The 60,948-nt window shown below is 43.8% G+C and overlaps 1 protein-coding gene across 1 annotated transcript; it reads left to right on the top strand.

The window, feature by feature from the left end:
- Positions 1-4,243: 4,243 nt before the first annotated feature.
- Positions 4,244-59,889, top strand: LOC310870922 (solute carrier family 22 member 23-like). Its single transcript, XM_083782297.1, has 10 exons — positions 4,244-5,334; positions 17,665-17,768; positions 18,177-18,331; positions 42,322-42,490; positions 44,230-44,357; positions 46,064-46,166; positions 47,769-48,010; positions 51,001-51,033; positions 53,983-54,106; positions 55,941-59,889. The coding sequence occupies exons 1-10, from the start codon at positions 4,873-4,875 to the stop codon at positions 57,757-57,759; spliced, it is 3,339 nt and encodes a 1,112-aa protein (XP_083638423.1). The 5' UTR covers positions 4,244-4,872; the 3' UTR covers positions 57,760-59,889.
- Positions 59,890-60,948: the final 1,059 nt, after the last annotated feature.

Here is a 60,948-nt window from a genome sequence, read left to right as displayed (position 1 = left end):
TCTTGAAAATAGTTGTTTGTTTGAAATTCTCGTTTCCTATAATAGTTGTACTTGTTTTGATAGAAAATTGGGCACAAAAAAGAATCCCTAATATGCTTTCATAAATGAATAATTGTTATTTTGTTTTATAGGTGGATATATACACCTGCTTGTTGTAGATAAATCAATTTAAACCCAGCTAAAGTCCATTATTATCACCCAACCAATAACATTTTTAAGATCTTTCTTTCTTTCTTTCTTTCTTTCTTTCTTTCTTTCTTTCTTTCTTTCTTTCTTTCTTTCTTTCTTTCTTTCTTTCTTTCTTTCTTTCTTTTTTGTTTTTAAAATGCTCTACAATTTTGTAGGAACTAGGAAGTAACACTATTCAAGTCAGCCAGTGGAGGGCAGCATTGTGTAACAAAATCTAAGTTGTGTGTGCCACTAGGGCCTGTCTAGGGCCTGTCTGCTATTTTCTATGGCCAGCAAATGATAGTGTGAGTTATAGCATGTTCCCAAAAGTAATATCCATCATCTAATTAAGTGTCAAATACGTACTATATCAAGAGTTCTCATATGATGACTAGGCTACGCTACAGTACTAGGCCTATTTATATTGCAAATATGTTTGTGTTAGATATTTCTTATTTTTTCTTATTTTTTGTGACAATAAGTCCTAATGTTATTTGTATACTGTCTTTAATGCAACATTCATACGTTTAGCTATGTTTGTTTGGCTAGGGAAATCTGGGCACCATTATCTGGGAAGACTGGAGAAGACTGGGCACCAGGAAAAGTGGGCACTTTCGTCGAGATGATTGGGCATTAGAGGGAAGAGTGGGAACTTTGGGGGGAGAAGAGTGGGCACATTTTAGTAAAACTTTGCCCAACACTATGAATCCTTATAACCTCAGTAAAATATGCCTAAAGCTAACCTAAACCCTAACACTAACCTCAGTAGAAGTATGCTATAGTATGAATATAGCCTAGTTGAATTCCAGCAATACGCATGCCAGACAGGTGCAAAATGCTCTGTGGACATTATTACCCTAACGCCCGTTTTGGTGCCCGGATTTCCCCTAGTGTCTCGTCTTCTGGTGCCCACTCTGTTTTGGTGCCCACATTTCCCTATATATAGGCCTACAGTTTAGTCCACTCTTCCTAGATCTGTGGCCAGTTTTCCCTACTGCCCAGAATGTTGCAGCCCACATTTCGCAGTGCAGTGGCACACTGTAGAGTGTAGAAGACTGTATGTGTCCTGGTCCTGGAGAGTGAAGCATTGTTAAACACTGAAAGTCGGGTGAGGAGGGTATAGTTGCCTGGTTTGACATTTCAGCTATGCTAATCAAACAAGTTTACATATGTGCAAATGTTACTCGAAAAGTTTTTACATTGACATAAAACTATCCCTGTCTGATGAGAGCTGAACCTGGTGAGATGTAGGAGGGGCCCGGACATGAGTCAACCCACAGAGCCTTCCACACACACACACACACCAGATTGATCTATCTCTCAGTCCCGGCAGAGGGAACTGGAATTTTGTCCCTGGACTTTCCCTAATGAGACTGAGATCGAGGCTAGCTACTGGAGTCTGGGACGTAAATCGGGACTTGATCACCCCGGCTGGGTGACCTGAGTGAGGGGTATGATGTTGCGATACCCAAAACCCAGATGACCTTGGGATACATCACTGAGGATACGTCCCAGGTGCATCCATGCAATGTTTTTTCGTTCTAGTTGCGACCGAAGGACGCAGTTTACTATGAAAACCTGCATCTCCCGTCAGTCACGCCTTCATATATGGTCACGCCTCATGACATAACGCCTTGTGACACGTCACGCCACCATATATGGCCATCTCCACATATGAAGATCACGACACTGACCTCATCAAACCCTGGATAGCCATACATGGAGAAGACTGGATCACCTATATCTGCATATATGGAGCAGGCCAGCAACTCGATGTATAGAGTCAAACCTCAAACCCTTATAGATCTCCATATATGGAGCTGACCTGTCCTGACATTCCATATGTTGATCTCGTCCTTCCTCTTCGATGTCTCCCTATTGACTGATACCTGTCCATTCAAACTCTAGACGGGCCCGCCCCAAAGTAATTAGTGCAACCACGCCAGGCGAAAACTATAGTTCTCAACAGGCCCGAAAATGGCCCTACCCTGTACACCAGGGTTCCCCAATTAGCGGCCCGCGGGGCATCTGCGGCCCGCGGAGCGCCCCCTTGTGGCCCCTGGAAGAATTTCCAGGGGGGGGGTCCCCAGATATAAATGGCATTAAATGGGGGTCAGTAGCCTCTGCATGTCAAACTGGGGGTCCTTTTAAAATGGGGTCTTTCCCTGAAATTTTATTTTCAGGGCAAGACCTCTCGACCTTGCGCGTGCCGACTCGGCCCCCAGCCTGGTACCCTAGTCAATATATGGCCCTTGAGGAAAATTAATTGGGGAACCCTGCTGTACACTCAAGACACTGAGCCGGCTGCCACCCTAAGATCTCCATATATGGAGCTGACCTGTTCTGACATTATGTTATCTGACCTCATCAAACCCTGTACACTCAAGACACGCTCCATATATGGCCAGACCTCATTAAACCCTGCACACTCAAGACACTCCCCCGCTGCCACCCTTAGATCTCCATATATGGAGCTGACCTGTTCTGACATTCCATGTTGATCTGACCTCCCAACAAAGCACCAGCGCTCGCCCAGGCGGATGCGTGCACGCTTCTTGCCCTCAGGGCGTCTTACTGGTTATTCTATTTATAGTGACTCATAGGAATAAAATGGAGACCACCGGAGAGACGGGTGACAGCCGGAATGTAGACGGCACCCGGGAGCAGTGTGGGTTTAAATATCCAATCCAATCCACTTTATTTAAAAAGCACATTTAAAACAACAGAGTTGAGCCGAAGTGTTGTAGGCCTACAGTTAGTGCCAAATAAAATGAGAACAATACAAAAACAAAAAACCAGCAACAAGCAACATTCTATATATTACAGGTGATTGTTTGAACCAGACTGTAAAAAATAGGTTTGAACTATTGCTGATGTCATCAGCATACTGATGTCATCAGTATGCCATGTGTGGATGCCCACTTTTGTGCCCATATGGAGCTATAACTGATTGCCTTTGGTATAATCTCTGATTGACAATCCCCCCCCCCCCCCCCTCCTGTCTGTGATCTCACCTGAGCTGCACCTGAGCCACCCACGGGTAGTCAGGTGGGCACATAAACACACTACCGGTACCCAAATTGTAAGGCATGTGTGGGTAAAGAAAGCTGCAAGCACCTGCAGATATTTCATCATATATCTTAAAAATACTTGTCAAGTCTGTTGGGCTGATTTGAAAAGTGGCATTTCTTCCTCAGCCTATAGTGGGAATAGGCATGCACCGCTTGGGAAGGTGGATATGCAAGGTTTGGGAAGGCTTGGAATATCCGTGGGATATCCGTGGATATGCACGGCTTGGGATATGATATCTGGATATGCATTTCTTTCATGCGGATTCCAAGGGATTCGATTTCCCAAAAGTTGCGTAACTGATCTAAGTCAAATTATTACTATACACACCATTAACCAAATGTTTTAAATAGTTGAATGAGGAATTTCATTCACAATGTGGAGGTTCCTTACAGAAGTTGATTCAATCAAACCCTTAACCCAGTTCTCCTCAATCCAACTGTGTTGCAACTTGCAAGGTAGGTGATAGGAGGGTTCTCTACCCAGCCAATCACACTAGACTAGAACTAGTGGGGGAGCAAAATGGGAAACCCTGAGTTAACCCTTTGTTGAGTCAATAATATTGTTTCACAATTCAACAATTAAATCAAAAGCGTTAGGACTGAGTGGATGGTCATGGATGGTCCTCTCTCTCTCTCTCCCCCCTCTCTCTCAATTAAATTAAATTAAATTAAAAAATTGGCTTTTATAGGCAAAATACCCCCTCTCTTTCACACACACACACACACACACACACACACACACACACACACACACACACACACACACACACACACACGCACACACGCACACACGCACACACGCACACACGCACGCACACACACACACACGCACACACACACACACACACACACACACACACACACACACACACACACACACACACACACAAACACACAATAGAGTGAGTCCCTCCTCCTCCTCTCAGACGTAGGTAGAGCGGTAGACAGTAGGCCTATACACCTGGTGGTAGGTAGGTGTCTTTTGTTGTGATTGCTTTTCTAGTTGGCATTTTATATTCATTTACTAAGTCTACAGACCTTTTGATGTGTATATTGGGGACCTAGTGCACTATGGCGACATTACATTTTCTTTAAAGGCACGGGACTACTAGGTCTGTCTCTGTCGGTATTTTTGGACAGGTGTGTTTACCTGTAGCGCCCTCAGGAGAGGGCGGACTCGGCACTTCCTCCACGGCTGTGACACACACAAGTCGGCTACAATGTATGAGACGAGGGGACCTGAAGAAGGGACATACTACTCCACTACTGGTTATACATAGAGCTGCACCACTGCAGTCTCTCCTGTTTTCCAGTGATTTTATTTAACCGAAAAGCTTTTTTAATTTCAGTAGCACGACTAGTCTACTCTGTGGCAGGGAGGGAGCACACAGCCACACACACACGCGGAGTGAATGCTTCCTGATAACAAAGAGGTGCGTCTTATTTCCATTCCCAGTGATTGAGTGCGCACTGCTTTCAGCAGCACCAGTCCAGCAGACAGAGCAGAGCGGAGCGGGGGCATTGACGCATTGTGGTGGACTACTCGACTCGACAGGGGCAGTAGTGTAGTAGCACTGCCAAACCGCCCGCCCGCCTGTTCGGCTGCTGCTGTCTGCGCTCTACAGACGCATCCATGAGCGAGACCGCGATGGCCGTGGTGCAGCTCGACACGGACCAGGACCATCAACCGGAGAACGGCTTCGTGTCTCCCGACCCCACGTCGCCGTCCGTGCTGGCACGCATCGACGACTGTGTTCTGCCGTTTCTCGGGGGATTTGGGAATTACCAGAGACACCTCATCGTGCTGACATGGATCCCGGCGATCTTTATTGGATTCAGCCAATATTCCGACAATTTTCTCCTTGCCCAGCCGAACAACACGTGTGTCCACCAGCCTACTATGGCAAATGTTACCAATGTGACTAGAAGTCATTCCGCTTTATTTCACTCTCCGCACAATAGCAGCACGCGTCCCGCTTATATTTATGCCAATGGAAGTTATGGCACTCACAATGATTCGGCCAACATGCAGTGCATGTGCAAGGAATGGACATTTGAGCTGCAAACGGGACTTGTGCGGAATGTTGTCACCAAGGTAAGTTATTATGGACCTCGTGCATCATGTCTTCTCAGTCTTATCAATATATTATGTATCAATGCCCCATCCCATATTTCGTGATGACGAGTGGAATACATTGTGAGTGATGGACACCATCTGATTTCAAAACCAGGGAAAACCCAATGAACAGCCTAACAGGCCTCTGTTTTTATTTATTTATTATTATTCGAACTACAGCATGGCTGGCAGGTGATGGCTTTGATCTGCTCCTGACACCTATTATATTATTGCATGTGGCAAATCTGTTCTATAGCCTCCTAGCTCCCTTCTGTATGAGGCTGGGACAGAATGCAGGGTTTCTCTTCCACACAGTGGGCGTTTTACACTGTGGTTTACCTACTGCATAATGCATATGCAATAGCATTGGTATACAAATGCTATTGCATTATGCAGTACGTAGCCCACACTTCCATGCACCTTTTGTTGACAAATCGTGGTTCTAAAGTAAGACATGGGGACACTCAACATGGTATATTATAGACCAGAGCATGCTTCAAGGCAGCAGCATGAGTGAGTCATCCCAGCAGCTGACTCGAGGTATATACGACCTGCTATCAGAGACATGCTACTGTCCTTCGGCATTGTTTCTCTTTGTGTCATAATGCTTTCCACTTGAGAAACAAATCATCTGCCCTCAAGTCTTGAGGGCAGATGAGTCCCTGCCCCTCCCCTCCCCCCCTGCCCTCTCTCTCTTTCTGTTTTGCCGTTTGATCTCTATCTCAGTTTGTCAGGATGAGGCCATTATTTCCGTCTGTTGTCATTATGGTTCAACAACATGGATGTGATGTTAGCCCAAGATTTAGACTCGTTATGCTAAATGAGGGATTACTAACATCAGTCCTTCTGCTGTGTGTGTGGATAGATACTCTACATACCCACGTCAAGCATCATCTCATTGTATGAGGTTGAGAGCTATAACAGAAAATCAGAAATCATGAATTCATAAGGTCCTCCTCACGTATTTGACTTGAGCTTTGTGATTGTGTAATTTATTTAATACGCCTCACAACAACCTGAGGTGCATTCAAAAGCCACGAGGTTTCCTTTTTGCAGCTCATTCATTAGACTGATTTTTATAATAATTCCTACCTGAGAGTGCTGGGTTTTGAAGTTGTATAATTTATTAATTTTCTTTAATTTCAAATGGAAGTGTTCCTACAGTAATGTAACATAGCATACCCTATATTGTATTTCTATGTGTCTCTATAGCTGCCATGTCAGCAGCACCTAATGTCAGACATTGGCTGTGCTGAAGAACATCCCCATCGTTCTTTGTGAGTGATGCAATGTAATAACCTTGTGCCCTAGTACACTCCACTTGTCCGACAACTGTAAACAAGTGGTATCCAGTTCATCAGGATTGTTTCTCCCTCAAATATTTGATTTGACAATGATGATCAAATAGAAGTAGAAGAAATAGACTGGTTTGGTTTGATCTGAGATCTTTATAGCGTTCCCTGTGCCACGGGGAAGAGGAGACAGTGTGCCATCCATGCTGAGCTTCTGGCTCGCAGGGATGCCAACGATCCATCTGTTTATCACTGATAATGTCCATGCTTAAACTGCCAGCACATAAAATGGAGCTCTCTTGCATCTTGTCCACCGTGAGCCAGGAGACACTATGATACACCCTGCTCTCGTTTTTTGTATTGTCCAGTGATACCTAATTGGAGAGGCTGCTCTAATAATTCTGGTGCACAGTGCACACGCTATTCAGATAGCTTGCATTAATAGCACCCTTCACCTGGAGGCAAACACATTCAAGCCGGAGCTATATTTGATATTATGATAATCCCTCCATGCCTGAAGACTAGCCTGTACAGGACACCATCTGAGTGGAGAAACTGATGCAGCAGCTTCCCCAATTTAAAATAACTTTAACTTTTTTAACCCCCTCGTGAAGATGCTAAGAATAATGAAACGGTTATTCTTAATCCTCTGTCAGCCATACCACCCATGGCCACATTTTGTATTTTAAAACTAAATGCAACGCTATATACTTCATTGACCCGTGTCCCCCAGGGCTCTATACTTTTCCATTTTCCCCTACGCCAAATCTTGCATGATGATTGATCTACAAGCTCACAATGCATTTGCAACGCAGTGTGTTGTGAACTTGTAGATCTGCTATATTTGCAGAATGTTCTCCTGTTTTTCGTAGAATGATGATGGCCTATCAATAATAATAATCATGCAATTTATTTATAAAGCACTTTACATTCTCACAAATCTCAGAGTGCTACAGGGTTAAAAGCATGGCAAAAAACAAACAAAAATAACAAAAACAGCATAAGCAACAATTGGAAGAGCGTTGGCTCCGAGTGGCAGGTTTAGGTGGCGATGAGGGGGGGGGGGGGGGGGGGAGACATTGTCCTAGATGCACTGATGGGTGAGAAGGGAAATCTTGTATTCAGTCCTGACTCCTGAAGGGGATCTGAGTGCGAGTTAAGTTAACCAGAAAGATATTGTTGCACCTGCACTGGCCATACTCAGCAAGCAAGTGTACTGTGTAACGGTGTGCACGTTGACCAACGGTGTTGCACTACACTACAGGACTGTTGATTTTCCTTCATACTTGGTGGCTTAGTGGGCCTTGAATACATGCATTTGTGTTGCCTTTACACACACACACACACACACACACACACACACACACACACACACACAGTCACACACACGTCCTCTGAATGTCATGTTGACACTACCACCAATGCAGAACAGTCGGTGACAGAGCTGAGCAGTTGGTTAAAGCCTCCCTGGAACGGTGCCCTTCCCTGACCCAGACAGACGTTCCGTGTTGTGACAAAGGTCATGCTTGGGAGAAATTGATTGGGGAGGCAGGCGTTCAGGTGACTCCTGACGACGAGAAGCCAAATCGGAAGAGAATGGACTCTCCAGTCCCGAGCCGCATATCTCTACCTTTCATATGACCTCAGTGGAAGTCGGGGGACGTGACACTGTTGCAGGAAGTGCTGACTCAGCAGCCATGTGTTTGGATTGCCTCGGCATAACTGACACATGACCGTGTGTGTGTGTGTGTGTGTGTGTGTGTGTGTGTGTGTGTGTGTGTGTGTGTGTGTGTGTGTGTGTGAGACATCCTATATACATCGGCAGCGGAACGGAGTGCCAAGCATCGCGTGTGTCTAGTAAAAAGAATATACCATCACGCTTTAACCCCTTCACACCCTATTAACAGTCGACGTCGGTCGCACGCGAAGGCATAATAAAATGTCCATTGGCTTTATTCCCAGTGGTGCCTTTCATAGGTTTAATCTGCAGAAGAGAGAGAATATAACGTGCCTTTTGGTGTAGTTCACTAGGGCATCATCTGAAAGGAGGCTTTGATGCAGTAGTACAATTACAATTACTTAAGTACTGTACTTTTACTTCTACTACACTTACTACATCTCAGAGCAATTATTGTACTTTTACTCCATTATTTGAAAACTTTTGTTACTTGTTACTTTGTAGCTTTTCATTATTATTTTCAAAACATACATGAACCACTTCAGCCCCAATACTTTTGTACTTTTACTACCTTCGAATTCAGGACTTTCTAGTATTTCTAGTTCTACATCTCAGTATTGATACTTTTACTTAAGTAAAGCATGTGAGTAGGCTACTTTTTCCACCGCTGTGTGCAGGGTATAAAGAGGCTGATGTGGACCTGTTCTAATAGAGTCCTGGGTCTCCTCTGGGTCTCATTTAATTGGGCTGAGCCATAGAAGTGAGAATGTATCATTACTAGGAGACTAGTAGGGTCTCTCTGCTCTCTGCCCAATCCACTGACTCCCATTCAGACAGATATAACGGCGCTGGCGGGCGGCACGCACGCTGCTGGAAGAAGCATCTCATCACATGATCACACACACACACACACACACACACACACACACACACACACACACACACACACACACACACACACACACACGTGTCATAGCATCATCATGGAAGATTGATTAGGATCTTTCTGTTTTGAAACAGGATTATCCTATGGAGATTGGAGAAACATTTGACTGCCACAAAGGTACTGTGCACACCTTTTGAAGCTATTGGATTAGATTCCATTTTAGATTAGACTATTATTGTCCCAGAGGGATATTTGTTTTCACAGCCTGTCCGACATAGAAACGTATAACAATAGCGTACAACACAACATAGTGAACATACAGGTAAAGACAATTAATTTAATCTCAAATACATCCATTTCACTAACACATACTAACAACATGTCAGCAAGACAGTTTGGTTAAACGCTGCAATAGCAGAGTGGACAAAACTCCTGGAAAAGCAACCCTTTTCCCATCTCAAAGTTGTCTCTGTCCAGATGCCATTATTGTGAAGTGATGATTGAGGGGGTGCTATGTGAATGCTAGGCGTGTGGTGGCTCTGTCATTCATGTGTGAGTTTTTGTGTGGAACGATATTTCAGAGGCTGCCTGTGATCATGGTATGTTTGTTTATTTTGTTGGTCAACATGTTGAAAAAGCATGGGGAACCGAATGAGATGAATTTGGCTTACTTACTGTAGATTAACTAAAAGAGGTGTGGGGAAAAGGTTTATTGTCCAAAGTGAGTCCAAGTCAAGATATGTGAACTAAGTTGTCTACCTGTTTTATTGTCTCATGGGTGGAGGAGGGTTCAGTGACTACAGTGTGTGTGTTAATGACCAGTTCTTTTGTTTTGTCCATGTTCAGCTGTAGGTAATTGTCAGGAAATTGCTTTTTGAGCAGTCTGAAAATGGCAGAGTCATCAGAGTATTTGAAGTATGTGGTGATGGGTGAGCGGCTGATAGTAATTTGTGTTGAGAGTGTGTAAAGAAGGCACTGTTAGAGGTCACAGTCTCTTGCTAAGGAAGATGTGAGTTGATTAAGGAGTGGAGGGATGTTGAGTTGGTGTGAAGTTTCTATTATATAATCTGATGGTGTTGGAAGGCAGAACAAAGTGAATTGTTGCTAAATTGTCTGGTGATTCTAGATGTTGTAGGAGGCATGCTATGTCCCTCCTTTGGCTCTGTATGCAAACTGGCAGGGGTCCAGTTGTGGTCTGATGGCTAGCAGGATTGTATTTTGCTCTCCAGCTTGGTTTTGCTGATCAGAGAAGAACACTGTAGTATCTGCTATTATAATGTAATTTTAATTTTGAATACTTTCATTAGTACACATATTTTATTTCGTAAAATACAGTATAATCATGCAGACACAACCTCTGCAGCATACATACAGTATGTTCTTTACAAGCTTGTTGGTGGGAACACCCAGTCCCAATATCACTATGAGGTTGCACACCCAAAGATTTGCAAGTTGATACCGTAGTCCAACTCCCCCCGGCCCCTCTTGCTCCATGTGCGTCCATGCTGTTTACCCAGCTGGCCTGTCACTCGCACAGACCCCAGATCAGTATGGGACAGTAGGAGGACAGTCTCAGCTGTTGAGAGGGGATGACCCCGCCGCAGATGCCAAGTCAGCACAACAACGACACCCACTAACGGCGTCAACTGGGAGAAGAGATACTTGTGTGACTGAAAGATAAGACTCTCTGCAGACTGTGGGTGCCGCATGGTTTGTTTCTGATAACTTAAGTGTGCGAGGATAAAACTCTGTGTGCACGGGCGTGTTTACTGCAAGGCTACTTTCTGATAAGTGGTGGTCTTGATCAGTGAAGAGTGAACATAGAGCTGGGTGTTTGACCTTTGGCTGGTCTTCAGGTTTTGTTTGTAGGATTAGGACAATGGAATGTGAGGCGGAGGATGGGTAGTGGGTTTCTTTCTCTCTTTGAGCTGGGCAATTCTATAGGCCTTTATTGATATCGTGTGATACAAGACTAGATATCTTCTGGTATTATGCATATTGGCATATCCGAAGTGTTGTCTTTTTTCCTGGTTTTAAAAGCTGCCTTACAGCAAAGTGATGTGATTTTCGGCACTTACCTGACTGTTCTAGCTGTTCTATTATTTGGCTTTGTTCCATTAGTTATTATATAAGCATTGATGATTATTATTGATTAAAAAAAAAATGGTGTAAAATTTTGACACCAGTAGCCACAATCTCGTCACAATAAATATTGTTTATCAACATATTTGATCAATAGATATCTCCCAACCCTAATCTCAGAAGATAGAGATTATGTTTTTTATGTACCGGTATTGTTTCATATCGAGGGGCCTCTCTATTGTACACCTCCAAGGTTGTTTTCACTTCTGACCATGGGGGCTTTATATCGAACCATACATGTTATCTTATCTCTGTAGCGTCCTTGAATCCATTCCAGACGCGGATGCAACCAATACCTTTCTGTACACAGCCCTGGGTAGTGGGTAGGGTACTAGGCCACCTGGCATTGTAGACACTCAGTGGAGCGCCCCTTTCTAGTTTCTCTCTCTGTTGCAAATTGCCAAGGGATATCTATATAAAAATACATACAAATATTGTATAATAATAAAACTACTTTATTTTATTTTATATTTTGCCATTAACTTCTTACTTCTGATGAGGTACATTTATGTATGGTCAAGTAATGAATAAACAAAAGCTTGCATACAAATGCACATACATACTAACCCATCTACTGTATCTACCAACCAATCTCAATCTGCCTACAATCCTGTCCCCCTGTCTAGTGCTCAAAGCCTGAAAACAATGCACAATGAATGGCAAAAAGATCGCAATCTAGATTCAGAGTCAGACACCTGTTTTTGCTATAAGAGAGAGACTTGTGAGTCGTGACTACCCATTTTGCAACCAGATCTTATTTGAATGATGTTTGCGAGACGAGAAACACTCTCCTGGGATTTTTATGTGGGTAATAATTTGAGTTTTTAGATATTTTAGTATTTCAAACTGTCTGTGATGTCATGGACACTGGTCTCACTGCTGGATTAGTACAATGACTATAATGCTTTGCTGCACTCACACCACCTTGGCTTGTGGACTAGGATCAAGCCCCCATGGAGGCTGTCCAACGTTGAAGCGCTCTGCCTTAGTGGTAAGAGCGGGGACTGCAGGCGGACCCGTGGATTTATACAGAGGAAACCCTGTGCATCTGGGCTTTATCATTGAGCGCTCGTTTGCACTACCGCATTTTGGACACCAAATAGTAGACCGTTCTTCCGGGTGCTTCAAAACGCCACTGAGCAACTTCCATTGAAATGAATAGCAGGGGCGGGGCTGTCGCTCCTGTTCGGCCTCTATCCTTTTATTGGAGAGGGCTGTCTTAGTGAGACAACATGTAGTCCAGGAAGGAAATGAGGCCAGTGTCCATGACATCACTGGCACTTTGAAATACTGAAATATCTAAAAGCACATTAAAACCCCAGGAAAGTGTTTCTTGTCTCCCAAACATCATTCAAATATGATCTGGTTGCAAAAAGGGTGAAGTGGCCCTTTAAGGCAAGCTTTGATGGTGTCTGTTTAAAACCACAGTAGTCGGCTCCAGGTGCCACATTTTGAATGTAGTAGTGTTAGCAACTACAGACTGACGACACAAAATATTTTCAGAAAAAATTTGAATCGTGTGAGAATCGTGATATCAATTCTTGTGGAGGAAAATTGAGTTTCACATTTGAGCAGTTGTGGACATACCTGTAATACTGTACTGTACTAGCATTGTAACCTTCATATTGCTGATCTCTCTAGAGGCGTAAAAAACAACAACATACAGTACATTGATCGAACAGACAATAGTGAAACTGAAACCTACTGACGCTAAGGTAATTTGTCATGTGGCTGGAGCAGCCTTCTTGTAACCCTGGGCATTTTTTCCTCTGTGGGACGAGCACAGAAGCTCCAGTTGTTCATTATTTTCAATTGAGTAGAATGGTGTGTTGTGTCTGTCTGCAGTGCTCTGTGAATGTGCCAGTATTGTTTTTTATTTCAGCAAAGCGCACATGCTGTTACCCATCTTGTTCAACATGTTTCTGTTCATCCTCCAGTCTTTGTGTTTTATTGTCTAGATGCTGTAGTGGCAGTTATTGGCAGACGTTGCTCCACACCCAGTTAATATGAACCGGCTCCTATGTATTGAATTGCACATGCATTGCACTGTCTGCAATGGCATTTAGTTTACGCGGTGAGAATCCTCAGTGTTATTTTAACTCTGGGAGTGAAAAAACAGACCTGCAACTCTCAGGACTTTCCTGTGTATGTACACGTTACTACTACAGGACAGAATGCCGTAATAGAATGCCTGTAATGCACGCTATGCGATGCTTGCATCTCGTCTGCTCGGCTGCTCCACATTCATTCACTTGTTCACACTCCCTCTCTCACGGTATCTCTCTCATTTTCGCGAACATCGCCCACACCATACGTGTTCTCTCAACCTCGGGGATGCAGGAGGAAATCGTGTTAAAACTTACACTGTGGGAATTCAAAAGAGATGGATAAGCAAGGCGAGGGGGGGGGGGGGGGGTGCGGGGGGTCTGTTGCTAGGCAGTAACTCTGCAGCAGTCTCCCCTCTCACATTTCTTCCTCCGCGGTCTCTCCAACACATCTTTCACCTTAAAATATAATTTTCTCTGTCGTTCATATGCCTCGATCCATTTTTATTTTCTTTATTTCCCTCTGAATTGAACCCTTCCCACCTTAGTTTCTCTTTCTTTCTTCTAACTCCCCCCCCCACACCCCCACCCCCGCACTGTAGTTCAACGAGTGCAGTCGGGGACTCGGGGTGCAGCTGTAGTTGGGAGGAGGCGTCCCCATCATGGCTAATGACGCTCACTGGCGCAGAATGACCATTGATGTAGGACAACAGACCGCTTTTTTAGACAGACAGACACCCCCAGGGTTTTCACTGCTTGTCTCCCGGTCCCCCATCTGTGCCTTGGAACAGTGTGGAGGACACGATGCGCAAGTGCAGTCGCACGCACGCACGCACAGACTGTGTGAGAGAGAGAGAGAGAGACACACACACACACGCGCGCGCACACACAGTTCCAGGCAGCAGTAGAGCTTTTGTCCAGTGCTTTGTGCTTGTCAGCTTGCAAATTAAGAGGTGTCTGCCTGTTCTACCTACACAACAAGACTTTTCATTCAATGCTTCGGAATAAGAGTTGGAATGGCGTTTAAGACAATTGCCTGCGACCGACCAGCAGGCAACGTTGTTGTTAATATAACTCAGAGTGCGCAAATGTAGTTATTTAATTGCATACATTCAGACATGTCTCAATGAAAACCATTTATTGGAATGAATTTAAGGTAGGGAACGGAAAGTGATGTTTTTTGGTTAAAATAAAATATCTTTGGTTAAAGGGTTAAATCACTATATTCTGATAGTAATCATTGCTATAGAGTGTTAGTTCAGTAACAGGGGTCTCCCTGTCTCTATCTCCAGCTCTTTACAATTGCAGCCAATCAGGAGAGAGTCGAGTAGGGCCATTTATCACAGTTCCACTTGTTTAATCTGTATCCTGACTGTGTTCTCCATCCTGATTGGATCAAATCTGCATCCCGACCTGAAAATGCATTTTCTGTTTTAATTAAAAGCTTGAGAGACATGGAGACTCCTGTTACTGAACAATCAACTCTTAATAGCAATGAGTTTTTTTTTAACACTTATTTAAAAAAAAGAAAAGTACTTAGTACTTACCCGCCACCTTTAAACAATTAGTAATTACAATGCAATGGCATTGTATGACAGTGTGGCTCTGGTCCCATGATGCTGCAGAACATGTCTGAGATCACCCTCCGCCCCAAGGCAGGGCCTAAAGGCGTTCTCTTTATTTAACCAGGCAAAACAAATTAAGAACACATTAAAATGTTCATTATTGTGGCCAGGGAGAGAGGGACTAAAAGAAATGACTCAAGATACAGTAACACAGTTATTACATGGACATGATAATGGATATATAAATGAGCCGAACCGCTCGTTATGGTACGTAAAGAGGAGGCTGGAGAGTTGAAAGGAGATTGATCGCTGATGAGCTGTCATTTATTGTACTGTAGCAGCGAGAGATGTTGGACATTATAAGAATGAATGTCGGTCTGCTTAAATAGACCACATAGATTGGACAATTTAAAGATTGCTGCAATTTGTGTAATTGGAGGTTGTATGAGAGTGAGACACAAAATTAATAAATGTACTATTATGAATTAGAAGAACACGGATACATTACAGTGTGTATACCATTTTTATATTGCCTTTTTCAACATGGGTGGCCATAGTGGAAATCAACCTCCATGTTATTCGTATACAGTATGCTGTTATTAACTGCTTAACAGCTTTCATTCTACGTTGTAACATTTAAGGTGTGTTCTTTTGGATGACTTGTACATAGTCTTACACCTTGCCCAGCTCTTTGGCACAAATGCCCATTTTTGTTGGTCACTGTCCAACATTATGCAACATAGTAAATTTCCTGCCACAGATGTCCATTCTGCATCAAAGTGTGATCAGCCGTGACGCACCATTAGTCACGTGTTTGTTATTCGGAGTTCAGACACAAAGGTTCAGTCTTCATAAATGATACTAGCACACTCAGTGGATTTTGATTCGGTGATATGCTGGGCGAGCGTCTTTACATTAAAGTGTTCCATGTTTTCCTCTCTTGGACTGCCATTGCACAACAGGTACTTGTTTGCCTCCCTGTCTTTGTCCACGGCTGACATCGATACCGAAGCCATGAATGAGTGGCATGCCTGGGTCATGTGACCCACGCATGGGCCATGTGATGGCTGGGTGGCTCTGGGTAATCCTGGACCGTACCATTCTGAGCAGGTCACTATGCTAAGAGGTTAGAAGAGGATAGAACCCCCCTCTCTCACTGAAACTATTAAACACGGTGACAGCCAAGAAGACTTTGTTTGTATCCCAAAGGGGATGATTTTCTCTAAATCTCTGCAATTGTTATTGACAATGAGAACGTAAACCTGAAACCTTAATGTGGAGTGTTGCTTGGGTTCTCTGACCGGCTGCCTGATGGCTTTATGCACCTGTTGCCACTCTGCCACACCCCAGCATTCCCATCCCTCTATGCCTAATGTCCCCCAACAGACAGCTGGAAGGCCTTTATCCCTCTCCCTCTGTCCCAACGCTATGGGACTACTACTAACTAGCCTTAATTTGACATGGCGGTATGGCAGTAGAAATGACGGTCACATAAATGGTTGACTAGTGGTATGTAGTATATGTTAACAAGGTCATTTTTCTAACTTCACTGGTTTTACCTCTAGGCTCTATGCTCATGTTTTAAATGTTTTAGTTTCCATTCCTTAGATGTTTCTAGTCTAGTCTTTCTTCTTCTTATGCATTTGCCTAGTAGCACTTTGAGATTCTGTAGAATGTAAAGTGCATTATAAATGTCATTTTTATGTTTAAATAGCTGTTTTTGTATAATGAGACTATAGCTGCAAACAACATTCTTCATGGATGTTTGCCTGATATGCCCTGTTACACGAACTGGTTCAATTCAATGGCCCAAACCACACTGAGAGGCACTGGGGCATTATTTTGACATTAGTTTATTACAATTATTCTGTGATCAAAGTCTACTGTTCAGCTCTTGAGCGACCCAGATTTACAGTGCTGCAGAAAAAATAATTAACAAGCTGAACACATACAAATTGCACACACACACACACACACACACACACACACACACACACACACACACACACACACACACACACACACACACACACACACACACACACACACACACACACACACACTCTCTCTCTCTCACTCACACTCACACTCACACTCACACTCACACACACACACACACACTCTGTATAATTTGCATGCTAGGAATCCCATTGCTGCTCGAGGGAAGTAAAGGCTTCCTTCAGTGAATAGTTGACTCATGACTTTGAAATGGAAAATACAGCTTTCGCAATATCTTGGAGTCAGCACAATACAGTGAAAATAACAGTGATTTGATCACTTTTGCCCAGCACTTTGAGTTAAATAAAGAACTGAAGGCACGTATTGCATTATCCACAAAAAAACACACACCCCATTGCTCTCTCAAAATTAAAACAAATGTTTTGGCTCATAGAATAGGTTTTTAGTTAATTTTTAGTTAATTTCGATGTGTGCATGCATATAAAATGCATGCAATGACATCTGCTGCTAAGAGAGATGTCCTTATTCAAGCACCGTATGGATTTGATGGTTAACCTGCTATCTCACAGATTTTTGTTTCTTTCAATATTCTTATGGATATATAACTGCAAATCATCGGAGATTGTACAGCAAGAAAAGCATTTCACCCTCTCTTTTACCCCTGTAAACCTATGTGACAAACTGACAATGAACTTGAAATTGACGTTTCATCACCAAGGTGTTTGTTTACTTCTCTCAACAGTGGAGTCTGGTGTGTGACTCGGCATGGAAGGTCCACATCGCAAAGTTCTCCCTCTTGGTGGGATCCATCTTCGGATACCTGGTGTTTGGCGTTCTTGCCGACTGGTAAGATACTGACTGCATACAGAGGTCTTCATTGCTGCTGTCTGATAGGCAGTTTTCAAATACCTTTACCACTACATCTCAAGAGGCAAATGTTGTACTCTTACTCCACTACAATTCTATGAAAACTAGTTATCAGTTGGTTGAGTATTTTTACAAAACACACTAAACACAAGTTCATCCCTATTCATATTTCGGCCATTTGAAAATTGCATGATCACAATGTGTCGCAAGCTTGTAGATCTGCTATTTTCAAAACACATTTGAAAACTTGTGAAATGGGACCTTCTGCATAATGAGTACAGTACTTTCTGCTACAAGTACATTTTGAATTGACGTTTTTCCACCGCTACGTACTTGAAATGCATTGAACTTGAAACGTCCCCTTTCCAACGTTCTCTTGTCCAATAGGTTTGGCCGCCATCCGGTGCTGATCATCTCTGTGCTCTTCATGTTGGTGTTCGGTCTGACCGTGGCCTTCTCCGTCAACGTTCCCATGTTCAGCACCCTGAGGTTCTTCGAGGGCTTCTGCTTGGCAGGGATCAACCTATCCCTCTTCATTCTCAGTAAGTAATAAGTAAGTGATAACATACATGCAGGATATATTTTTTACGTAATGTATACTATATAATTGTCGTTTACACCGTGGGGTTGTTCATTAAACCCATTAAAACCGGGGAAAGCATCTGTAACTTTAGATGCTATAGCGTTGGCTATTCAAAAATAGCAGATGTACAAGCTCACATCGTGTCACTTCATGGCGCACTGCAAAGCTTGTACACATGTTGTGTATCTGCTATATTGGAATTTTTGGGGGTTTTGAGAGCTACTCATTTAGAAGGCATCCAATGGTCATAATGGGTACTTAAAATACTATTAATATTAATATTAATGTGTCACAGAAGGATGAGTTCCATGCCCTTCGGGTCTAACTTGGACATCTTGTTTTGAGAGTTGTTTGTCTCTGGTGTGGGTCTATGTGTCACCCGCAGGTCAGGCAGCTGCTTCAATGTATGTTCTAACCAGAGAGAGAGAGAGAATGACAAAGGTCATTTCTGCTTCATAGCAATACAGGACCTGCAGGTCTATTACATGGACCACTGACGGAGTCCTTTAATGCCTTTAGGGAAAATTAACCTTTGCTGCTTTGTTTTGGTCTGGGCTCTACTTCTAGGAAATGGCAGCCAGCTTACTGTATCGCCGTTACTCAGCAAATTAAAAGTAGTGAGGTGGAAGGAAAGAAAGTTATCCTTAGTTTACCCTCAATGCCCTCAACCACTTGGTAAGTGTTATTTCAACTCGGATGGTGTAAACATGGCCTCTTGTGAACCGTAACTCATAAATATGCACACGCAGGGTTTTATATTACAATGTATATCTTGATTGTTAGTTCAGTTTAATCTTGATTAAAGAGCTACTTGTTACATTTTCTTGTTAAAATATAATGGATGTTTTGGATTTTAATGCACTTTACATAGCACAGAATCTCAAAGTGCTACTAGGCAAATGCATAAATAGAAGAAACATCACACGACTAAAAACATCTAAGGAATGGAAACAAAACATTTAAAACATGAGGGCAAAGAGCCTAGAGGTAAAACCAGTGTGAAGTTGGAAACATGGCTTGTTAAAAAGGCTTAAACAAACATGTTGTATTAACTATATTCTAATAGTAATCATTGCTGTGTGTTTGTTCAATAACAGAGGATCCCAGTCTCTCTCTCTCTCTCTCTCTCTCTCTGTCTCTGTCTCTGTCTCTGTCTCTGTCTCTGTCTCTGTCTCTGTCTCTGTCTCTGTCTCTGTCTCTGTCTCTGTCTCTGTCTCTGTCTCTCTCTCTCTCTCTCTCTCTCTCTCTCTCTCTCTCTCTCGGGATACCACTTTTATCCAATCGGGAGAGAAATGAGAAGTGATGACGCCAAGTAAAGAGCAGACACATTTCTAACTGGAACACTATCCAACAGAAGCTGATTTAGTTGGTACTCTCTCCTGATTGGATGAAATTGGCAACCCACCTGAAAATGTATTTCCTGTTTTTATTAACGAGCTGGAGAGAGACCAGTTATTGAACCAAACACTAGTCTACAGCAATGACTATTATGTGAATATAGAGCTAGTATGCTGTGCTACTCACAACAGTGTAACTCCTACCATATCTGCTCTTAAATACTCTTGCAAAACATTTTATTTGAGTGGACCAGCTAAAATACTTATCATTTTTGGATTGGCCGTTACTCCTGGTCCATATCTTGGCAAAGGAAGAGAAGAGAGGAGAGATGAGGAGTAGAGTTGCTGCTTCACTGCAGCCTCACACGTCACTGCTGTTTACTGTTGCTATTCTGCACATGTATATTGCCCATGGAGATGATTGCAACCTTCTCTCTGTACAGTAAAGGCTTGAGGACTGATCATCTGTCCTCCTGTTAAATTGATCTACTTGAGAGAAAGAGAGCGGGTGGGAGAAAGAGGGAGGGAGACACACAGAAAGAGAAGGGGGATTTGTGATAGAGTGCTTATAATTGGCCTTGCCGTTGATGTGGAGTTTGGTCGCTCGATGGAGCCTTAAAAGCCTCTTTGGCGGCAGTTATGTAGAGCAGAGGGACGTGACAGAAGTGGAGGGAATATGTGCGAGTTGGAGGGAGGGGAGGAAACAAGGGCAAGATGACGAACGAGGGAGACCTCCGTGTCCTTGTCATTATAATTTATTTATTTCCCATCATATACCTCAAAAAAGCTTCAGCGCACTCCCAAAATAGAAGTACTGTCTGGTCCCGTCCTGAGGCAAGGGCAGAGAGGCAGCCCGACTGACTGAGAGGGGGGCTTTCCTGGGGTTGAGGAGACTGCATGGTTAATTGAGCCTTGACAGTTTGTCTTCATTGAGTTAAAAGAGAAGCTTGAACTTGAAGACAGTAGCCTGTAGTAGTCTTTCCTCATCAAGCGATAGTTTAATTACTGAATTAAAGTTCGTACATTTTGAAGTACAGTTTGTATATTGTTCCATACATAATTGTAATTGCCTAAATCATACATCTTGGCCACTGCTGCTTGTATTTATTTAATTTGAACCACTGTCATGACTCATGAAGGGTAATTCTGCATTTCTACTACGGTATATTTGGATTGAGAGGGTGAACAAAGAGACAGGAGGGGTGAGAGAGAGAGAGAGAGAGGGGGGGGGGGGGATGACGTGCACAAAAGAGCCTTGGGTCGGATTGGAACCCATGCCGGCTGCAGGAAGGACTATAGCCGTATTTACGTGGTATGGCTGCTCTCTTAGAAGGTGAGCCACCCTCAGGGGAGTACTTTTGATAACGGAAACGACAGTGCAGCAAGAAATGTATATAGGAACAGAGGGCCCAATCTCAACATCATTTCCATTTTATTATCATTAGTAGTATTATATAATTGTACACATTCAGCGACGTAGAGTCTGTGGGGGCCACGGGGCCATGGCCCCCATGAAGAATCCTAGGGCCCCTTTCGGCCCCCATGAAGATTTTCGTGGACATTTTACATTTACATTACATATTTTCTGGGAATTCCGAACATTTTGGACCTCTCCGCCGGCAATCTGAGAATCCCATCGTCAAATATTCGGGAAAACAGCGCCTCCCCTGTTGTTCCTCAGGCAACGGTCTGTCTTGAGAGACACCGGCCGTCCAAGAGGTGTTAAAAAGTGCTAATCGGGTTTCTTTTGTAGTTGTTCTTGAGGCGTGACATAAAGGGCGCGTTCGGAAATACCACACCGGAGCACACTCGCCTATTAGTTTGCATTGCACAGTGGGCTCAGTGCGCTATTTCCGAACGCGCCCATTAACACTGATCAAGAATTCACCAAAGAGACCTATTAAACCACAGACTAGTGAGACTACACACTGACTCGAGAAAAGACCCATATCGTCCAAAATAGGCTGATCAGTCGCTGTCTGTGTATAGGCTAATTCATTGGTAAAAGTATGCTAAAGAACTCATTTTTAGACCATTTGGGAAATAAATAAATAAATAAATCCGCGGCGCAATTCTGTAGCCTACCCATTACCCAAAGGTAAAACGCACCCGCCGCCTATGATCTATCTCTCGCTCTCTCGCTCTCTCCGTATCTCTCTATATCTCCCTCTCTCTCTCTCTCATAATAATAATAATATAGTCCTGAAAGTCCTCACCTTGGCTTGGACATTGGCCTATAGAAGCTGCTTTAAAAGTACCAGCGAAAACAACTTATTTTTTTCCGCGCTGCGGCGGGGGGGGGGGGGGGGGGGGCTGCGGGGAGGCGGGGCTGCGGGGGGGGGGACGACGGGCCCCCTTGAGGATTGATCAAACTCTTCGGCTCTGTACACATTCATGTCACATTCTTATTTTACTTTTTCACTACACCATCTCAGAAGTACTACTACTACTACTTTAGTACTTTGTATGATCAACACTTTCATTGCTCCGTCTCTCGTTCTCTCTCTCTCTCTCTCCCTCCCCCATGTCGCCGTTCTTTGTACTCTCCATCCCAGTGATTGCAGAGTAAATAGGGTTTATAGGGAGTGTCTCTCTGAATCTCTGAGCCAGCCAACTCCTCAGGTAACAGTCATAAGAACAGTCAGCCATAGGCATGCAGGGAAGCTCTGTGTTTTTACTTTGGTTGTTGTCAAGCAACGTGCACCAAACACAAATATCTTCAAACCACTTCTTCAGTTAAGTGCTAATTTATCAAACGGGGAAGATTATATAGCGTTGCTAGCTGGCTGGGTTCTAAGGATAGCTATGCTGGTCTGTCTGCCCAACACTTACTTTACTCCTAAATAAGATCTCTTCAAAAGTACGCCCAACACTTTACTGCTACTGTAAATACGATATATCTTCAAAAGCGCTTTCTGGATTGCCTGTATGGAGTTTGCTGTGCACCTTCATACTTCCAGGAAGATTAACCTTAGTGATTTTGGTGACCCCCCCCCCCCATAGCATTTCCTCTCGGTTCTTCCTTGGGTTTCCTCTGAAAGAACACATTGACACAAGATATCTGGAAATGTAGGGCAGATTGCCATGAAATCTGCTGAGTAATGATCACCTGAGGTCTCATCATGACCTTTCCTCTAGTGCCACCTTCAGGCTACAATGTCATCTTTTCACAGAAGACACATCATCATACCATAATAGGCAGATTACATGATGAACCCTGCTGATTTTGGTGACCCCCCTCCCCCCCTGTTCCCTTTCCAATAGCGCCTCAGACCAGGTAGAACATGCTTGTGATGAGATTAGACAAGTAGGCCTATGGTAGCCTATACACACTATGAGAATATGAGTGGTCACCGCTTCCAAACCTTTCCAAAGCTTTTGGTACTTTACAGCACATTTATTATCTCTGCCAGTCCAGTGGGCCAAAGGCCGGAGTACAAACAAACACCCAGCGTCTTCACCCCCCCCCCCCCCCCACGCCCTGAGCAAGCATGTTTTCAGAGGTGGCAAGAAAAAACTCCTTTTTTGCTAAAACCGGCCAGCCGTGACCGTGTCAGGGAGAAAGCAGGAGAGAGACGAAAGAGATGTCAGTCGTTCTTCGATTTTTCAAAAATAGCAGACCTACAAGCTCATAGCGCGCCACCGAGTGGCGCGCTACGAGCTTGTAGATCTGCTATTTTTCAATAGCTAAATCATAACATAATGCTAACACATGGGTTATTGTAACTAGGGTTGTCCCGATCTGATCGCGTGATCAGAAATCGGGGCTCAATCACGGCATTTTCAAATGATCGGAATCTGATTGTGAGCAAATAAACGTGATTGGGACATCCCTAGTGTCAATATTATATCCATATTAGATTAGACATTATAATTGTAATTTTGGATAGTCTACTATGGTGATACAAAATATAAATATAGGATAGGGGGAAAAATGGTATCGGCAAATACAAAAAATCTAATTGGAATTAGATCACATCCCTAATTGTAACAATAGTTATTAATAGTAACTGTAACAATAACAATAATTCAATAGGCCCCAGAGCTGCAAATTGTCTCAAATGGGAGCCAATGTCAAACTGGGGGTTGAAAGGTTTGACATCGTCACTGTGTTGTGGTATGTTAAGCACCATCGAATAGAGTAGAGTAGAGTTCAACTTACATATAGGTTCAACATGTTGGCTGTACTTCCTCCCTTACTGCAGTGTGTTGTGTCTACCGGGTCACATGATGTTTTCCCCTCAGCTGTTCTCTATTGACTAAACGCCACCAGTGCTGGTGCTTATAAAAGGTTAGCGATATATCATTCAATAACACACACACTGACACTATTTATAAAGGCACAACCATAATTTGAATGCAGATACAGTTAGTATTTATTGCATAGATAGACCCTGATGAAGGCCCCTGAGCCAAAACGCATTGGGTCACCTACGTTTTTAACTTTGCCAAGCCGTGACCTAATAAAGGCTTTTTAACTCATCTGAAAGGAGTGCCTTGGATTCTTCTTGAGTTCACCGGATTCTCTCTCTCGGATATAAGCCTACTACAAAGGGAAGGAACGTAAATGTTTTGACCTGCCTGTTTTGGAAACGATTTGGAAAGATCCATTGCATTCCATTTAATAATGGAACAATAGACTTACAATTATTGTTTATATCATTGTAGATTAGTGGTATCTGTTAGTTACTTGACCACAAACATACATCTCTTAGACGGTTGCATTCCTAAAGCCATTGTGTATTGCCAATAATCCAGTTTAACTCCTAACATAGTCACTGTCAGCCATTGAGCAATCCCGTTTTAACCACAAGTTATGTTGTGGTGTCTTTCATTGCCTCTGCCTGCAATGGAGAGTTGGGTGAAAACCATGACTTCTTTAGCTCCGCTTGTACTGGTCAGTGACCATATTCACAGCACAGTGGCCATTTTTCTCTTACGTCATACTCGCCCAGTTGAGTATCCATATGGAGGTTTAGGGGTCGTTACAATTACACAAATGTTTAATCCTTCGTTGGATATAATTAACAAGGAGACACTCACAAACCCCCCACCCCCCACTAATCCCCACAGGCTGTGCACTGGGAAATGCACGCATGCAGAGTTGTAAAGCTGCTGGTAAGCGCCGTTCGTAATGGAATAGTTTGCACACTGCCACCGTCCATTCCGCTGCGATGGCCTGTCGGCTTTCGGGTCCACCGTGGTTGGCGGCCAAGTCTGATGTGGGGTGACACCTAATACGGTTCAGCCCCAGACACTAAATAGCGCCGTCCAGAGAGAGAGAGAGAGAGAGGGGGAATAAAAGCAGAATGGGGGGTGATTGGTGGAGAGTGAAGGGAACAGTGGGGGAGAACAACGGTTCAGGAAACGGCACCGGGATAAAAGAGAAACGTATTAATGAGAGACTTGAGTGTGAGAGATCTTTTGTCTGCATTAACCATTCTCGCATTAATGATTCCGGCTGCCTGTCCGTCTCGATGGTGCTACACTGTGGCGCAGCACGAGGAAAAATCGCACCGCCTCGGTCTCGACGTGAAAGGGTGAAAGTGCTGCCGCATGGTAACACTAAGCCCTTTCATGTGAAATGGTCCGGACCGATACATCTCTCTGTGGCATTGATCTATGTCGGCTATTAAATATTACAGGGTGGGGGAAAGCAAAGCATACAGTATAGCAGCGAAGAGTCATCCGATGCAGTGCTGCTATTTATACCCCAGTGTCCCATCTAGTGAGTGTGTGTTAGCATTTTTAGCATTGTAGCAGTGCTTTACTGCTCAGGGTCACTCATACTGCTGCCTGCTAGTACTCGCTCTCTACTGTAAATGTAACAGAAGCACAAGCAGGTGCACCCACACACTCACACTCACACACACACACACACACACACACACACACACACACACACACACACACACAGTCACTCACCCACGTGAACACACAGCTTGATGTCGAGCTGTGAGTCACGCAAAGCTGGCTGTGTTTGACTGTTTGTGTGAGGTCATTGTGTTCAGAGTGAGACAGACTGTTTGTGTGAGGTCATTGTGTTCAGAGTGAGACAGACTGTTTGTGTGAGGTCATTGTGTTCAGAGTGAGACAGACTGTTTGTGTGAGGTCATTGTGTTCAGAGTGAGACAGACTGTTTGTGTGAGGTCATTGTGTTCAGAGTGAGACAGACTGTTTGTGTGACGTCATTGTGTTCAGAGTGAGACAGACTGTTTGTGTGAGGTCATTGTGTTCAGAGTGAGACAGGGTGACTGTTTGTGTGAGGTCATTGTGTTCAGAGTGAGACAGGGTGACTGTTTGTGTGAGGTCATTGTGTTCAGAGTGAGACAGACTGTTTGTGTGAGGTCATTGTGTTCAGAGTGAGACAGACTGTTTGTGTGAGGTCATTGTGTTCAGAGTGAGACAGGGTGAATGTTTGTGTGAGGTCATTGTGTTCAGAGTGAGACAGGGTGACTGTTTGTGTGAGGTCATTGTGTTCAGAGTGAGACAGGGTGACTGTTTGTGTGAGGTCATTGTGTTCAGAGTGAGACAGACTGTTTGTGTGAGGTCATTGTGTTCAGAGTGAGACAGGGTGACTGTTTGTGTGAGGTCATTGTGTTCAGAGTGAGACAGACTGTTTGTGTGAGGTCATTGTGTTCAGAGTGAGACAGACTGTTTGTGTGAGGTCATTGTGTTCAGAGTGAGACAGACTGTTTGTGTGAGGTCATTGTGTTCAGAGTGAGACAGGGTGGCTGTGTTTGACTGTTTGTGTGAGTGAGGTCATTGTGTTCAGAGTGAGACAGGGTGGCTGTGTTTGACTGTTTGTGTGAGGTCATTGTGTTCAGAGTGAGACAGGGTGGTTGTGCTCTGACTGTTTGTGTGAGGTCATGAGGTCATTGTGTTCAGAGTGAGACAGGGTGGTTGTGCTCTTGGGCAGTGGTCAACAACAGCAGGCTGTTTGTTTACCTCTATGCTTTAATTGTACTGTTCTGCATGTTTCTAATCTACACCATACTGTCCAACAGAAACAAACTTTTCAGTATTAGCCGTATTGCTTCCAAGATAATCAGACTTCCTACACCCACACTTTCTTATATAAACAATACGGCTAACACTTTCAATATAAAATGACACTGATCATCCCCTGTATCGCTTTTTTAACCACATGCCATCTGGACAAAGATACAGAACCTTGCCATGGAAATAGGTCTGTCCCCTCAGCCATCGCGGCATTAAACAAACTGCCCCGCCGATCGGATGGTTCTGTATACAGTGGGGACCTCATGTATTTCTATTGTCTTGGAGTTTTGTGCTATGTGTTGTTTTGATGTGGGTGTTTGAACAGATCTGTGAAGACGAATATCCTTCGGGACAATAAAGATTATTATTATTAGCGCTAGCAGCAGGTGGAGCTACAAGAGGCTGCTCATTTTAGATACAAATAATTGATTTGTTTTATTATTTTTTTCCAGAGTAGTCTATTGATGACAAATATCGATGTCATGTGAGTGACAGCAGCCCTCATGGTGATCACATGACATTTGTGGAAATGTTCATGTTCAAATATTTCACATTGAAAGCTTCTAACTTTTGATCAGATCGCCTAACTAAAAATGTAATGTTGCCCAGTATTGTAAATATACATTGTTGGACATTTATTTGATTGACTTTCCATGTAATTAATCTCAACGGCTTCTCAAGTCACTTTTAGTTGCATACGTACACCATGTATTATCCACTATATTCAAAAGGATAAAACTGTCGTTGGTCATAGCCACAGTTAATTATACAACTTTCAACATCAACTTTATTATCACATCACAAGTTTACTGACTGTAGGTGTAAAAGCGTGGGTGAAATTATTCCCTGTACAAGCTCCAACATTTTGCAGTTACAAAATGTAATCGTAGAGAAAGAAACTAAGGAGAGAGTCAGATGACATGAATTGATGTAGCCTCGCGTAGCCACACTGTTGCCTTCCTCAATGTCGCCTTCCACAATTTTGAGTCTGGAGCACGGACGCTCTGCAAATGATCAGAGGATAAAGCAGGTTGTCGCTGTGACTTCGTTAGGTGTGGGTTACTGGGTTCAGAGACTCTATTTAGCATTCAGAGGTTGTGGAATAGTTGGCTGGCTACGTGATACTAGATACGATATCAAATATACATAACGTGAGTGCTCAAAGGAAACAAAATGAGGCAGATTGCTACGCTCTTGTGCAAGTACGAGACATCATTTAGCCACAGATATCAAACATGTAAGTGTACAGTGATGGTGCCACTGCCAGTCCAACAGCAATGAAGTGTATTAGTCATTCATATTCATATTTTATACCTGTGAATACACAGTTACACTGTGTTCGTGCACTGTGACAGCACTCTTATCACACCTGTTAATTGCTTATTTCCCAGGCAGTCCAAGTGTTGAGAACCAGGGAAGTTTCTATTTATAGTATACCTTGTTTCTGGTACTCTTTTCGTAAACTATTACTATGCGTAATTACTTACTACAGCCTATATCTGTCCTGCGTTTGATTTCGGCTGCACTGACAACTGTATTTCCCCCACGGGGTCAATAAAGGTCTATCTATACACTGTAGTCATATACCGTGCATAAAGTGACGATGCCTGTGTGACGGCTTGTGTTGCCCAGACTTGGCGACGGGGCTTAGCACCCGTTCAACAGCTTTTTGGTTGACAGGATGACACTTGCTTGTTTCACTTGCCTATCACCATACAAGTGTAATTGAGCATACATACCGCAATCATCATACGTGTGCTGCGGCTGTGGCTGGTTGCATCATTACACATACAATTCTCTTTCTAAGAAGGTATATGAAATTAATACACATTGTTTTCTACATAATTTCCACAATTACACAGACTATTACTGGTTAATTCTAAAGGATATACCTGACCAAAGTCTATTTAATAACCGAAATCAAAAGCAGATTATTATCACAGTCTATTTACATTACCCAGTTTGTTTCTAGAGCCTGGAGTAGAAGACAATCCCAGCTCTTCAAGTAGGTACATGTGTCTCCTGTTACAGGCCTAATGGTGTATTTTATTTTATGGTATTTTATTTTATGTTGTATATTAGGTAATCTGCCTTGTAAGGATCTGGAGTGTATTAGTCAGTTTGGTATTCACTTGATCATTTTGCAAACTGTCATGTCGGTTTATTGTCATTGTTTATGTAAACTGTTGTTAAAGTGTCCTGTAAGTCCATATGGGCTGGGCTTCTTCGGAAGCATGACACTTAAATAAATAATCAATCAATCAATTAAAAAAAAAACTATTACAGGGGTATTGTTGCACTGAAGGATCAGATGGGGCCATAATTATAGTGTAATAATCAGTGTTAGTCACAGTAAAGATGTTAGTAATATGTGTATCATTATTCATTTGATACGTTTATTGAAATGTGGTGTGTGAAATGTGCAGTGCATAACATGTGAGCACAAGCACCTCACATGACCACGGCCTTTCAGCCACGCTCTCAAGAAGAAGTTAGTGTGATGTCACATCCAGGCAGGCTGTTTGTTGGTTCTACTAGCTTGTCTGTACCTGCCTCGAGAGGAAGACGTATAATCTTGTGTATGTGTCTAGTGTAGACTGTGCAGTGTGCACATGCGCATGTACGCGAGTGTGTGTGGCAGAGAGAGAGAGAGAGAGAGAGAGAAAATGTGTGCCTTGGGGCCTGGCACTAAACAGACTGAGCAGTGAGGTCAGGGGTATGCTTGGTGGTTGGGGTGGGGGGGGGGGGGGAGGGGTTTATAGAAACATGCTGTTTGTTGTAGTGTTTACTTTCATGTATCCCAAAGAGAACACATCAAAGAACGCATTACTAATCTCAACCTTTGACCCAGATTCTTACTGGCCCAGATGAGTCACTGGGTGCACTGCACACGTCACCCATTATGGCTATGATCACCCAGGAAGAAAACATACTGTAGTGGTGTTGGTGCACATATAATACAGCCATTAAGGATAAACTAACAACACTAAGGATTTTAAAGTCTTATATTCCAAGCTTCAAAATTCTGTGTGGCTAGCTAGCACCTGTAAATATATTATGTTGTTTTTAGGTCTAATTGTTTCAAGTTTTGTTGGTTGTTTATTTCGCTTATATAACTGGACACGGGAGAAGTACAGCAGTTTCACATCCACGTCTGCTCTGCCGTCCAAAAACATCTTCCAAAGGTTGTTTATTACTATATTTTGTTCTGTAAAGTCAGGATTTCTGATGATGACAATGCTAATAACTTCCTTTTGTCAGCTGTCAACCAACGGCCTGGTGAAGTGAAACCAATTTTTTCAGGTTCAGGTTCAGGTTTATTTGTCATTTGTATAGATACAGAGTATACATACAATGAAATTTATTTTGCTCAGAGCACTCTCAGTCTTACATACACAGGACATAAACAAACATCTATAGTGCAAGAAAAGACAAAAACAGGAAAAGAAAAGTGCAAGTGAAGTGAAGTGCAATACAGTTCAAGGTCAGCTGTTCAGCAGCCTGACTGCCTGGGGGTAAAAACTGTTACTGAGACGGGTGGTACGAGATTTGATGCTCTGGTAGCGTTTTTTGGAGGGGAGTAGTTTGAACAGGGTATTTGTGGGGTGGCTGGTGTCTTCCATGATGTTATGGGCTTTTTTCATACAGCGAGTGGTGTAGATGTTATGGAGATTGGGTAATTCTGTAGTGCCGATGATTTTAGCTGCTGTTTTAATGGTCCTCTGCAACCTCTTGCAATCCTGAGCGGTCGTGTTACCGTACCACACTGTGATACAGCTAGTTAAGACACTTTCAATTATACAGCGATAAAAGTTCACTAGTCCTTTTGTACTTAAGCCAATTTTTTTAAGGCGCCTCAGAAAGTACAGTCGCTGCTGCGCCTTCTTGAGGATGTACTCGTTGTTGAGTGACCATGTGAATGTGTCTGTGGCTCACTGTTTGCTCAAGAGCTTGTTCAGCGGCTTCACTACCAGTTTTGAAAATACTGTTATAAAATAACTTTGTTTAAGATATTAACTAGGGGAGTAATCTGCGAGCTCACAACAATTCTCATCAATTAGGATTCTTTAGGAACATATTAAATGCATCATGAATTCTCTTACTTCATCAAGTCTTTCACGTTTACTTCCTAGAATGTGCCATGTTTCATAATTCTAGCGTCACACTCATAACATATTCTGTTGATTCAGGTCTACTGTGGCTGAGCTTTAGCCAACAACTAAAGAGGAAGGTCAATAAAGGTTGGCATGTTCCGTTATTGGCTGACATGCTGGGAGTGTGGTCCGCGCTGATGCACATTTGAGATCAGGATTATGTTCGTTCGTTGAGAATAATTTTGGTCGAGAAAATAGCTTGAAAATCTTATTTTGACCTTTTTTAAGAATCAATTCCAACATCGACATTTGTACACCCCTCTGGGGCTAAATCCTCGGCTGAATCATACTAACGGCAATAAAAATGGTAGCCAAAACCTCCCTGCTTGGGACTCACTATTGATCACTCACTATTATTCTTGCATAATCATCAATCGTGTTCATGTTTAAAAATGACCGTACTGACTGCTTACAGAAATATAAATTGTAAGGTTCCAATGTTCAATGCAAAAAAAACAGAATTAAATCATTAATCACATTTATTTGTGCGACAAATAAATAAATAAATCAAATGAGTAATGGTGACCGTCCTAATCAAGGTTTGGATTGGGGGTCAGTTAGTTCCTGCAACTATACAGTACCAGCGTCATGTCCAGGCCAGGGGGTGTTCTTGTACACTACGGAAACAGCAGATGACCTATGGGCCACATGGCTCTGGAACCACAGCTTCCTAAGGCTACTTACTTACACAACACTGTACCTTCTATTGTGCTGACTCGACCGGCTTCAGTTGGAAATATGTGTTTTTGTCGACACGCCGCATGACACTTCAGCATAAATCAGGCTCTACACTGCATTGACTTTGTGTGCTCTCCGTGTCATAGTTTAACATGTACAAATATAGATGGTTGGAGCTGAGGGCACATACTGGGGCAGACTACAGACTACTGTACGTCTCTTATAGCATCACAGCTTAAGGCAGGTTCGCAATGAGACACGGCTTTTATGGTACACTGCTGCTCATGGATTATCCATCTCTCATCTGATCTGTCCTTAATGGGACGGTATGTGACCGTGTAATGTAGTCTTCTACGGTGCATCATACATGCTATATATATATATATATATACACCGTAGCTGAATTGCTGCGTATACATTAGGGCTAGGTGAGATCGATTGTAAAGAATCGAATTACATCATGATTACATTTAACCATAACTTTGGCAAGTAAATTTAGAAAAAAAAAAAACACTTTAAAATATAAAGAAATATCAAAAGCAGTAGGGCTTGAGTGGTTAGGAATTAAATTACATTGTATAAATTACGATTAAGTCAACAGTTCTAGGTAGGGTTGTCCCGATACGATCACGTCATCGGAAATCAGAGCCGGTCACGTCATCTCCAAATGATCGGAATCGGGAGCAAAATAATGTGATCGGGACATCCCTAGTATCAATATTATATCCATATCATGATATTAGACTGGATATTGTCTGTGATTTTGGATATTCTACTATTATGATAATAGCATAAGTGTTCTATAACGATATCGGTAAAAATCGGTATCGGCAGATACTCAAAATCAAGTGCTCGGAATCTGATTGGGAGCAAAAAAAACATGGACATCCCTATAGTTCTAGGTCATATCTCGTTCTCTAGCCATGTCCCTGCTTTCTTCCTTCCACGATCCATCTTTTAGTTTTTTAGCGATGCAGGCGGGCAGAGCCGTCTCTTTCAGACAGGCAGGCTTGGTTCTGCTGGCTCCGTGCACGTCATTCAGACAGGCTGGGTGCTGCCGGCTCCGTGCGCGCACGTCGTGCTGCAGCACTGTGCCATGCTGTGCCAGGAGAGAGAGGCCAGGCCAACTCGCTGATCCTCTCCTCCACTGTTCTCTCCTGGTAATGAGGTGCTTTCTCACAGTGCACCCCCCTCGCCTCCTTACCACAGGCATTCATCTCTCCACACAGAGAGACCAGGGCCGGGGGCATCAGACAGAGGAAATTGTGGGGGATCGTGTCTGTCTGTCTGTGTGTTTGTGTGTGTGTGTGTGTCTGTCTGTCTGTGTGTTTGTGTGCGCGTAGTACACGTTTCCCTTCATTTGTGTCAATGTCATGCTCCAGGTTTTTTGCTTCTGTGTACAATTATGTGACCGACAGATTACTTAGTTTGTTTGCCTATTTGCTCGTCCGTCTACTGGAGCAGTATTTTAGAGTGTGTTTGTGTGTGCATGTGCGCCTTTGATGGATATCAGTTGGTGTGTGTGTGTGTGTGTGCATGTGCGCCTTTGATGGATATCAGTTGGTGTGTGTGTGTGTGTGTGTGTGTGTGTGTGTGTGTGTGTGTGTGTGTGTGTGTGTGTGTGTGAGAGACTGACTTTGATGGATATCAGTTGGTCCGGCCCTGTGTGTGTGTGTGCCTTTGATGGATATCTGGCCCCACAAAACATTGTCTGGTACTGGACAGTGAAGATGAGCATTTCATTCCGTGACACGGTCTATGGCTCCCTGGGGGACTAGCGATGGAGGCGTCTCTTCTTCTCCACACAACTGCAGCCATGCTACACACAGACAGGGCTCCAGTGTTGCCTCGGGTACTAGAAAGATCTTTGTTGGGGGTTTAAAAAGAAAAGAAAGAAAGAAAAAAAAAAAGGCCAGAGAGGCATCCGATCTGTCACATCTCCTCATGTTATCCCTAACTGATAAAACAGGCCATTGACGAGATACATCAAATTGAGCATCACTCTTTCTAATGGAGACAGACAGGGCTATAGGCACCACGTCGCGAGAGCACAAAGGACTTTCCGACTAGGAAAGGAAACCAGTTTCCACTGTGAAGCACACCGTCCAACCATCCTCCGTCTGTGTTGTGCTTCCTCCTCCCCCCCACGCCATCTCCTGATAAATGGGTTAAGGTGCAGACTAGGTCCCCCCCCCCCCCCCCCCTCTGAGCAGGGTTAAAGTTCCCTTTTTGTTGCAGTGTGTGCATTCTTCTGCATGCTCAGCAAAGTTCGTCCTGTCTCTCTGCGTGGCATTTTTTACTATACAATGCTGTTAAAGCTCTCCATCTGGGTTTCCTCTGGATTTCCTCCAGGGCTACACGGCTTTCTCATCAGACTGAAATAGAGTGGATATTGTGATCAGCGTAAAGTAGCTATACAGTAGATCCCTTGTTGTTCACAAGACATATACCACATGTTACACAGTAGGCTTTAAAGTACATACATACTGGGGTTATCACTAGTATCAATATTATATCCATTTCATGATATTAGACTGGATATTGGCTGTGATTTTGGATATTGTACTATCGTGATCGGATCGGGGAAAAAATCAGCAGATACTCCGAATCAAATGATCAGAATCGGATCGGGAGCACAAAGAAACGTGATCGCTAGTATTCGTGTTGGGATCCGGAACAGGATCCAACATTGAGGTACCGGAATTGGTTCTATCACATTTAGGAACATTTTTCCGGAAGCGGTTTGATCACACTGTCAGATCTGGTATTCACGTCTGCTATGCAATTACTCTGAGAGGGTACAAAATACAAATGGGTTTCATTTGTGCACAGACTTCTAGTGGTCCATGTTGAAACCCCTTTTAAAGCGAACCAATAAGGAATCAGAGGGAATCGTTAACAGTTTGACGGCCGCTAATTGTTTAATCCAGTGTTCCACCACACGTAAAACGCTATACCCGCTATATATTTGTTTAATGCGTTTAATTCACCGTTTTAAAATGATTAAAAAGAAACGGCGGAACTGAGTGTTTTTTCTTTATTTTATTTTTTCTCATTTAAAAAAAAAGAATGTCTGTAATTCACTTAATTTACAACAACATGTTGGGAAAGTTTGAGAGCAAGAGTGTCTGTCCTGTTGTCTGTTTTGTTTGTCTGTTCACACTTGTCATTGTTTAACTGTTTTTTGTTTTTTCATGTTTATCACATTTATGTCTTTTTTATTATGTATTGTATGTGGAACATTTACATTGCCTGTTATTTCTTTCATTTTATTTAACAGAACTACTCATCATTGTCGATAATATTCTGATGTCATACAAAAAATGCCTAATAAAAACAGTATTTAAAAAAAAAAAAGACGGCGGATTTAACCGGGAACCTGATGACGAGGCCGTCGCGTTATGATGACGAAACCCGAAAATCAAGTCATCATCTGGGCTGCTAGGGCTTCTGGGAAATTGAGCTCAATGTAAGTGGATCTCGGCATCGTAGAATATTTGATTAAATAGCGGGGAATGCGTTTTATGGAGTCAAACTGTTAAGGAATCGGAATCGTTAAAATCCTCAAAGATGGCCCAGGCCGTAGCGTAACGGTCTGGGCACCGGACTGGTGATCCAGTCGCGGTGTGCCGCGGGTTCGACTCCCGAACCCGACACGGCCTTTACCGCATGTCATCCCCCCATCTCTCTCCCGTTTCCTGTCAGCCTACTATCTGTCCCTTAAAAAATCAATAAAAGGCGTAAGCCGCAAAAAAATATATTAAAAAAAAAAAAAAAATCCTCAAAGATCCCAACCCTGCACAGTATGACCCAATGGATCCGAGCATGGGTTTAAGATCCCAGATTCCCAACCCTGCACAGTATGACCCAATGGATCTGAGCATGGGTTTCCCGAGTGGGACATCAAACCGCTACCGCTCAGCCAAAGTGGAATCCCTCCCTCAGGGGAAAAAGGGAGATATTAGGCTTCTGGTACCTTCAGGCTGCAGTCTATCCTGCTACACCGTCTCATTCCACAGATGCCCGAGTGAAGTCCATTGATTAACAAAAAATGTGCATGTTAAATCACTGCAAATTGTCTCTGTAAACAGATGGAGATAATGAATCCCATGTTTTCTATTGAATCAGTTCCGATGACACTGTGGTGCGCAGGTGCGCTTTGTGTGTGAGACTGAATCTTTTATTGTCTGAGAGTGGGAACCTTTTTTATCAGTGACCATGTTCCCATAGGGGACCTGCTTGTAGAGCTGCTAGTCATTCAACACAAGACACATCTCATGCTTTTACATCATCAAACGATAGTGAAACCCTTTGAGCTGTTTCAGTCCGATCTTGACAGCTGCACATTTGTTGATCAGGCCACATAGATCAAAGAACCCTTATAACTATGGCTAATTGTCCGTGTTTGTTTTGTGCGATAAGACATTGATGAATGATTATGGGCTTATCTCAAAAGTCCATAGGACCACGTGCACACACAAACATGCACATTACTGAAAGTTACCAGCATGGAGTCCCAGGCTAGATTAAGTCAATGAACTAACGGTATTTGTTTCCCTAAGGAATTCAACATTTGTCTAATGGAACTGGTTTGTAATGGATATTCCAAAGCTGACACGGTGCAAACACCGTTTTAATTGTAACGTTTGCGACGACAATGTTCAAACGTCACTCGACATTACCGTTTAACGAAAAGCGAGTCAAACACCAAGGGGTCTGTCTCCTGCATAAAGAGTGCAAACAGGACAGCTCTGGCTCACAGCCTAGATGGCAGGTGAAAATGAGTGATTCATGAGACTGCTCAAAATAGTTGATCTGATCAGCAGTGACCTCACGTTGCCAGACTGTGGCCTCTCACAATTTCCAAATGCTTCCGTCGTACAGTCTGGAGAACGAAAGCTCTGATCATGAGCAGGCGATAAAGCGGAAGTGAAGCCTCCTCCCCCCCACTTCTTTTATAATATAATATAATACTGTTTTTATTAGGCATTTTTTCGGAACCTGTGCTTGTTTCCAATTCAACAGTATCAGTCTGCGAGCCAGTAGAGTCACATATTTCACCATGTTATATTGGAAAGTAGACAGTTTGACCCAGGTCCCCCAACTCCCATAACTGCTGTCAGTGGATCCGGGTCAAAAGGCCTGCCAACAATGTCTGACAGTGATTTAAATATACTTTGCCAATATGATGTTAGTTTAGTGCAATGCCAGAACATATGAGCTAGAGTGGCCGGCGACTGGCCACATCTGTCGCAGGCTGGATTCACATTTGGATACATTCTGTTGAGTTTTTCCTTTGACAAATGTAACCTGTGTAATATTTTAAACTGTATAAGACCGTGCCTGGCACATACTGAAGAAGAGTGCACAAACTTTTGAGATGTAGACCATTGCTCGTCAGTGATAGATATTCCTACGTCATTTTCCCAAGCAGTTTTTAATACTCCAAGGAGGCATTATTATCTAGACATGAGAGAGAATTATAAATAATAGAAACACCTCCTTTGAGCAATGGGTCAGGTAGAAACATAGATTCCATTGATGAGTTGGGAGGTATGTTTGGAAATGAAGCAGTGTGTTGTGTTAAAAAAATTCGTATCTGTAGAAATCCCTCCCCCCCCTTCTGTTTCATCTTTACAGCCGTACACATTTATCCTAATATATAAATCGCAATCATCTAAGCATATGTAGCTTATTGCTTAGCGGAAATGGAAATAAAATGTTTTTTTAAATTTTCTTGAACCGAAATGGCATCTTCCTTGCTCGGATTTCGGGAGGTGTAGTTCCAGACTCTATAGTATTCGGAGATTGTGGAATAGTTGTCTGGCTACGCGAGACTAGATCAGCAGTAGTAGTCCTCCTACAAGTTACTCACTCATTATTTTTACCTGCTGAAAACGACAGTTTCTCACTGGGTTGCAACACCTCAAATTGCGAGAAAACGACAGTTTCTCACTGGGTTGCAACACCTCAAATTGCGAGAAAACGACAGTTTCTCACTGGGTTGCAACACCTCAAATTGCGAGAAAACGACAGTTTCTCACTGGGTTGCAATGACACTTCCCCAATTCAGTACTTGCACGAAGACAATGATTTATTTTAATACAAATTTCACATTTTTCAATATGCAAATGAAGCATTATGTAGGAACATTTCCACATAATCACAAATATGAAAAAGCTACTACTGTGGAAGGGTTACCATGTATTAATTTACTTGTATCAATCCTATAAACAATTTAATATAGGTCTAGTTTTCACTCAGAACACAATAGTTCCACCTTAGAGAACTTTGGTTCCTACCTAAACGACTGCGCTGAAACTGACACAGAGGCAGTTATAGCGGACCCCCGCAGATAATAACAATCAGCAGGTAATTGAATTGTACAGTATGCATTTATACTGTTTAGATATCCATCTACAGATATATACTCTATATCAATCTATGTAATACACAGATTTTCAAATAAAAGAGTGTCGGAAACGGTATCCCAGTCAATTACATTTTGTTAATTTTTTTGTTTTTTATTAGAATGGGCTCAAGATGACAAGAATTAGTGAGTAGGAATTTGACACACAAACCCAGTGGCCAGGCCAGGGATCAGAGTGTGATATCATGGGCCGCGAGGAGCATGTGACCAGGAAAGGTCGTGGCATTAGCTGCTAGGGACAGGCAGTGGCCCCCTCTGAGGGCCCCCGGGTGAAGTGATCAACCCAGTTGTTTCACTCTGCAACAATGGGCCTCCTTCACTGAACATTCTGTACTTGACACAAGGCTAGTGTACTGGTGAGATTTGTACCAGAGAGGGGGGGGGGGGGGGGGGTGGTGGGTCTGTGAATCGCACAGTTGTTTTGGCAAAGTCAGCAAAACCAGTTAAAGTTTGAAACGTACTGTAATTCCGCAAACTGTTAATAAATACTTCAATCAAAAAGCTTCTTTGGGGATTATCATGGTTATTAATTGGCTGTTGGCTCATACTTTGACGATGTTTTTTCTTTTTTTTTCAACCATTTTAGTTTTTTAAAGGTATATTCAGTGATTTCACCCAAAAAACCTTAGGTTTCGTTTTTGCCTTGGGACCCAAACTTTCGTCCAATCAGGATAGAGAGTCAAAAACGAAACCTAAGGTTTTTTGACCCCCAGGGGTTAACTGGGGACAGGGAGGAACTCCTTATATGGTCAGCACACTCTATAGTAGAGAGGATTATCACAACAAAACAAAAAAATAAGTGATATTTGAATTAAGTGAAATCACTGAATATACCTTTAATGTCATGCCAAATTAATGGATGTCATGGCAGGATTAATGTGGTTAAAGTGCACTGCCGTGTCACCCACTGGGCTGTGGGTGAGTACACTGGGCTGTGGTTTGGCTGTTTTGGGCCCTTTTGGGGCGGTTTTATGCCGCTGTATTGGCCTATTCCCGGTCACCTACCCCGCCCCAGAGTGACAGCCAGGCAGTAACAACGACATTATTTTAATTTGACCCACATAGTAAGCAAATGGGTAAGAGAATTGGCCAGTGTATTTCAGTGTTTTTACCTTTTTTTTTTTTTTGTGGAGCCGCACCCTATGCAAGCAGAATGAAAATGCTGGATGGCGGATGTACGTCTTTTATTCCACCAGAATCACCCTCCACCTGACCTCACACAGCCCATTGGGCCCACCCACCTTGAACAACAGCCAATCACCTGACCTCACACAGCCCAGTGAGCCCACCCACCTTGAACAACAGCCAATCTAGCGCATTGTTGCTGCTTTACACACAAGTGCACTTTTCAGCTGCCTTCTCACCAACAATAAAACACTCATCTTTTTAGACACCATTTATTTCATTCGGATTAGCAGGGAAAGTTTCTGTGGAGCTAAAGAAAATGTATTATATTTCTTTAGGGGACCCTGGTGCCCAAGGGCCCCTGGGCACGTGCCCAAAGTGCCCATATGGTAGATCTGGCCCTGACTGGGTGAGTGCTTGCCTTATGGTTATGGGTGACATCAGATGATTTACGGGTGGATGATATGTGTGTTAATGCTACCCAGATCGTGCAAGGCATTGTGGGAGTGTTGATTTAGTGGGATATGGAGGATTATGGGTAAGCAGGGGTAAGGCGCTCAACTCTACAAACCCCTTCTACTAATGTGGATTCCACCCACAGTTGATGTTTACTTACAGTATATGTATTGTATTATTGAGAGGGCGATGTGTGCTTACAATGTTACCGGATGAAGGCCACGTAGGTTACAATGTTACCGGATGAAGGACACGTAGGTTACAATGTTACCGGATGAAGGCCACGTAGGTTACAATGTTACCGGATGAAGGCCACGTAGGTTACAATGTTACCGGATGAAGGCCACGTAGGTTACAATGTTACCGGATGAAGGACACGTAGGTTACAATGTTACCGGATGAAGGCCACGTAGGTTACAATGTTACCGGATGAAGGACACGTAGGTTACAATGTTACCGGATGAAGGCCACGTAGGTTACAATGTTACCGGATGAAGGACACGTAGGTTACAATGTTACCGGATGAAGGCCACGTAGGTTACAATGTTACCGGATGAAGGACACGTAGGTTACAATGTTACCGGATGAAGGACATGTAGGTTACAATGTTACCGGATGAAGGACACGTAGGTTACAATGTTACCGGATGAAGGACATGTAGGTTACAATGTTACCGGATGAAGGCCACGTAGGTTACAATGTTACCGGATGAAGGACACGTAGGTTACAATGTTACCGGATGAAGGACACGTAGGTTACAATGTTACCGGATGAAGGACATGTAGGTTACAATGTTACCGGATGAAGGCCACGTAGGTTACAATGTTACCGGATGAAGGACACGTAGGTTACAATGTTACCGGATGAAGGACACGTAGGTTACAATGTTACCGGATGAAGGACACGTAGGTTACAATGTTACCGGATGAAGGCCACGTAGGTTACAATGTTACCGGATGAAGGACACGTAGGTTACAATGTTACCGGATGAAGGACACGTAGGTTACAATGTTACCGGATGAAGGACACGTAGGTTACAATGTTACCGGATGAAGGACACGTAGGTTACAATGTTACCGGATGAAGGCCACGTAGGCCCAAACATTGTGTTTTTATTTTACCGTTATCTGGTAATAATAATTTATTTTGGGAGCTTTCAAAATTGTGTGCAGACTTCCTCCTTTTCTTCAGTTTATCTTTTTAGTTCGAGCAACCGTTGAATTTTCTTGGATATGCATGCACCTCCTGACCACTATTGCTTACAAAATACATTTGTCACAAGATGCATGTGTGTGTGTGTGTGTGTGTGTGCATATGCGTGTGCGCGCGTGTCTGCGTGCGCATGTGTCAGCATTTTTTCACACAGTCTGCAAGTACACGGGACATACTGTGCGGGCACAGCAAACTGACCTGTTCAGTACACATGGCATCTCATGCGTGGCTGAAGAATTCAGACCCCATGTAGTCCACGACCGGTGATCCATGAGTTTGCTCTCTCTGGATGGAGGCTTGAGGTTAGCTGGTTCAGACCCAGCAGGCCCTCGCTCGCATTGCCTCGCTCTCCGCTCATTGGCTTTGTCATTCCAGCTGCGGTGGTGTCTGTGAACAGAGGGCATTATTCATGTCCTCAGGAGGGGGGCAAGTCCTAATTGAAATTCCAGGCTTTTCCTCTGGACCGAAACAGAGAGCTGCCCGACGACACCCACTGTATTATTCCGGTCTTGTCACCTTGAAAGGCCCATTTGGAGACTGGCCCGCCGCGTGCCTCGGCTGCAGAAAAGACCCAGACCCCAAAAAATAGAAAGTGATGTGTGAGACGGAGAGAAGGGATGAATGAAGTAGGGCAGGCAACAGCAAGATATGCCAGTGTTCATTAAGCTTCTGCAGTTTTCATCCAAAGATGGATGCTAGGGAGCATCCATGCAGAGCAGATTCAGACCATTGGGGATTTCCCTTCGCAACATGCAAACGCTTGCATTTATGCTAAGTCGTATGGCGGTATTGCATGCCGTAAATAGTCTCATCTACAAGCTCACAACGCTTGTGCATGTTGTGATGAGCGTGTATTTCGCATGTAAGACGTAGTCTTACAAAACGAAGTACAAATCGAGCACAGATCTGTTTTGTCTTGTCACGAAACTTTGAAGTATCTGAACTAGGCTTAAAGGGCCGGAGTGGCTCTGGTCGCTGCCAGCCAGCGTGGCGTGCATGCTAATCAACTGGCTGAATGAATCGGTGCCATTCTGATAGAGGAGCAACGAGTACAAGGAACCTCTTTCTGCTTCAGCGCTCCAGAGAGAAGCCCACTGCCTCGCTGCACTGAATAACAACCATAGACACGCAGATCTATCTCTGATTCTTCTGAATTCTAGTCCTAATAATAAAGTAAATAATGTTTTGAGTGTGTGTGTGTGCCATGTTTATTATTGTCTGACCCACATTGTGTGTGTGTGTGTGTGTGTGTCTGCTGCTCCTTAATTGAAAGATGAGGTCATTGTTGGAATAAGGCTGGTAGAATTAAATCGCCCACGGTTAATTTCATGGCGAGACTTCTCCAGGACAGACGGCTGTCTCTATTAGACGCTAGAGTGCTATATCTGACATTGTATTCACTATGCTAGTTTAGTCATTGAAAGATGACCATTCAACGCCTGCAGAAGCCTGTGTTTTTTTCCCACTTTGAACTCGATGCTCTTTTATAGAATAACCAAGTGACATGTCAAGTGACCTTTTACCCTCTCTGCCCTCTTTGTTCTTTTCTGCCTAGGAATCGAGCTCTGTCTTCCGGGATGGCGTTTCTCCATGACCATGGTGGCCAACTTTGTGATCCTGGGCGGGCAGCTGGCGATGCCGGGCGTGGCGTACCTCTGCCGTGACTGGCAGGTCCTGCAGGCGGTCATCATCTGCCCGCTGCTGCTGATGCTCTCCTACATCTGGTGAGGGAAAGGGATGATCCTGTTATATCCTATTATATGATGCTCTCCTACATCTGGTGAGGGAAAGGGATGATCCTGTCCGCCACGCGCTGGCACAGAACCGTCATATCGTCTAATGGCTTCACATGAATATTTCAACATTTAAAGCCCCCCTTTTGTACAGCGTGTCACTATAAGAGGCTATAAGAGGGTCCGTCCATCTGTGTCTCTTGTCTGTTTGTCTGGAGCTCATTTCGCGAACTGCTGATTCAAACAAACGTTTTGTGCACACTACCACACGCCCATCAATTAATTTACTCCGACAGAAAGGCTAACGTAGTTTAAATTTTGTGAAAGTGAAGAATTGGCTTTCTCACATTATGCCAATGGTCCATGCTCATGAGCTGTTGACCAATACAGTAAGTCAAGAAAAGTGTACTTCCTCACTCTCTTTATATGCCAATGGTTAATGCCCATGTTGCAAGTTCAGATGGAATGGCTGAGGAAAGAAGGAAGAACAGATTTCCTCATTTTATTAAAAAAAAACATTTACCAATGTCCCTCTGGTTAAGCAATACCCATTAGTACCCGTTGTCCGAACCCCATTTTGTCTGTCTGCCTGCCTGTCTGTCTGCCTGCCCGTCTGCCTGCCTGCCTGTCTGTCTGCCTGCTTGCCTGTCTGTCTGCCTGCCTGTCTGTCTGCCTGCTTGCCTGCCTGCCTGCATGCCAGTGACCCCTTTTATGACCATAAGGATCTTTTTTATCTGTCTGTAAATCCCAAATCCCCATATGTGGGGATTTGCCTATTTTAAGAGAACCGTAGAGCTGGCCGACTTCACACCGAGTTTGAATCTGCAAACACAGAGATTTTGTATTGTATGTTCGGCATGTGTCCATTAATAAGTTAATTTTAATTTAATCCATTGGAGACACAGGTTTGTTTCTCCATTCGCTGAAAAGTAACGCTTTACAAGGTTTCTGCCCGACTACAGCAGCGCTATACAGTAGCTATAGTGAACATTAGCAGAAAGTCAGGCTCCACAAGGGCATTTCTAGCAGCGTATTCCCAGCAGTAATGGGTTTAATACCTTATCGTTAAGTCGTCTCCAATGACCTCTACTATTACAGCAGTCTATTTTGGTAAGATCCAAGCACTAAACACTCATTTATTAACCTCCATTTACCCTCTGCCATGACACACATTACGCTAATATAGTCCACTACAGCCAGCCACGCAGGCAGCGGGGAGTTATTTCTGCCACGGTGTAGTATCGCAAAGCATGTCCGACTGTGATGCATCTGGACAACAAAAGAGCTTCTCCATTCAGAAGAAATCTAAACTATTTCAGGGCACCCCCCCCCCCCTGTCGCGTATACAATATTGCTGACACAATGCACTTTAGGGGAAAACGAAAAGCTGTATTAGGCTTAGCTTTTACACAACGTGAGGGATTCTTTTCAGATGATGTAGTGAGATTTGAGTCGGGCTCCCGTTTCACGTCTGCAAGTCGTTTAATTTAGACGTCCATTTCTTCTTATGAAGCACTTACTTGAACCCCAGCATTCACATTCTGTAGGGAACGTTAGCCAAAAATATCCAATCTACAAGACTATTTATGCCGAAGAGATTTGGTTTAAATGGGGGGGGGGGGGGGGGGGGGGAAGTAGTCCAAGTACAGAGCCAACTTGGGTCCAGTTTTACTAAGTGCCGACTAGGGTTGAAGTTGTTAACATTAAGTGGTGTTCTGTCATCTTTCCAGGATCTTCCCCGAGTCCCTGCGGTGGCTGCTGGCCACACAGCAGTACTGCCGCTCCAAATGGATCATGGGCTATATCGCAAAGAAGAACCAGGCCAACGTGGACCTGGACGCAGATCAGATCCTTTCAGGTAACGGAAGCACACATATTGTCACATAGTAAATATTCTGCTGTAACTAATATTCTGTGGGTATAGTCATTGCCATTTACATAACTTTTCTCTTAGCCCATTTTGACCTGAGATCAGATTCTAAAAATGTCTTCTACATCCTGACAGTTTTCTGAAAAAGCTATGTTTCTATTTCAGTCGTTCTTCGATTTTTCAAAAATAGCAGACCTACAAGCTCGTAGCGCGCCACTCGGTGGTGCGCTATGAGCTTGTAGATCTTTTTTTTTGTGGCTTCCCTTCCCAGCACAACTCCTGAGGGAGTAATTATTACCTTGAATATTTGGAGTGCACAGGGACATTGTATACAGACGGCAGAGCATGATTCAGAGTCATCAAAGCCAGTGATGTATCTGCCTTTCAAGGCCCCCCCCCCACACTTTCCTAGGTATATACACTTTCTTTTTAATCCCCGGGACCCCAATCTACTTGGTAACTCCTTTTCTTTTGAGTGGTGCAACCACTCCAAGGAACAGCAATGTCCGTGTTCACCTATGTGTTCACCTATGTGTTCACCTATGTGTCTATGAGCACCAGTATATGACTATTAGTACCACTAGGGGCGCTGTCTGCCAGAAACGGAGAGAGGGATAGTGCTGCACTGTTGCCTGCTAATGAGAGAGAGAGAGAGAGAGAGGTGGGGGGGGGGGGAGTTGCACCACTCAGTTCACACGGGTGTGATTATTTTTATGAGGAAAGCGGACATAACTAATTGTTCTTAGAGGACAATGGACATGGCCCGATTTCCCTATTGCACTGTAACGTACTTCTCCTAGTCATGTTTACTGTTATTATTATACAATACAGTGCAGTGCACTTGCTTTGTTTGGCCACGCGTTGTTTACATTGGAATCGCTCAGTCACTCACAACACCTGTATGCAAATCGGCAGTGCATGTGCAGATTTCCAAGTACCCGGTGACTCTGTGCTGATCGAGCGTTTTAGAAAACTTTGTTGCCTCTGACATTTTATTCGCCCTCTCCTGCTGGTGTTAATACAGTAGCTGGCTGTCGCCAAGCCTTAAGTGAAATTACTTGATGAAAGTAGCTACACACACACACACACACACACACACACACACACACACACACACACACACACACACAACTGTGTTGTTCTGTACTGAATGAACAGCATAGTGATTCATATGCACATAACACTGTCAAAGTAGATAAAGGCAAACAGCCCACAGTGTACACGGCGACTGTGGATGTGAGCTCTAGAAAGTCTTGAATTATTAAAATGGCCTTTTGGGAGGATTGTTCTGATCTGATTGTCTGTATTTTCCTTGGCCCGATTCATCAGAAATAATACCACGATATGGCAAGGGAGAAAATGTCACGCGGTTATGGGGATGGGGATACCAAGGCACACATTTCTGGATCCTGCATCGGAATGCAGGGGTTTGTTTCCCCGGCAACCTGCTCCGTACCAAAAATATCCAAGACACCTCATTCCCTGTGTGTCACCCGCAGTTTCAGGGCGTTGCCCTGAAGGCACATTCTTCCTTCTATTCATTGTCTCATCCAAGTCCTCACATAACCAGCTGTCATCTTCCCCGGATGTTGTTGTACCTGTCATTCCTGAGGACTTGTTTCCCCTTTCTGACTGAAGAGATGAGTCACAGTGTAGACGGTGACGTCTCTTTGTTGTCTCTTTCGTCTCTGCAGAGCTGCAGAGGAGTCTTCAGAAGAAACCCAAGAGGACCTGCATAGTGAAAATGGTCGGGACGAGGAACCTGTGGAAGAACATTGTTGTGCTCTGCGTCAACTCGTGAGTAGCACATGTATGCAGTGTGGGGAAACTGCATATTTAGCATATCTCTGTGTGATGTTTTTCACCATGGGGGCGGGGTGTGTGTGTGTCTGACTATGAGTGGGTGTGTGCCAAGGAGGTACCAGTCAGATGTGTATGCTTTTCTTCTTTTTTACAGTATACAATATTTTTCTTTTCTTTTTTTTAATGATAAATAAAAAGTGAAAAAAGAACAAATAAGACAGACATAAATAAAACCCTCAGTCCCTCCCATCTATACTGCATAAAATGAAGTAGTAAGATGAAATGCTGTCATGGAAACAACAGCACTTGAAAGGATGGTGATAGACAGTCGACCACATCAATGCTATCCTGTCCATTAGGTAGGTGTGTGTGTGTGTGTGTGTGTGTGTGTGTGTGTGTGTGTGTGTGTGTGTGTGTGTGTGTGTGTGTGTGTGTGTGTGTGTGTGTGTGTGTGTGTGTGTGTGTGTGTGTGTGTGTGTGTGTGTGTGTGTGTGTGTGTGTGTGTGTGTGTGTGTGTGTGTGTGTGTGTGTGTGTGTGTGTGTGTTTTCTGTGCGAGTCAAGATGACACTATTGACCTGGCTGGGATACTTGATACGCTATTAACCTCACCTCTATCCAGCTGTCTGTCTGTCTGTGTCTATCAATGTACCATGTTTGTCTGTTTTATATACAGTATACCTGTCTGTCTGTCCGTCCGTCCATATGGCTGTGGCTCTCCCCACTTATCTGAAGCATTATCTCTCCTCTCACCTCCTCGCACCTTAGACCTCGTCCTTATAGTTCCACAGACACAACGTTGACTCTGCCTCGGTGCATGGTGTCCCTGACTCCCTAACTCACCATGAATTATACATGAGCTTTGTCCTCGTGAACCAGTAGATGGTGGGTGTGTGTGTGTGTGAGTCTAAGGAATGGATGAAAACAAAGAGATAAACATAGAATCTGTCCTCTTCCTCTCTCGTCGGTTCCCCCCCCCCACCTACGGTATCTTCATCCCTCATCTTGCATGACTCTTCTCCTCTTGCATTCTTTCTCTTGTTCTTGCTCATCTTTTTTTTTCCTTTGGCATAATTTCCTTTCTCCCCTCCCCCTCATCCTTCTATCTCTCACTGTCTGTCCTCCCTTCAAACATTTCCATCTTCCCTTCCCACGCTCCCATTCGCCTCTACTGTGTGACACACACAGTCCAAATCATTCAACTTGATGACACTTCGGATTGTCACTGTGTGTGTACACCCCTCTCCCTCGCTGTCACATTTTATATCGTTATTTCGTGCTCTTCTCTGCATTCTCCCCAACCATACTTTGTGTGTGTGTGTGTGTGTGTCGAGTGTCGTGTGTTGTGAGCTTGTAGATAGGCTATTTTCGGTTATTAGTCATTTTAGATAAAACTAGCAATAGAATACATGTAGAAGCATCTTCCATAAACATGAATGAATGGTCTCGGAAATGTAATAAAAGTCAATCTGTGATTCTTTCCCCCCACTGGTTGGCTGTATGTGGAACAGCAGCAACATAGATTTAGATAATGTTTAGAATACCTAGACATCTTCGTGAAACTATCAGTCATGAGATTGTTGTGTGTGCGCGTGCAGGCTGACGGGCTATGGGATCCACCACTGCTTCGCGCGCAGCATGATGGACGACCTGGAGGCCCCGGGCACCAACACCATGTTCCATAACTTCTACGCAGACTACTACACCATGGCGGGCATCGCTGTGGCGTCCCTGCTGGCGCTGTGCCCGGCGGTGGGCCTGATGGGCCGCCGCGGCGGTCTGCTCATGTTCATGATCATCACGGCGCTGGCCTCCCTGCTGCAGCTGGGCCTCCTCAACTGTGAGTACTGGGGTCGGGAACCTCTAGGAGTTTAACCGTTCCCTGTTAACGGCTGATGTCGAAATTAAAAAAGAAATCTTCTAAAAATCCTGACTGAAATACCTATGTTTCTATATCAGTGGTGCTCAATATTTCATGTCAAGGACCCCAAAAATTATATTTAATTTGCCACCGACCCCCATCTGATCTGTTCCAGGGACCCCCCCCCAGAAGCAAAGATTTGAGTTATAAACGTTCGCTCTGAAAGAATATATATTCAAAGATTTTCGCTACATGTTCACGATTTTTTTTAAATAGCAGAACTACAAGCGCTATGAGCTTTTCAATAGCTAAAGTATTTATAACATAATGGTTAAAACACCAAAAATGCTGGGCGGGTTCCCATTAACCATTCCTATATATATATATATATATATATATATAGGGTTTCAAATGGACCCTTACGGGACCGTAACTCTGTACAAATGAACCCGTAAGGGTTTCACTCTCAGAGTGAAATTAAAACGTTTGAGAACCACTGGTATAGTAATTGTACAGCAGACGTCAATTCCACATCCCAGCTCTGACAGTGTGATAAAAGACCGGTTCCAGAAACGGTTCCAAATACGATGGAACCGGTTCCGTGTTCTTCAATCCTCGGGAACCGGGTCTGAAAAAAGAACTGGTACTGAGTCCAAACTCTAATTGTGAGTGGAATCGCTTGTCACGAACGTAACACCATGGCTGTCGCTAGGGATGGGACAATAATCGTTGTTATATAGTTTATCGTGATAAAACACCACTCGCGATAATCGTATTGCAGAGATGCAAATTTAGCTTTGGTACCACTTCTTAAACCGTCTATACTAATGCTCTTATTTCACTCTACATAAATCAATTTGGCGCATATATATATATTTGTCTCCACCAGGCCGAAGGCATGTGGGGAGAGTATGTTTTGCACTCCGTCCGTCCGTTTGTGTGTCCGTCCGTGTGTCCGTCCGTGTGTCCGTCCGTGTGTCCGTGACCAGCTAATCTCGGCCACCGTTAACCCGGTCGATGCCAAATTTTGCACACACACTCCCTGGATGCCAACGATGAACCTCTGCCCCAAACCTTCCAGAACGGCCTGTTATAGCGCCACCAAGAGGCCGCTTTGTGCAAAAACTTCACCGTTAACCCGGTCGATGCCAAATTTTGCACACACACTCCCTGGATGCCAACGATGAACCTCTGCCCCAAACTTTCCAGAACGGCCTGTTATAGCGCCACCAAGAGGCCGCTTTGTGCAAAACAAGTTTTTGCACAGTACACCTACAGATTTTGTCCAAACATCACGCAAATTGGTACACAGTCTCTCTAGAGCCATTCAACGAAACGGGTCTTTCAGATTTATCACACTCCATCCTGATTGGTTAAGATTGGCTTCCAAAGTTCACAGGAGTGCTCAGTTTCAAACAAAATGCTGCAAATCATGAACACATCGCGTGATTTCCGTGAAATTGTGCACCCACATTCCCACTAGGCCGAGGACGAAATGCCACATGAACAATTTCAACTCAGCCTCAAGGTGGCGCTATAACTGGCCGAAAAGTGTTTTTACCTCTAACTGCACGGATCTGTGGATAACCTGGTGGAGACCTGTGCCCGGAAGGGCACTTTTTCTAGTTATATATATTTCTTTAGCCATTCTGCAACATTCCAAATCTTTGTTGTAAAACGCTCGGAGCGTGCACAACAACATGGAAATGCAACATTCCTATTAATTTCTTCCATCTGTTTTTAGACGGATGAATTGAAACATGACACAATTTCTGTTACTTTCATCCAGCTGTTTTTTTTTTACACAGATGAAAGGAAAACCATTCGAACGATTAAGCAAAAATAATTGCGATTAGCGACACGAACTGGGATCAGGCGATTATGTAATAGTTGTGACAAGGCCTACGCAACACGTGCAAACACAAACAAGCTTCTTGTGTTCTATAATACTGAGGGCCAGATTTGACCTCCAGGCAGGGGCATGAATGAGCACATTATATTATGTGACCCTCATATCAGTCTTTAGATTAGAGAAGTGTCTTCACCCGCGTTTGAGTCCAATGTCTTCTCCCACAGAGCGCTCTCCAAACACCCACATTCATTCCTTCCACTGACTTGAACCTACAATATGCCAACATTACACTGTAAAGTCCAGAGTGTTCATTCAACTCTGAGCATGTCATTTGATAAACGGAGCGTGTAAATGGAATCAAATGGACCCACAAATGGAGCCAAATGGAACCTCCTCTGTACACGTACACGTCCACAGTTAAATAGACACAGAGTGCTTAAGAAAACCCATTGTTGATCGCCATGAAACAAGGGTCAGAGAATTGCTGTGCCTTTTACAGTTGTCGTACAACGGCAGCTTTTGAAGGCTTTTACGTAATTATGTGATTACACGCTGCCTTGCTGTCAATGTGTAGGAAGGCAATTCAAGATCGCCAGAATGGTACAACCTACAAGCCATTCCATTCACTCAATGAAGTCACTCTTAATGTTTAACAAGAGTTTACACATGAAGGTTACGCTTGTGTGTTTTTATGTTCTCTTTGAAGTGGTTTGCTCCACCGTGTTGAAAAGGTTTTTGCTGCGTGTGTGTGTGGTCTTTTGATGGTTTTTTGGAGGGAGAGCGAGTGCATTTTCCGGCAGCGGCTGATTGCTGACAACACCCTGGCGGCAGTGTTTCTCGGCGGCATCAGTCTTGACACCCTACCACTAACCCTAAACTCACAGGTTGGCCACGGCTGATTTTCAACCGGCAGTGGAGTGTCGTCATCCCTCCCACCTTCCCCGGCAGGTGCTGCCCCTCAGTGTCTGATTGCTGCTGCCTGAGAATGCACTCGCTCCTTCTGGTTTTTTTAACCTATTGGTCCAGCTTCTGTTGTGACAATGTCAATGTGGTGGTATTATATATTGTTTCCTTCCTAGGTGACTATGATTACTAATGCATTTTATTTCATCCACAGTGCTGGGGAAATACAGCGCTCACCTGAATATAGGTAGGACCCTCTCTTTGTGTGTATTCTATTCAGTTCTTAGCTCGATGGATGGATTGGACGGATGGCTCAGATGGCTCAAAAAACTAATAAATAAATACAAATTAAATAATAGTCATGTGGGGAGGGGACTCCCCCTGGCGGGCCTGTCCACAGGTTGAGAACCACTGTGTTAAATCAAATGAGTTTGGGAAGGATTCAAACTCTATTGCCCCATGTAGCTCCTGTAACATTTATGGATAGATAAACATTTCCTACCAGTGGAATACAGCTGTCATGTCAGTGCTGCAGATGGAAACGTTGGGCACATGAAGAAACAATGCATAACATAATAAACATATAAAATAGAGTAAACCGTAAAGGCATTAGAACACAAACCAAAAGGAGATTTTTTTTTATAATCTTAAATTATTTTTGAAGTCTGGTAGCATCACTCACTACAAGATAATCTTATAAGATTCTCTTATCAGATAATCTTAAACATGCGCACACTACAAGAACAATGCGGCATCACACACACACACACACACTACAGGATTCTGTTCAGATTACCAGAATGCCCGATGCTCAGGAGGGCTGTTTCCGACCCAAATTCACCCCGATTATCTTTTGGTGTGAGTCATGTGGTATGAGGCCTGAGGCTGATTCCACAAATACCTTCTAAATCAGCGGCCCCAGTATGTTCCCTAAGCACTACGCTCATTCTGTAGCTCCGAGATGAGGTCACACCCTGGGCCCCTCCCACCGCAGGTTCAGAACCGGCGCATGTTTCCACAAGGAACGCTTCTTACCCTTTTCTGCACAATGAATCCCAAAAGTGAAGGGCCAAAAAAGTTTTACACTAATTCAAACTTGGCATCGGCCAAGAAAATCCAAGTTTAAACGGTTAAACGAGCGTTTAAATCGGTTGTTTAGCATGTTTTTCAAGGAAGTTGAAAAGCTTTAGCGCATCCCCGGCGCCTCCCCTGGTCGAATGTGGAATTAGGTTTCCAACTGACTTCAAGTTCACTCGACATGCACGCACGGCACACGCACGACTTCCTCGATAAACATGGAAGCGGCTGACTAAACAACCGCTGTAAACGCTCGTGTAACCGTTTAAACTTGGATTTTCTTGGCCGAACTTTTTTGACCCTTCACTTTTTTGATTCATTGTGCAGAAAAGGGTAAGTTGCGCTCGTTGTGGAAACATGCGCCGTTTCTGAACCGCAGTGGGAGGTGCCCAGGGTGTTGACCTCATCTCGGAGCTACAGAATGAGTGTAGGGAGAGGGCACATATGGGGCTACTAAATCAGTAGTTCTCAAACTATTTTGTGCCAAGGACCCTGAGTTTTCAAAAATGTCAAGAAAGAAAAAGAAAATATCTACCCTCTGTATCCATCAGGACTACTTTTAATTGAACTCTTGAGAGTGTACAAATGTGTCCGTTTGGTTCCAATTGAACACTCTGAGTTAAACTGATACTGAGGATTGTGTCTGTGTAGAGAGAGCGAGAGAGAGAAACACACTGTCCTGATGGTGTCTCAGGTGTAATTAAAAGTCCCACTCTTCACTCATTTCCTGGCCTTTGTGTTGTAGGAGAACGGAGCCCTCTGTTAGGCATCTGTTTTCATTTGACCCTCGCCATTCTGCTCCAATCAGTTCATCAATCTCTCCATTCTACTCCCACGTAATCCCTCCACTGGCAGCAGAATGAGCCATCCTGTGGTCCGACAGGGGATTAGAGATTACAGCTGGTCACAGAGGCAGCCTCCTGTGATCCTGTTTGGGACAACTTAAACATGTCTCATTCACGTCCATGGGAATTTAAGCCTTGTTTCAGTCTAAATGATCCTTCATGGTTGGATTGGAGGAAAGCCTTTTTTGGAGGGAAACAACAATGTAGCTTTGATTTGACCACTTTGATAGATGAAACTTTAGAAAATAGTCTCACCAATGGACTCCATCCATTGGGTTTAATTTAAGGGTTTTCAGGTGTCATCCCTTGTAAAATATCAAAAATCCCCTTACACTAAACTGGTCAAATATGCATCCACAGCGGGGAGTTAAAAACTTAAAATAGTGAGTACCTCAGATAGTCATTATCATAAATCAATGGATCCTCTCAAGAGTTAAATTGTTATTATTATTATATACATCTGCATTACTTAATTTACAAGAAGTCTACAAAATTAGAGAATGTAGAAGTTAGAACAATTGCTATTTCGATCGACATTTGCCTGCTGTCTCTCCTAATGGTACATATACAGCATACAAAAAGTAGCATGGAAAAATACAGCATGGAAAAACCTTAAATCTAAATATTCAAAGTTTTGGGTCTGAGAGGCTAAATGTCATTGAAAGGTGGTCCGTGGCTCAAATGCCAAATAAATAATGGACCTTGATATGAAAAGGGTTGAGTGGTTTATGAAGTTGGAAAACCCCATGCCATGGGCATCTGGGTGAGGAATAGAGGTAACACCCAGTCCCTAGCCCAATTTCATGGCATCAGTGCCTCTGCAGCAGGTGTCCTTGTTGCTGTACTAGTGACCCCTACTGGTTGGCCGCGGCATTTCTTCAAGTGGGATTTTTTGCAATCAATAAAAAAGACAACAAATTCAACAAAAAACTAAAATAAAAATAAAAAATAAAAAAACGCATTTCCTCTGTACCAACAATTCAACAGCTACGGTATAAGTTAGAAGCACATTGTGCTTTTAAAAAGTGTTCACTCACTAAAGCCAGATCTACAAGCACACATGCTGTGTGTGTTATGAGCTTTGTAGATCAGCTATTTTAGCAACCATGTATAAATCAGGCATATAAAGCATACATTATACACTGCTGTGATTTTACATTCCATGAGGCAGGTCTACGTCTTCACTTTACAATCACTACAGTGTGCAGTAAACGTGTGTGTGTGTGTGTGTGTGTGTGTGTGTGTGTGTGTTTTGTCTTTTGCTTTGTCTGCAGAGCGCTCAGATACGCTGAATAGGAACTTCTCCATCGCCTTCTCCATCATTGGCATGTTCTCCTCCCACGCGGTCAGCAATCTGAGCATCTTCTTCTGTGCAGAGATCACCCCTACCGTCATCAGGTGAGCCCACCCCAACACTATAGGACTGAACCATAGAATGGTCATAGAATTAATATCATCATGTCTTTTTTTTTTTTTTTAAACATTACCTTATTTCAGCAGTGAAAGACGAGTTTTACCGCAGTGGTTCCCAAAGTTGGGGTCCTTGAGGGAGTTCCAGGGGGTCCCCCAGCTAAATGATAGTTTGGAACCAAATGGACCCTTATGGGTCTGTAACTCTGAGAGTGTACGAATTGTGTATTTGTACACTCTCAGAGTTAAATTGATTTTCCAACATAAATTGGGGGTCCCAGAGATATAAATGCCATTAAATGGGGGTCCTAATGCATGTCAAACTGGGGGTCCTGGACATTAAAATGGTTGAAAATCATTGCTAGAGCTGTAAAGATCTTCTCTTATGGGGGTCCCTGGCATATCTTTTCAAATGAGGATCCGTGGGCTAAGGAACTGGTTTCCTGTCCACACTGCTGCAATGTGACATAAATCACCATACATTTATAACCCTAGCTTTTTATTGCTGGGAGTTCATTAAGGTTATTCAGTCAATAGACCGGTTTTAGAAGGTTTAATTTACCGACAGTAGGGCGAAACCGGCTGTAGGCTACGTAAACCTGTAACTGCACACTGTGAGTTATCTAAACAACACTAATCTAAATGACATCCGTCTTGTCTGTCTGTCTATTGTATGTATGTGCTGTGTGTACTATAACGTATGTATGCATATATAATGTATCTATTTCCACGTACATGATGTACTGTATATGCCGTATATGTACTGTCCTTGCAGATGCATTAGCTAAACCAAACCGCCCACTCCTGCTCGGGGGGGAGGTGTGCTGTGAGCTCACCGACCTCATGGAAAAGCCCCACAGCATCCCCCATATGGCTTCAGTGTTATTGCGTAATTGTACATCGTATGATGAAATAAGCCCCCCCTCCCCCGCCTGGACATCATATGACACAGCATTGGATGTTGGTGATGCTCAGTTATGTAAGGTGCTGCACTGCAAAGCAAGGAGCTCTGTCTCTAGTGGTCAATGTCAGCGATGACAGGAGAGGAATGGAACCGCATCCGATGTGGTGGTGCGGCAGCACTCTCTGCTGCCGTGGCCATGAAATGGCACTGATGTCTCAATATGAGTGGGTGTACAGGCAGGCAGCAGCAACCTGTGGGCAAGGTCGGGATGCTGCAAGTGGGCCCCAAAATTACTGGCAGAACACTTCCAACGGGTTTATTGATAAGATAATGTGAATATAAAAAACTATTAATGCAGAACAAAATGTCATGGTATGTTTTCTTTAAAACATTTTTTTTCTTTTCTGATACAGATGATTAGTAACTTACACTATACTACCGTAGTTCCATTGATCCAAGGCGGAACACAATCGGTTGATTATTGATTATATGCTCTGAAAATGCATGTGGCCCACCCATCTGACCACTTAACACATTATGTCTTAAGTTCTTTCAAAACGGCGACCCAGGGTGCCCACTTGTTAGACCCACTTTGACATTTTTAAAGAAAAAAAAATGTCTTTTTCTTTTTTTACCAAGACGTCCACAGACGTCCTGGGCACAAAATGACATAGGTCCTGACCTGTGGTCACTGGTTGTAACACTATATTTCTTACCATAGGGGCGGTGGTCTTGGCCTGTCCTGGCCAGTGGTCAGTGGTTGTAACAGTATATCTCTTACCATAGGGGCAGTGGTCTGGTCCTGTCCAGTGGTCAGTGGTTGTAACAGTATATTTCATACCTCTTTAGGGGCGGTGGTCTGGGTTTGGTCCTGGCCAGTGGTCAGTGGTTGTAACAGTATATTTCATACCTCTTTAGGGGCGGTGGTCTGGGTCTGGTCCTGGCCAGTGCGGGCTTCGGCATGCTGACGGCCCCCATCATGGAGCTCCACAACCAGAAGGGCTACTTCCTCCACCACGTCATCTTCGCCTGCTGCACCCTCATCTGCATCATCTGCATCCTGCTGCTGCCCGAGACGCGCTACCAGCCCCTGCCCGAGACCCTCCTGGACGGCGAGAGCTACGTGCGGCGGCCCCAGCTCGTCACCCGCAGGCCGGGCGAGCAGCTCCTCCTGCTGGCGCAGGCCGAGAGCAACCGCTCCATGCAGGACTACACGCGGGTGAACGACACGCCGCTCCACGAGGGGGCGCCGCCCACCACCGCCGTGGCCACCATGGACTCCACGGCCTCCTCGGCGGTGGACCTGACCGCTCCGTCGGTCATAGACATATCCGTCCCAGCGTCGCTGGAGGTCCACGCCGTCTCCAAGATCGAGCTCAAAGACCCCAACGGTCGCTCGGTGTCGCCCTCGTCCATAACCGTCGCCAGCTTGGATAAAGGCTGCGTCATACTGGCCAGTAATGAACACCTGCTGTTGTCCACTCCTCTACACAAGGCCCCGTGTGTCAGGTACCCGCTGCTGCCCGGTGCCGAGGACTCCACCACGCCGCTCATGGGTGCCATGGAGCCGTCCACTGACCTTCCCGTTCTCGTGACGAGAGACGCCGCTCCGTCGCCTGAAAGAGAGCCCGCCGCCTCCGGCCCTGCCGTGGAACCCCAGCCTACCTCTCCGTTAGACGACCCTTGTGTGGAATCCCTGCCTGCCTCGGCGTCGCTCCCCGCCACTCCCGTCATGGAACCCCTGCCGAGGTCGCTGGTGTCCCCCGTTCGCCCGGAACCCGCCGTTCCCCTGGAACCCCCCATTCCCCCGGCCGCCGATGATGACATCATCAACACCGCTCCGGTGTTGTTGGAGATGACCACACAACCGTGTGCGGATGCTGCGCCTGCTGCCGTGGTGGACCCCGTTGTTGTTGCCCTGCCTGCGCAAGACCATCACCCTCCCACCCCTCCTGCCACTCCCTCCCCGGCTCCAATCGCCAGTGTCCCCACTGCCCCCCCGCCGCCGCCGTCGGATGGCGGTGTTCCTGCTGACCCCTCCTCCCCCGCCGTCGGGGCTGATCCTGGTGTTCCTGCTGACCCCTCCTCCCCCGCCGTCGGGGCTGATCCTGGCGTTCTCATCCAGATAGACTCTGAATCAATAGACGAGTCCATGTCTGTGCCCTCCATCCCCCACGCCCCGCCCTCCCCGAGGGACTCTCCCATTCCCGCCCCGGATGTAGACTCTGTCCAAACCCAGCAGTTAGACTCGACCTCCCCCGGTGCCATTGATGTTCTCCCCGTTTCCCCCGCTGCCCCGGCCCCCCTACCACCACCACCCTCTCCCCCTCCTCCACCCTCTCCCCCTCTTCCTCCGCCCTCTTCCCCTCCTCCACCACGCGTCGAATCAGATCAGGTCCCCTCTGTTGATCGGTCTGCGTCCCCTGCCATAGACGCTGTCGGCTCAGCCACACCGCCTCCGATCGTTCTCCCCGTCACGGACGCTGTGCGTCACGCGTCCCCTCCGGACGCCAACTCCACTCTCCTGACTGTCACAGACGTTGCTCGGCCCTCTCTGGACTCTGCCACTTCGCTCGCCGCCGTAGACTCTGCGTCGAGCAACGCCACAGACTGTGATCCTCCCACCTCCATAGTGGACTGCACCACTGTCTCCTCGCCTATAGACTCCGGTGTCCCTCCCGTCACAGACTGTGTCATCACAGTAAACAACATTATCAACGGAGTGACGTCGTCATGATCCAGCAAGACAAACAAATCAAAAACAAAAAAAGAACAGACGACCCTGTGTCAGGAATGAAGCCCATAAGGGCCACTGACTATCCTGCTGGGGCCACGGGCACTTCATGAAGACTGCCGCCATTGGGAGGAACATGTTTTACAGGTGCTTGTTTCTCAGTAGTCATTGTACTGCCATTAGCCAATGAACAGGATGATGATGCAAGTGGGAGAGTGCCAGAGGTTGGTCCGTGACGGGTATGAAAGTCAATTCTGCTCTGCTGAATGTCATCAGACATCCACCAGCCTATGAAATACCTTCATGTAAATCAGCAAGGTTCACTGTCTTGTCATTTTTAAGAGTTTAAAAAGAAAAGAAAAGTACCCCATGTTCACTGAGTCATGTCATCAAGGTGGGTGGTAAATGCAATGATGCTAAGAAACAAAAAAATAATTTTACTTTTCCTCCGTTCAACATAGTTGTGTACAAATACCACCTTACCTTGATGAAGGGAAATGTTTTGTCTTTGATGAGTTAAAGAATTGGAGCACTTTTTTGTATGTATACAGTACATGAAACCAAACTGTTGGCCCAAATGAAATGTTATCTTAATGACATCAAAATATTTTACAAGACAGTATTAGTAGGCTTAAAATTTTCAGTCCCAAGAACGTAGTCCTATACAAAATGTGTACAATTAGTACATTGGGCTTATTCTAAAGTTCACAAAAACAATTTGGTCTTCTGAAGAAGACATCAAATTGATAACAAAAAGTAACATTTTAAAAGTATGGTTTGTAAATGAGTTGGTAGAGTTGCATTTGTTAACATGTGACTGAGTACACGAATGGTGTTCGAGAGAAAGCGACAGATCCAGATTTTGTGGGTCTGAAGCAGCCTTTTATTTTTCCAAATGTTCCTTTCAATGACATTTATGGTATGCAATTGTTTTTTTTTTGTAAATGCAATATTGTAAGTAAATGCATACTTTGTTGTTGTGCTTGAGTTTTTAAAGCATAATCCTCCATGGTGTGCCCTTATTGTGTAAAGGTATAAGACATTCGTACAATGTTTGTGTGAATGTTAACGTGGCACCTTATGCTTTGCAATGCAGACAAAGCATGAAAATAAATCTTGTGAACTTGTCAATATAAACAAGCTGATGTTCAAAATAGTAACTATCCTAAAAAGACACGAGCTATTTTTGAAATGGATCTATGGGTGACAGAATGTTTCATTTCATCACAAACAATATAAACATTGCCAGTCTCCATTGTGTTTTTCAAATCACAATTTAAAGTGAACATTCTTTTTTTCTTCTTTTTTTTGTATACCATGATTCATATCTACACATAAAACTAAGTTTACCTTGCTATTAACAATATTCACACGGCGGACATTTCTTACGTCATACTCTGGGTGGTTCCCACCTTCCCCGAGTATGACGTCTGAGCAAAATGACCAGTGTGTGAATATGTTCAATAGCTGCAATAGTTTTATAGGTCCAATCCTTCCTTTTATTGCTCATCTTACACCTTAACATATTAACATGATTAAATTAACATGGACTTTTGCTCAAGGAAATTGTCTCTGATAAGTATATAAAATATGTGCGTGTATATATACATGAGGAGCTTTTCTTCCAAAGCCCATGTCCTATTGTGGACAGCATTATACTTGACTAAGATCTGTGACTAACTTGACAATGGTAGCTACATACTTGATGCAATGGAGGTAGTTGTAATATATATCCTTTCCTTTAATCCAGAGGAAGAACTATGATTACAGATAGGCCACTGTTTACAGCAATTTTCATAACAATAATAATACAAAACTATCGTACTGTAGAAGTTTAGAGCCAAATGAATGATGTCTTGTCATTTCAAATGTGACAGAGCTCATGCTCACAGTGTGTTGTATTGTTAGATATTGTCACTGTGGGGCAAAAACCTTGTATGTCCAAAACTGTATAGGCCTGCTTTTAAGGAAATGGAGAAAAAGAACATGTGTCCCAATGGATTCAGCATGGTTATTATTTAGTCGCAAGCTCATTTTAATACTTTGGTAACACTTTACAATAACGACCTGTTATAAAGCATTTATAAACATTTATAATCGTTTGTAGATGAGTAATAATCATGAACAATCATTGTTGACATCCGTAAATGTTTACCTAAACATGTATAACTATGTTTAAACATAATTTATATGTTATTAGTAAGGTATTAGTAAGTAGTAAACTATTCACATAGTTATAAATGTTTAGGTAAACATTTACGGATGTCAACAAACAGTCTGTTCATGATTATTACTCATCTACAAACTGCTTATAAATGTTTATAAATGCTTTATAACAGGTCGTTATTGTAAAGTGTTACCAATACTTTTATTGGTTAATTATTAAAAAAAACCCACAGACAGACTTAATCACTTTAAAAAAAGGCCAATCTACAAGCTCATATGCGTTGTGAGCTTGTCGACCGGATATTGTCACCTTGTTTGCACGACACTGTCGTATATAATGAAGTAGGGCATTCATTTACAGAAAGACTTAAGTTTGAATTTGAAGATACAGGGTTTCCGCCCGACAGTGACTCTTACTCATCCAGGGAATAGCACTCTATCTAAGAGAAATGCAGTATCATTCAGTGCTTGAGGACATCATCAGATGTTCACAGTTGTTCCCACTGTCTACAATGTACTACGTGTGTGGTTGTCAAGAGTCTTACCGGTACTTTGTTCTGTCTTCTCTCCAAGTCATATGCACTGTTCTGTATTACACTATGCTTTGATACCTGGTGGTCGAGCATACCTGCTTTAGGTGGTTTTCCTGTGAATGGCGTTATCCATCACTTCCACGTAGCTCAAATAGGTGGTAGTATGGAGGCTCTAATTATAAACGTGTGTGGGATTGCCAATTGCCATCTATGGAAATATACGAATGAATGTTTAATGTGAGGGAAAAACACATGGCAATACTCAAAAGCACAATGTTCTGTAATCCTGTGAAGCCAGATCATTTAGACATTGTCTGCCTTAAAAGACAAGACGGCATAGTCTGGATACAAATTGACCGTTGTAATAGACCAACGCATACAGTAATTCACTTCATCATGAGATAAGGTGTTTACAATGTGTTAAACGGGTCTTAACAACTCCAGCATCCACATTTGGGCGAGTATATATTGCCTGCAGTGATTGATCGCTACC

Source organism: Protomyctophum parallelum (assembly GCF_964188405.1).
Source record: "Protomyctophum parallelum genome assembly, chromosome: 14".
Classification (NCBI taxonomy): domain Eukaryota; kingdom Metazoa; phylum Chordata; class Actinopteri; order Myctophiformes; family Myctophidae; genus Protomyctophum; species Protomyctophum parallelum.
The sequence above is the reverse complement of the archived record's forward strand: the minus strand, read 5'-3'. Positions and strand labels throughout refer to the sequence as shown.

Bases quoted from the DNA above. Each gene is read 5' to 3' on its own strand.
- LOC310870922 (XM_083782297.1), top strand. From the start codon at position 4,873: ATGAGCGAGACCGCGATGGCCGTGGTGCAGCTCGACACGGACCAGGAC. The intron at 51,034-53,982 runs GTAGGACCCTCT...CTTTGTCTGCAG, and splicing joins CAGCGCTCACCTGAATATAG to AGCGCTCAGATACGCTGAAT. The intron at 54,107-55,940 runs GTGAGCCCACCC...ATACCTCTTTAG, and splicing joins ATCACCCCTACCGTCATCAG to GGGCGGTGGTCTGGGTCTGG.